The sequence below is a fragment of the Juglans microcarpa x Juglans regia genome, chromosome 1D, assembly GCF_004785595.1.
Source record: "Juglans microcarpa x Juglans regia isolate MS1-56 chromosome 1D, Jm3101_v1.0, whole genome shotgun sequence".
In the NCBI taxonomy this organism is placed as follows: Eukaryota; Viridiplantae; Streptophyta; class Magnoliopsida; order Fagales; family Juglandaceae; genus Juglans; species Juglans microcarpa x Juglans regia.
Genome location: NC_054594.1, coordinates 33770405 through 33840845, shown reverse-complemented (window position 1 = coordinate 33840845; position 70441 = coordinate 33770405). Strand labels below are relative to the sequence as shown.

The 70441-nt window shown below is 34.8% G+C and overlaps 6 protein-coding genes across 9 annotated transcripts; all 6 read left to right on the top strand.

The window, feature by feature from the left end:
• The first annotated feature begins 12675 nt into the window (after nt 1-12675).
• Nucleotides 12676-17110, top strand: LOC121242201 (endo-1,3;1,4-beta-D-glucanase-like). 2 transcript variants are annotated; one of them, XM_041140099.1, is made up of 7 exons: nt 12676-12905; nt 13308-13329; nt 15450-15501; nt 15719-15809; nt 15891-15980; nt 16064-16164; nt 16753-17110. In XM_041140099.1, the coding sequence occupies exons 1-7, from the start codon at nt 12758-12760 to the stop codon at nt 16891-16893; spliced, it is 645 nt and encodes a 214-aa protein (XP_040996033.1). In that variant the 5' UTR covers nt 12676-12757; the 3' UTR covers nt 16894-17110. The 2 variants fall into 2 exon arrangements, with proteins under 2 accessions (XP_040996033.1, XP_040996030.1); XM_041140096.1 differs by having other exon boundaries at nt 12681-12905; nt 15372-15501.
• Nucleotides 17111-17880: 770 nt separating this feature from the next.
• On the top strand, nt 17881-22360 carry LOC121242186 (endo-1,3;1,4-beta-D-glucanase-like). Its single transcript, XM_041140081.1, has 7 exons — nt 17881-18181; nt 19460-19481; nt 19901-20027; nt 20337-20427; nt 20550-20639; nt 20996-21096; nt 22066-22360. The coding sequence occupies exons 1-7, from the start codon at nt 17896-17898 to the stop codon at nt 22249-22251; spliced, it is 903 nt and encodes a 300-aa protein (XP_040996015.1). The 5' UTR covers nt 17881-17895; the 3' UTR covers nt 22252-22360.
• Nucleotides 22361-30140: 7780 nt separating this feature from the next.
• Nucleotides 30141-36760, top strand: LOC121242285 (endo-1,3;1,4-beta-D-glucanase-like). Its single transcript, XM_041140174.1, has 7 exons — nt 30141-30409; nt 32280-32301; nt 32690-32816; nt 33260-33350; nt 33577-33666; nt 34092-34192; nt 36444-36760. Exons 1-7 carry the CDS (start codon nt 30262-30264, stop codon nt 36582-36584), a joined length of 720 nt encoding a protein of 239 aa, XP_040996108.1. The 5' UTR covers nt 30141-30261; the 3' UTR covers nt 36585-36760.
• Nucleotides 36761-39198: 2438 nt separating this feature from the next.
• On the top strand, nt 39199-42854 carry LOC121242278 (endo-1,3;1,4-beta-D-glucanase-like). Its single transcript, XM_041140167.1, has 7 exons — nt 39199-39410; nt 40263-40284; nt 40618-40744; nt 41101-41191; nt 41453-41542; nt 41935-42035; nt 42550-42854. Exons 1-7 carry the CDS (start codon nt 39263-39265, stop codon nt 42688-42690), a joined length of 720 nt encoding a protein of 239 aa, XP_040996101.1. The 5' UTR covers nt 39199-39262; the 3' UTR covers nt 42691-42854.
• Nucleotides 42855-47377: 4523 nt separating this feature from the next.
• On the top strand, nt 47378-70158 carry LOC121242240 (endo-1,3;1,4-beta-D-glucanase-like). Of its 3 annotated transcripts, XM_041140136.1 has the most exons (9): nt 47378-47393; nt 47599-47818; nt 48736-48757; nt 49714-49840; nt 50119-50209; nt 50983-51084; nt 51539-51708; nt 57445-57588; nt 70017-70158. In XM_041140136.1, the coding sequence occupies exons 2-8, from the start codon at nt 47671-47673 to the stop codon at nt 57583-57585; spliced, it is 801 nt and encodes a 266-aa protein (XP_040996070.1). In that variant the 5' UTR covers nt 47378-47393; nt 47599-47670; the 3' UTR covers nt 57586-57588; nt 70017-70158. The 3 variants fall into 3 exon arrangements, with proteins under 3 accessions (XP_040996070.1, XP_040996073.1, XP_040996066.1); XM_041140139.1 differs by lacking the exons at nt 47378-47393; nt 70017-70158 and having other exon boundaries at nt 50983-51072; nt 51608-51708; nt 57445-57652; XM_041140132.1 differs by lacking the exons at nt 47378-47393; nt 70017-70158 and having other exon boundaries at nt 57445-57652.
• Nucleotides 66083-70158, top strand: LOC121242236 (endo-1,3;1,4-beta-D-glucanase-like). The gene is made up of 7 exons (XM_041140128.1): nt 66083-66322; nt 67234-67255; nt 67975-68101; nt 68481-68571; nt 68789-68878; nt 69417-69517; nt 69872-70158. The coding sequence occupies exons 1-7, from the start codon at nt 66175-66177 to the stop codon at nt 70010-70012; spliced, it is 720 nt and encodes a 239-aa protein (XP_040996062.1). The 5' UTR covers nt 66083-66174; the 3' UTR covers nt 70013-70158.
• Nucleotides 70159-70441: the final 283 nt, after the last annotated feature.

Here is a 70441-nt window from a genome sequence, read left to right as displayed (position 1 = left end):
GAAGAGATGAGTTCTTTGCAAAAAAATCAAACCTATGAGTTGGTGAAACTTCCTAAAGGAAAGAAAGCCCTATAGAACAAATGGGTGTTCAAGCTGAAAAAAGATGGCCAAGGAAAGCTGATAAAACACAAGGCCAGATTGATTGTCAAAAGATTCTAGCAGAAGAAGGGAATCGACTTTGACGAGATATTTTCTCCAGTGGTGAAGATGATGTCAATCCGAGTCATACTCAGATTGGTAGCCAACTTGAATTTGGAACTCAAATTGATGGATGTAAAGATAGCCTTTCTCCAGGGAGATTTGGAGGAGGAAATCTATATAGAGCTATCAGAAGGGTTTGAAATTCCAGGGAAAGATAACGTAGTCTACAAGCTAAAGAAGAGTCTCTATGGCCTTAAGCAAGTGCTGAGGCAATGGTACAAGAAGGTCGACTCATTCATGATGAGTCATGGTTACAAGAGACTTGTTGCAAATCAGTATGTTTATGTTCGAAGATTCTAGAATGACAAGTTTGTCATACTCCTTCTTTACGTTGATGAAATGTTAATCATTGGTGATGATAGGTTCATGATTAACAAACTAAAAAAGGAACTATCCAAGTCCTTTAACATGAAGGACTTAGGCCCAGCACAACAAATCTTGGGCATGAAGATTGTTTGTGATAGGAAAGCTAAAAGGGTGTGGCTATCACAACAAAAATATGTTGAATGGGTTATTAGACGTTTCAATATGGAAGATGCTAAGTCAGTCAATACTCCACTTGCTAACCATTTCAAGTTGAGCAAGAGCTCGTGTTCTTCTTCAAAGAACGAGATTGAAGAGATGGAAGCAGTCCCCTACTCTTCAGTAGTAGGAAGCCTGATGTATGTAATGGTTTGTACCAGACCAGATATTGCTCATGATGTAGGCATGGTGAGCAGATTCCTTTCAAATCCAGAAAAGGATCATTGGGAAGCAGTCAAGTGGATTCTCATATACCTAAAAGGTACATCGAAGATGTGTTTGTGTTTTGGGGGAGTTAAACCAATTTTGGAATGCTATATTGATTCAGATATGACAGGAGATCTGAATAACAGGAAATCTACTTTGGGACTTCTCTTCAACTTTGCAGGAGGAGCTGTCTCTTGGCAGTCCAAATTGCAGAAGTGTGTTACTTTATCTACAACAGAGGTAGAGTACATTAACACAAGGTACATTGTGATAGTCAAAGTGCTCTAGACTTAAGCAAGAATTCAATGTATCATTCTCGCACCAAGCGTATTGATATCCGCTATCATTGGATACGCAAAGCGATGGAACAACATCTGTTAAAGCTTGTGAAGATCCATGCGAAAGAGAATCCAGCGGACATGCTGACGAAAGTGGTTACAAGTGAGAAGCTTGAGCTATGCAGAGACATAGCTGGAATGGATAGCATCCAGGTAAATGGGCATGGTGGGGGAGAATTGTTAAAATCCATGCCCATGCAAGCAGTCAACAACGACTGCTCAGCGCTCAGTAAGTAACTGCATTTGCAGTTACAAATTGAATGCAAATTAAATGCATTCATACAGGTGAGGTGATATATGTTCGCCTATAAATTGAGGCTCCCAGCGAGAGCCTCAGATACACCCAAGAAAGAAAAGAAAAGAGAGAGAGTCAGGAGAGCTCTGAGAGAAAAATGAGAGTTGAGTTGAGTGGAGTGTGATCCCCCTCCTCTGTAATATTTTCTTGCATTCCACTATTTATTAGTGAAGCTCTTTTCTGTCAATGTAGGCAGTTGCCGAGCCATGTTAAATTCTTGGTGTCACTGAGTGCGTGGGTGTGCTCTTTTATTTCCGCTTTTATTCATTCCGCTGTGTTGATTTTCCTAACACGTCCAAGAGCTTGGAGGCCTTCAAACCTATCTCACTGGCCCTCTCCACTCTAAGCTTGCCATTCTTCTCATTTCCGATGCTTTTGGTACCAATTTCTCCTCTTTTTCTTCATCTTTATACTCATAAAAGTCGTAATACCTTATTTACTGGGTATGTCAACGTTTGATGAGCTATGTCACCTCATCATAGTTGAATAAAAATACGATCAGGGCGTAGTAGTTTGTAGAATTAAAAAAAAAAGAAAAAGAAAAAAGGAAAACAATTTGATTATATGTAGGATGTCATTTTTGCAGGGTATGAAGCACCAAATTTAAGGTACGGTGATTTCTTCGTCTTCCCTGATGAAATATTGTCAATTTAGCTTATAAACTGTTTAAAATGAATACTTAAATGCGAACTCGATCGTCTCCATTTAGAAAATTAGCCATTATAGCGTAATAGATAGAGATAGCTACTTTTTTCTGGGAAAATGAAGATTACAAATGGTTGGATCAAGGTGGACCGATCACACCTACTATCATTCCGAGAGACTGATTCTGTGAGGCAGGAAGTGGGAATACTTGTGGAGACAAAGATATATATATCTACATCTAAAAATATGGACATGCATACAAGTATCTGCTACAAGATGGATTGCAGTTTTAATATATATGACTGAAACTTCCCACACTCAGTAGTACCTGTAGACATACGCCATTCATATACCAATCATATATTCTCAGGATGGATTGCAGGATGTAATTTTCTGCTATATATATCTATGCGCGTATTGGGGTTCAGTGCTCAATAGTGCTTCTTATTTTTAATAGATATAAATTGACAATTCTCATACTCATATTAGGAATATGGAATTTGAACTACATTCCTTAGTGGAGGGAGTATGGAATTCTAATTTATGAAGAGGTCTGTATGGCATATATAGCCTACCATTTGAAAAGTCCTGTGTAACTTCCATCTCAAGAAGCTAATAAATTAAATGGCATGGGCTAAAAGAATCCTCTCTCTAAAAGCAAACTGCAAGTGATGTTGGTTAATTTGGAGCTATGTTTTATTAATTCTTTATATCTTGTGTTCAAATTTCTACATTAAACTCCAATGTTCTTCGATGGGAATTGTCATGCGAAATATAGAGAGCATTGTTTTGTGACAACCTTCAATACAAACATGATTAGCATATTAGGACACAAATGAAGTGAAAAAGAAGAAGATTTGGCCACGTTTGTTTTCACAGATGAGATGAGATGAGTTTTTTTTTTAAAGTAAATCATTCCTCATTCATTCATATAAACTGTTTGATCATTACAATGATTATCAATTTGTAAACTATTTATAACAAACATTGGAGCTTTTTCTATCCACACTTTTTCCTCTTTAGAATGTAATGCAGCTTTTGCTAGCTTGTGAGCTACTGCATTCGTATCTCTATGTGAGTATTGGACTTTCCATCATTGCCAACCTTTGAGCACCATCTTCATCTCTTCAATAATACTGCCATTGAAAGACAAGTCTTCATCTGGATCATTCACAGCGTTTATTACTACCTGTGCATCACCTTCAAAGGTTACTTTGTCAAAATTAAGATCCCTACAAAATTCCATTGCTTTTCTCAAAGCATAACACTCTGCTAAAGCTGGTTCTACCACATTTTGTTTCTAAGCATGAAAAGTCGCCATGACCTCTCCCTTCTCATTTCTTATTATAACACCACCTCCCATCTTTCTTGCTTTAGCATCCAAAGCTGCATCCCAATTTGCCTTTACCAAATTCTGTTCTGGTGGAAGCCATTTTTTCTCTCCTCCCACTGCACTTATATTCCCCCCTTGTCCCTCTGACAGAACCTGAACTTGTTTAAACTCATTCAAAGCATCCTTTGCTGATCTGATTACACATCTTGGACTAGTGAACTTCTTTTCGAAAATGAAAGCATTTCTTCTGATCCAAAGACTCCTCATTATGGCAGCTATCACTTCCATATCAGTTTTATTGAGCTTTTAAGACAACCTCTCACATAAACTCAGTAAATCTACTTCTTCTTGTATCTTCTATTTCTGCATTGTCTTTAAGAACCCAACCCATACATCATTAGCAGTAGGGCAATGCCAGAGAATATGCATTACATATTCATCCTCTTGGAGGCATATTGGGCACTTTGAATCTTCATTAATTTTCCTAGCAAATAAACTGTTTTTTGTAGCCAACAAGTCATTACTTGCCCTCCACATGAACATTTTTATCTTCCTAGGTGTATTCAGCATCCAAATGTGTTTCCATCGACCATCTGATTCAGCCCCTCTAGAGTACTCCCCTTGTGCCCTTTTTTATCTTTCTTGTTCCAAGTAATATGCACTTTTTACACTGAACAAGTCTTTAATAGCAGGCCCCCAAAACAGTTTGTCTTCCACCTCATTTCTGCTCAAGGGTATGTAACAGATCTGATCAGCTTCTTCTTTCATGAAAATAGATCTGACTAAGGTCTCATCCCATTCCTTCTTTCCCTCAACCATAAGTTCACAAACTTTTGCATCTCCATTCAAAATTGTAATTGGAGACTGCACACAAAAGGAAGATGGAGTTGACAACCATCTATTGCCCCAAATATGAATCCTCTTGCCATTACCCACCCTCCATCGTAAACCCTCTTTTAATAAACCCAAAGAACTCCAAACACTCCTCCATATCAGTGAAGGTGAGAAACCCAGTTTTGCCTCCAACAGATTGGAATGTCTAAAATACTTTTCCTTATAAATCATGGCAGTTAGAGAAAGAGGGTTGTGCAATAACCTCTAACCTTGTTTTGCCAACAAAGCTGTATTAAAATTTTCTAAATCTCTGAAGCCCAGCCCTCCCTTACCTTTTGATTGCCCCATTTTCTTCCAACTTCTCCAATGTATGCAACTCTCTCTTTGTTGGTTGCCCCACCAAAACTTAGCTAACAATCCATTTAGTTCTATGCAGAGCTTCTTTGGCAACCTAAAAACACTCATGGTATAGGAAGGGAAAGCTTGCAACACAGCATTTATCAAGATCTCTTTTCCTGCACTCGAGAGGAAGGAGTTTTTCCAACTGTTACTTTTTTGCCAAATTCTTTCTTTTAAGCACTTGAAGGTGTTATACTTTGAATTTTCCACCAAAGTAGGAAGTCCCAAGTATTTTTCATAACTCCCTTTCACCATATCCCCACCTTCCCTCGTAATCTTACTTTTAGCCTCTGAGTCAATGTTTGAACTGAAGAATATGGCTGTCTTGTCCTTATTAAGAAACTAACCAGAGGCTCTCTCGGATGCTCTGAGATGAGATGAGTTGAGATAAAAGTTGAAAGTTGAATAAAAATATTGTTAGAATATATTTTTTTTAATATTATTTTTGTTTTGGGATCTGAAAAAGTCAAATTGTTTATTTTATTTTATGTGAAAATTTGAAAAAGTTGTAATAATTAGATGAAATTAGAATGGTTGTGAAAATAAACGAGGCTTAAAGGACCAGCTAGCTTAGCTTTTTTTTTTTTTTTTTTTTTTGTTATAATGATCAACCTTGCCTTCTGTAGGATTTGGGATTTTAGGGAAATCACCTTTCTGCATACTGCTTTATCTCATGAGGAAGAAAAAATAGAGAAGTGGGAGCCCTACCAAGTATGTTAAGTGAAAATTGTTTACATAAAGAGGACCGTTCGGCTCGTTTGTTTTCGCAGATGAGATGAGATGAGTTGAGATTAAAGTTAAAAAATTGAATAAAGTATTTTTATAATATATTTTTTAATATTATTTTTATTTTGCGATTTAAAAAAGTTGAATTGTTTATTTTATTTTGTATTAGAAATTGAGAAAGTTGTAATGATTAGATGAGATGAGATAATATGTTTTCTTACAACAAACGAGGCCTTAGATTAGAAGCACGTTTGTAAGGCAATGTGGTTTGAAGACTGCATGAAAAGTAGTGTGTTGCAGACTTGAGCCACCCTTACGAGATGGAGAACCACCACATAATCCGCTTGAGGGATTGGTCTAGCCATTCGACAAGCTAGCTAGCCGATGAACCAACCATCTTTGCATGGTGCCCTGAAGTACTACTGATTGATATACAAAATTATCCCCCCAATACTAATTGCCTATATTTTTGCCTCTGTTTTTCCGTTCGGAAGATGTTAGAATTGGTGCTTGATAAAAATGGCTTGGCTTACACAAAAATCTTGTATAAAAAAATTTATAAATTTATGTAGTTTAAACTACGTCAGCAGGTAAACTTTATTAAGTTTTATGTACAAATGTAACCCTCCCAAAAAAAAAAAAAAAAAAAAGAGAAAAGAAATATCTTAATCACAAAATGATTATATAAAAGCAAATTGATAAAGTGATATGACTTGATATGGTACGTTAGATTGTAAAATCACTTTTATCGTAAAGTAAAGCTAACAAATCACATGAAACCACATCACTTTATAGATTTATTTTTATCTAATTTATTTTTAGAGATTTACTCTACATCAACTATTAATCACTCTCACACTCTATATCTATAGTTTTTTTCATAGGATGTGCAAGTGTTTTTTTTAGGGTATAAAGATATTTTTTATAAAATGTGAGATGTGAAGTAGTAAATAATGACTGATGAGAAGATTTTTCTTCCTCTTTACAAGTAACCTCTTGTTAAAATAAAAAAACTAAAAAACAAATTTCGAACAAAAGAAGATAAAATTTAGCAATTTTTTCTAACAGAATTGCTACATACAGGCATAAGTTTTGCCTGTATGTGCACACTGCTGACGTGGCCGTCAGCGTTTATATTAAAAAAAAACCCAGAAAGCCAAAAAATGAAATTCACTTCCGTCTGTTTGCACTTTTTCATTTCCAAACAAAAATCTCTCCCGCCCTTTCTTCTACCCACTCCTCGACATCGAACTAGGTAAGATCCTTTGACAAAGCTTTTTTTTTTTTTTTCATCTGTGCTAGTGTTTAACAATGTTTGACTTGGGAAATTTGTCAAACGAAGGGTTGGGACTGCAGAAATCTGTGATGAGAAGAAGGTGAGGAAATCTATATGAGTTGTGAAATCTGAGACTATGTGAGTTGTGGGATCTGTGAAAGAAATGATTGTTTTCTTTTTCTTTTTTTCTATTTTTCTGGTTCAGTAAACCAGCAACCATATACTAAGTTTAGAGCCATAAAGATAGAACAATGTTTGTGTGTTTCATTGTCCCTTCAATAGGAGGGATGTTCTAGGAAATTGATTTTTTCACTTCAAGAAATTGATACGAGAGAAGGGAATATATACACACAATTTTGAAATTGGAGAAGAAGAGTCTCAAATGAAAACACATCATTTTGTGTTTTCAGAGGGAGGTTCTTTAGAGCATCCCCATCCGGTTCTGCATCTCTTCTACATCCCCATAATTTAGGGATTATTTTAGGGTTTTGGAGAAAAACTATCTCCATCCCAATCCCCATTTTGCGGTTTGTTTATACGGTATCTACAGTCGTTCCTCATATATGGAGAACTACTGTACATCCGCATCGCCATTCGGCGTCTTCTTCATCCTGAGAAAACCCTCTCCATCGGTTGGCTCCTCCCTCGCAACACTAATGAACGCAGCCCCTTTCCATCGGTAATTTTTGTAAGTTTTACTTCGATTTCTTCAAAATCAAAATTGTTTCTCTCTTCCCTCATTTTCTCTCATTTTCTTAGAATATCTCTCTCCTTCTATGTTTCTCTCTTCCCATTTTTCTTCCTCCCGATGCCATGATCAAGGTAAGCATACAAGATCTTCAACTCTGTCTCTGGCTCGGCGATGTCTTCGCTGTTTGGCTACCGAGAAAGTTATGGCTCACTTTCACTGATTTGCATTTTGTTTTGATTTTTTATCTGAGGGATTCAATTTATGATTTTGGGCTTTGTTAGAGAAAACCGCTTCTCATTTTTATTCTTGCGTTGCCATTGATTTCTTTATATTATTTTGGTTCTCTTCATTGTTTGGTTGCCGTGAAACACCATGGAAGCGTCTACTGTTTGATTTGTAATTTTTTTTCCACTCTCGGTTTGTTTGTGATTTTGGGCTTTGTTGAGAAAACTGCTTCTCATTTTTATGACATGTGTTGCCATTGATTTCTCTGTATTATTTTGGCTCTCTCGAGTTGTTTGGTTGCCAAGAAAGTTATGGGAAATTATTTGGAATTTTTTTTTAATTACTTTGTTTCTATCATTGCTGTGTTGACTGTTGGCTGTGTTAACTGTTGAAATATCGAGAATTTGATGAAAAAAATCACACAGATTTATGGGGTTTTTGGTTTTGATCAAAATTTGGTGGAGTTTGTGGCTATGGAATGTGTGGGGTTTTTGGTTTTGACGATAGTTTTGAAGAGAATTTGGTGGAGTTTGTAGTTGTAAAATTTGTGGAGTTATTGGTTTTGAGGAGAATTTGGTGAACGAAGTGGTTATGGAATTTGTGGGATTATTGGTTTTGAAACCATTTTGGTGGAGTTTGTGATTATGAAATTTGTGGAGTTATTGGTTTTGAGGCCAATTTGGTGAAGTTTGTGGTTATGGAATGTGATTTATCATTGTTTGTGGTTATCAATTCATTAATTTGTTGTTTTGTTCGGTCCTTTGCAGTGTTTTGTATCTCTCACGGGAGGGGGCTGTGATGATGGTGTTATAGTGCGGGTTAATTCACAAGTGTTAATAGGGTCCCATCGATATGGCAGGGTAATCCTCAACCGGATTGTCATATTGCAGTTTCTAGTACTTCCCAGAAAAGGCAATGGACGTTCGGGTGGGGTTTTGCAGCCATTCGATATAAATGACTCCTTGCTTACGCATGCTGTCAATATTTCCACCATTCTGAGCCTCATTTATTTATAAATTCAATATGAAGAAACTGGATGTGAATGCTCTTATTTAGCATTATTGTGATTTGCATTGTTGTTTGGTTGTTATTTTGTGTGAATATTTGAATTAGTCAGTTTTGTTAAATTGCTTTTTTGCTGTGTCATTGTTTGAGAAAGTTATGTTGTGATAAAAAAAATTATGTGTAAATTAAACCCTCTCAGCTGTGATGATAACAAAGCCTAGTGGAGATACAAGAAATTTATGGTCATTTCCTCAATAGCTAGGTAATCCGGACGGCCAACAAGTAGTAGCAACCGGTTGTCCATGCCATGAGATAAATACCAAATTTCGTAGATATCACCATTTGGTTCTTGAGCTGGCGATTGGAAAAATCCCAAACTTCATACTTAAGTGTCTAACATTTCAATGCATTTTTTAGAAATGGATTCACAAAACCTTGGACATATGTACTTCACCAACCTCTTGAGTGAAGATCTTCAAGTAGACCCCACTTACGGTGGGCAAAGTGGAAACTCTCCTATGACTGTTGATGACTCTCCGTATGGCTCAATTGTAGCCTTGATGCCGTCCAGAAAATAGATAAAAAACACTCCCAGCTTTGGAAAAAAATTGTTGAATACTTCCAGCAGTTTAAAGAAACCGCAAATGATCGGACCATCAAGTCTTTAATACATCGCTGGTCGGTTATTCAAAAGGCCACAAACAAATTTTGTGCCAAACTAGCGTAGGTTGAAGGGTTGAATCAAAGTAGCATGACCGAGCAAGACAAAGTAGAATACTTACTTATTTTATGAATAATTAATTTTTTTATACATTAGTTTAACATAAATTTTTTTTCCCTGCATGCAAGTTTGACAAGGCGAAGGTTATGTACACATCGCTAGAGAAATGTTCCTTCCAGTTCGAGCATTGTTGACAACTGTTAAAGGACCAACCTAAATGAGTTTGGCGTTCGACAAAGGAGGATCCAAAGCGGAGGAAGACGATGTCCCCGTCCCCGACCCCGACTCGATGTTCTGGGGTGACATTGGATTCAGTTTTTTATCTCGCGACGGATAATGTGATGGATAATGACGTGATCGAATTGGACCGACCAATGGGAAGGAAAGCTGAGAAAAGAAAATAAAAGGCCCAGGTCACGTCAGCACAAGAGATTGTTGGGCTCAGCAAGCTGAAGTATACGCTTTTGGATAAGTCACGTGCTCAAGAGAAAGAGTATTTTTGTCTCAAGGCCAAAAAGATGGAGTATACAAGGAAAAATAGCTAAATTTCATCCGTTTCGAGGATGAAAGACTGAGGTTGGACGCTGAGAAGATAGAAAAAGAGAAGTAAAAAAAGTTAAATAAAATCCGTCAAGAAGACGAAAGACTGAGCTTAGAGGCGGAGAAACTAGAGCTCGCTACGAAGGAAGCAAATCAGTGCATTATGATGATGGACATGAGTGCCATGCCAGGACTGCAAAGGTTATATTTCGAGCAACTGCAGAGGGACATCATGCTGAGACGCAATGATGCAGGACATTTGGATTGATTTTTTTTTTTTTATGTAAAAAGTTTATTTCTTTATTTTTTGTTTGTTTCAGACAATGATGGATGACAAGTTCCGTGATACTAAGACAGTTTAATTTTTAATTTGGATTGTGTAAATTCATATTTTGAAACAAGGAAATTGCCTAATACAATTTCAGAAACTACTACTGATTACCTCAAATATAATCACTACAAACATGAACGAAATACGAATCAAAATTTAATTTAAAAAAATATCAAATACTAACATAAAGGAAATACGAATTGAAATTTGATTAACTCAAATATAGTCACTATAACATGAAGGAAATACCAATCAATTATGCGACATGTTTATTGTTGGGAATATAATAGCCATTGATGTTCAATTAGATCTGCTTGGAGTTGATGATGTGCCGAGGTGTCTCTAATATTATGATGATGTTAGATGAAGTCTGTAAGCTCATTAGTATGATTGCGTGACAGTTCGGGGACTTCATAATCAAGTTAATCATACTCAATGTTCGATTCCTCACTATCATCACGCTCGTCTTCAATTATCATATTATGTAGAATAACACATGCCTTCATTATATATGTTAGTTCCTTGACTTTGAACATTTGGGAAGGTCCACGAATGATTGCAAATTGTTGTTGAAGTACCCCAAATGCATGTTCGACATCTTTTTTTGCAGATTCTTGTGCTTTCACAAAATTTTTTTTCTTATTCCCTTATGGTGATGGAATCGTCTTCACAAAAGTTCTCCACTTGAGATAAATACCATCCGCAAGGTAATACCCCATCTCATAGTGGTTGCCATTGATTGTGTAATTGACTGGAGGAGCATACCCTTGTGCAAGTTTCGTGAAAATAGAAGATCTTTCTAATACATTAATGTCGTTATGTGAACCGAGCATACCAAAAAATGCATGCCATATCCAGAGATCATATGAAGTAATTGCTTCTAAAATAATAGTTGGTTCACAAATATGGCCGGAGTACATACATTTCCAAGTTGCGAGACAATTTTTCCACTTCCAATGCATGCAGTCAATGCTTCCCAACATTCCTGGGAATCCTCGTTGTTCACCAACCACAAGTAATCGAGCAATATCATTGGTATTTGGAGACCACAAATATTCATCTGAAAAAACACTTACTATTGTCTCAGAGAATTTTTTTAGGCTCACCATTGCGGTGCTTTCACCAATACGTATGTATTCATCCATAAAATCTCTAGTAACCCTATACGCCAACATTCTAAGTGTTGCGGTTATCTTTTGCATAGAAGATAAACCGAGTCTTCCGGCATTATCTCTTCTCTGGACGAAGTACGGCTCGTAAGACTCTACCTCATTTACAATACGGAGAAATAGGGGACGGCTCATCCGAAATCTCATTCGAAATAGATTTGAGGGATATACTAGATTTTCTGCGAAATAATTGCGAAATAGGCACTTGTGCCATTGAATATGATCACGCCGAATAAACTTACAACGTTGACGATTGGCACAATGCCTCGATGACTGTCTATTGGCCTCGTCATTAAGAACAACATCTAACTCATCTTCAAATGATAAGTATGTGAGCAATTTGCGAAAGAATATACGAGTCATTTGATGAAGGGAGTGAGATATCATGGGAGATTGTTAAATTTCAGATCTTTAGATCAACTGAGACTTGAGTTTGTGAGAATGTGAATGCAAGCAGAATGCGTATTTATAGAGAAAAAAGTTACCGTTACATATAGGACAAAAAATGTTACCGTTTTAAGAGAAGACAAAAAAAGTTACCGTTGGAGAAAAAATAAAAAATATTACTGTGGAAGCAGGAGTTCAAGATGTTACTGTTGGAGGTAGGAGTTCAAAATGTTACCGTTAGAAAATGCATATATTAAAAAAAATTACTATTTTTATAATACGGATTTCGGTTTGAAAAATAATACTATATTCGGTAGTCAAAATCGTATAAGTTTTTAGTAGAATGTGATATTTGAAAAGAAGATAATAAAACAAAATAGTTAGTAATTAAGATTGTAAATGAAAGTGAGAGAAAAAAATAATAAAGAAATAATAGAAAAATATCATTTAATAGGATAGAGATGGGGATGAGGAATGAGATGTAGAAAGTTTTTGAAAAATGAGTAAAATTTAAAAAAAAAATTTAGAGAATGTACTTTTTATTTAAATTATAAGAAATTTTATGAGGAACTAAGTGTGAATACTCTTAAGTTGAACAAAGTCATGTCCGCACCGTTTTCATTACTTAATTCAAACGGGGCGTTTTAGTCCACGTAGGAGACCGTCCGCGGGAGGCCACCCCCACGCCCGCATGGCTTTTTCTTTTTCTAATGAGGTTCAAATTTGGCACCGTAGGATCCTTCTTAATAAATCGCATCCATTAAAATGGGACCTTTTTCCTTTTCATGTGACGTAAGCACTTACGTCCCCAATGGTCTATTTCATCTTTCGCTCCACTGCTTCAGTTCTTCGTCTCTCTCTTGCTCGTCCGATGCACTCACAGTCTCTCCGATTCTAGTCGCATTTTGTAAGATGTCGAGCTCTCAGTGCTTTGAGAACCCACCGAGCCTTAGCCCAACCTCTGGAGCAGGGAACGTCCAAGACCTTGGAGGCCTTCAAACCTATCTCACTGGCCCTCCCCATTCTAAGCTCGCCATTCTTCTCATTTCCGATGTCTTTGGTACCGATTTCTCCTCTTTTGCTTCATTTCTAATTTCCCTTATTCTTCTTTATACTCATGGAAGTTTCACTACCTGATTGGAACTGTCAAATTTAGTTGAAGTTTGCATTTTTCATGATAACCATTTCACGACTTCGAGTATATATGCGTTCTTCGATATTCCAGTAGTTTAACACAGCAAGATGAGTATTCTTCCTTATCAGTAGGTCAAGCACAGCAAGACGAGTGTGTTAATAATATAATACAAATAATTAAACCTACTTATTAAATCTATCACATCTAGTCAGCTTAAGCTTTTTAAATATGTGGTAATTTCACAGCGTGGAATCCGATTTTTTTATTTTTTATTTTATTTTTTTATATAGAACATATTGATTATTTTTAGTATGTCATGTTTTGCAGGGTATGAAGCACCGAATCTAAGGTACGGCAATTTCTGTCTTCCTGGATTAAATTTTATATTTCAACTTGATAAGTTGTTCAAAATGAATACTTAAATGTGAAACACGTTCCCATCGGAAAATTAGCCATTATATAGTAATAGATAGCGATAGCTACTTTCTACTGGAAAAATGAAGATTACAAATGGTTGGATCAAGGTGGATCATACCTACGATCAATATGAGAGATTGATTCGGAGGGAGGAAGTTGGAATACTTCTGGAGACAAAGATAGATATTTAAAGGTAGATAATAGTTATATACATTCATGTTAGGATTTTAGTACTGGTTGTGGTAGCAGATTGAAACTACCTTAGTTGAAGGGATATGGAATTTGAACTTATAATTTATAAAGAGGTCCATAGCCTACTATTTGAAAATTTCTGTGTAACTCCCATCTCAAAATGCTAATCAAGTGGCATATGCTAAAAGAATCCTCTCTCTAAAGTGAATAGCAAGTGTATCAGTAGAGGTGCTACCCGCACCCTATGGGGCAGGGTTGCCCCCTTCCCGCTCCCGCATGGGCGGAGGGTGGGGTTTCTCCCCTCGGAACGCCCCCAGAACACCCCCCCCCCAACCCCACCCCCAGGCCACGGTTGCACAAATCCACAAAAATACACAATAAAAAATCCATGATAAATCTACAATCACTTGCAAAGAAATAATTGGAGAGAGAGAGAGAGAGGGACTGAGAGTGAGGGAGAGACCGAGAAAGAGACTGGGTTGCGGGCTACGGCGAGGCTAAGAGCAAAGACTGAGAGCACTAGAGAGAAATTTGAAGGGAGAGAAAGAGGGGGGGGGGGGGGGAGAATCACTCAGGGAGGAGGGGTGCTGAGGGGGGCGGCCCAGCAACCCCCCCCCCCCCCCCCCCCCCACCCAAAAAGATGCCGTTGTTTAAAAAAAAAAATCTTTTTGGTAATGAAATTATTATTTTATATATATGTATATATATATTTATATATAGGAGCGGGGTGCTGAGGGAGGTGGGCCAGCCTGCCCCCCATCCCCGCCCTTGTTTCCCTTGCAAGGTAGCCTCCGCATGAGTGGGTGGGGTTGCCTGCACTGCCCAGCAGGGGCGGGAGGCCCCTCTCCTCAGTGTATGCGCTTCTGTCGAAATTGTTCGAGTAATCTTGCTTGGACATGGAGCTATGTTTTATTACTTCTATATATATTGCATTCAAGTTTCTACATAAACTCCAATGGTCTTCAATGAGGATTTCCATTTAAAATAGAGAAGACATTTGTGACAATTTTCAATACTAAAATAAGCAAATTAGGACACAAATGAAGAGAAAAAGAAGATAGATTTATAAGGACCAGCTAGCTTGGTCGGAATTTTTCTTGGTTGTTATGGTGATTGACCTTGGCTCCTCCAGGATTTGGGATTTTAGGGAAATCGCCTTTAATATGTAGTGACATCAAACATTTTGACATCATTGTTAATGGATATTAGAAAATGAATTTTTTTTTATAGGTAAAAGTAAAATTTTATTGAAACATAATGAAAGGCGATTCCCGAGTACACAGGAAGTATACCCAAGAAGATTAGAAAATGAACTTATACAAGGCAATATCAAGTTCAAGAGTGTACGTTACCATTATGGGGTTCTCATGACTGTATTGGCTGAAGAAAGGGTTCTAGTTCACTCCAGTCATTCACGTCTTAATAATATCTTTATATATATATATATATATATATAAATACATCTTAATAATATCTTCACAATAATTTATCTACTCAAGCCAAATGATATCAAATCCTCATAGATTATTTTTTGCATGCTATAACTTATCAAAACTTTTTAGTTTTTTGCATGCTATGATTTATCATTATTATCTTTTACTAAGCAATTGAATTGAACTTAACCTCCATATACTGTGTCTTAGAGCAATTTGTGTTCTGCATCACTTTCTTATTCATCATTCAAAAATCCAAGTTGTAGAAAATAATCAACACTCATGCATTCAATTGAAAGTTACTCCTAATTATATGATATTAATATCATGTGTTGGTGTCACTGTGAAGGAAACTTGCGGACAAAGTCGCAGCAGCAGGATTTTTTGTGGCAGTTCCTGATTTTTTCTTCGGTGACCCCATTATTAGGTTTGATGACCCTCAGTTTGATCGAGAATCATGGAGAAAAGCTCACAACACAGTTAGTTTCTTGCTTCTCAGTACCAATCTTTGAGGTAGCATAGATTCGTGGAAGAATAAAATAAGACGACCAGGGCGCATTTCAGTTTGCCTTTGATGTCCAAATTGACAGACTATTACACATTTATACATGTTTTGTTTGGGACCTAAGTTAAGATAGAACGCTTCATTGTCTTCCTGATGACTTTGAGCTTAATTTCAAGACATTTATATTCTAGGATAAAGGATATGAAGATGCCAAAGCCATTATTGCAGCTCTGAAGAGTAAAGGTGCTTCTGCCATAGGGGCTGCGGGTTTTTGCTGGGGAGGTAAATGATTACTTCCAGTTTGACTTTGATGAAGAACTTATCGCTGGGATTCTTTGAAAAGTTTTCCTGCATATATTTCAGGGAAGGTAGCATTAAAATTAGCCAGTTCTACGGACATCAAGGCTGCAGTTCTGTTGCATCCCAGTCGGGTCACAGAAGATGACATCAATGGTAGGGCTCCCACTTTCCAATCTCATGCATAATTTCTATTTCCCATGGCATGTTGTCTCAGAGGCGAAGGTTCACTTGTTCAGATGTGAAGGTTCCTATTGCCATATTGGGAGCTGAAAAGGACCATGTTTCCCCACCGGAAAAAATGAAACAGTTTGGGGAGAAGTTGTCTGTAAAATCTGAGGTAAGCCCCAATAAAAATCCATTCTTTGATTCTCTCCTTGTGATTCTCACGTTCTGTAACTTCAAATATTCATTTTTAGTTCAAATGGATTGCATTTGCCAGTTACTCGTGTATGAATTCTAGCACTTTAACGAAGTCCGGTTATAATTTCTGCCTTCTGGCCACATTTGTAAAAGATGCTATTAATTTCTTCCCACGACAAAAAATTAAGTAATTTTTCAGTTTCTTTTCATGTCAAAACTAACAACAAATGAGTTGCATATTATTAACATCCTAATACTTGGGGAAGATACTGTTTCTTTCTTCTCACGACAAAAATAGAGTAATTTTCAGTTTCTGCTTCACATGTTATAACTAACAAATGACTTCCATTTTATTAACTTTTTATTAGTTTTAGAGGAGTGCTACAGCCACAAAGGGATTACACAAAAGTAATCCTGCAAACTGTATGGCTTCATGTGATCCATTAGATATGCTTTACAATAAAAGTAACTTTACAATCTGACAAATCACAACACATCAGTTTGTAGATTTACTTTTGTATAATCACTTTGTGACTAGAATATTTCTCTTATTTTTATCCTCCAGTTCGACAGCTTGGTAAAAATATTCCCTGGTGTGGCTCATGGATGGACAGTGAGGTACAAAGTTGAGGATGAGTTGGCTGTCAGGAGTGCTGAAGAGGCCCATTTGGACATGCTAAATTGGCTTACCAAGTATGTTAAGTGAAAATTATTTGCATACAGAAGACAAGTCTGAGATTAGGATCACTTTTGTTAGGCAATGTGATTGGGAAGACTGTATGCAAGAGTAGTGTTTATGCATGCAGAAATTAGCATCCTTGTTGAATAAATTTGGTGATTACTACATAATCACGGGCGAATACTTTGATTATTACTTAAACAAACCAATCCTGAAATTGAAATGCATAGAAAATACTACTACATACTACAATATAGCCTTAACACCGTCGATCAAACTCTTCCAGTTCCAGCTGCATTGCTTGATGACCACAAAGCCATGGTCGAGTGGATTAGTGCTGTACTTTCTACGTTACCAAAAAATTCCAAGCTCCATCTTTTCAAGAACTTTTTATAGCTCTCAATATAGAGCAAAAATTGACCGTTGGGAGTGTAGAGAAATTTTCTTTCTGTTTTGATATTATGTTAAATTATTAATTATTTCAAAAACTTAAATTTATGTTGCATGTTAACAGCGTCTACCATTGGGCGTGCTCCTGCAAATTGTATTTTTTTTTAAATTATCTTTTAAATATATTTATATATTTAAAAAATTTCAAATTTGTCTTAATTGTTAAATAAATAAATATAATAAAATACACGAGCGATGAGGGAGCAAAACTATAGACAAATTAGCATTTTTTCGGCCTTATTTGTTTCATCTAATATCATATAATAATTATAATGTTATCAAATTTTTACACAAAATAAAATAAATAATTTAATTTTTTAAAATTTTAAAATAAAAATTATATTAAAACATATATTCTAACAATATTTTATTTAACTTTTAATTTTAATTTTATTTCATTTCATCTGTAAAAATAATGGCTTATTCTATTCCTCTCCTCGTATCCTTCCTAAGTCGATAGTCATCATCTGGAGGCTGGAGCCTCTATTCTCTATTACTTAATTTATTTTTCTTCCTGAAATTAATTTAATAATAGATTAAAATACGTAGGAATGGAAAATCTGGTGACGTCAAAAGACTATGCAAACTTGTGTCCCAAATGAAACCATACGTTTTACCGGTCAAGTAGAAAAACGGAAACCCCACAGTCCAAACGTAAAGATAGAACACGGTCTGCGTTTACGTTTCGTTGTTCTGTGTTCCGTTGACTGGCAAAGAATGTCAGGCCCTCAGTGCTGCTCCAATCCACCAACCCTGAACCTAAGCGCCGGTGCTGGCTATGTTGAACCGCTCGGTGGCCTCAGCAGCTACGTCTCTGGCCACCCCGACTCCAAGCTTGCCATCATTCTCATCTCCGACGTCTTTGGTACCTATATATTTCTTATCAACACTTTCTTCTTTGATAACTTATGTTGCCTGTTTTCACATTAAACTGTGATCTGGTAATGGTTATTGCTGTTTTGGTTGTAAAGGTAATATATTTCGGGTTCTTTGAATTCATTCACGTGTGATTAATGGAGAAAATGATTTCCTTGTATATTTCAACGATCATTGGGATTCGTTTTCCTTGTATATTCGATGGTAAAGAATTTCTGCGAAGAAGTATTGGCTTGGATAATCAAAAAGTAAACAAAACTTAAGAACAATAGGATTCTTTCTCGAACACTCCCGTGACTTCAGTGGGTTCTAGTTTTCAAGGGAGGGGAAGAAGAGGATGGAGACAGTGCTGGCCATGAGGGTGGCGACCCTGTGTTTTGTAGTGTCTGATTTCCTGTTCTGATGACATGCAATATTTTCTTCTCTCTTTTTGAAAGAATACCATGTCTTGGCAATATTCCTGTTCTGGTAACACAGTTTTTCAACTCTCCGTTAACTATGTTAAACATTCCCCGGTCACCCGTAAGCACCCATGTTTATTACACACAAAAACAGAGCACCCGAGCTCTCTCTACATCCCCTTTCAATACGCTTTTAATCAATCTCCACGAGATCTCGGGAGGCCACCGTCACTCTTCAACCTTTCAACACTTGAGTTTTCCTCTCAAAGGCTCAATCCCTCTTCGAATTGTCACCCAAGCAAAATCTTCCCCATCATTCAATGCCCTTGGGACAGAAAAGACAGCCTCTGCCGTGGTTTAGATAACGCTCACAGTCAACCACGCTCTCGGTCCTGCCACCTCTCGTCATCTCTTACGTTATCTTTTGGCTTGTCAAATTTGTTTTGTTAAAAAAGTTGATGTCGATGACGCTGGGTAGTTGTCAGACATGGGGATTTGACTTGGCCGCTTTAACGTATAGGCTTTTGGCTAGGAGAGATTTTGATCGGTCAAAAGGGTATAATTCCATCTTCAGATATCTCAGATTTCGCTCCAAAAATTTGCTATTCTATTCCTGGTGATGATGTGTATTTTAGTAATTGATGTAAATATTGTTGTTGTTCTTACGCTGTTATTTATTTGTTCTTCTATGTTGGGGTTCGTTGGGATATTCAAATGAGTATTAAGGAAGTGATGGGATTCTTGTTGAACAAGTAAAATACACGCATCTCCATCTGCACCTTATACAAAATCATTGGAATTTAGCTATGTTAATTTATTACCAATATCATCTTCTAAGTACTTTACATGTTTGACTTGTCCTGCAGGTTATGGGGCTCCAAACTTGAGGTTATATAATTCTTTATCATCTCCCTTCATCTAGTTTATAGCTTTTGGATAGTCTAGTTGTTCTTAACAGTCTTTCTTCGAGATCTTTTTACATTATTATTCTTGGTCTAGGTGGCACATTTATTTCTATAAACTTCCGAGCCATATATACCCCAAATTTAGCTGATTTAATTCAGCACATAGCGGGCAAGTCTAAAATATTTCATTTTTCTTTCATTTTGGAAGCGGGGTACAATTGTCAAGTATGACTGCCTGTACGTCTATTTTCTGTTATTTTGAAGAAGTGAGATTATGAGGCTTTTCTGATTAGAAAAGGTGGAGTTATATCTACAGTGCCTGTTCACATGCACAATCAACATCGCAAATTCGTGCTTGCTTTCCACTTTGGAAAATAATTTCAGCTGCTTTCTTTATTACAGGAAGCTTGCAGACAAGGTTGCAGCTGCTGGATTTTATGCTGTGGTCCCTGACTTCTTTCATGGAGATCCATTTGTGTATGAAAATGCTGATAGGCCTCTACCAGTTTGGCTGAAGGATCATGGAACGGTTGGTTCTAGATTTTAATACTTGCCTAGATATTGTTCAAATTTTGTTTTTTGTTTCAGATCACCCTTGTGAATCTTGAAAGTACTGCTGCATTTTCATTTGGGATGAAATTCTAAGGGCCTTCTTAAGGAGTTAGGGATTTGGCATATTAGGCTGCCTGAAAATGTAGGTATTCAGCTGCCCCATTTCTTTATTGTTATTGCTGAAACAATAGATAGTTCATACTTGATCTACCTGGCTGCATCCACCTTGTATGGTATTTTAGGTTGTGGACTAATAGAGTATGATGCTCAAAAATTATTTCAATAGGATAAAGGATTTGAGGATGCAATGCCAGTAATTGAAGCTGTAAAAAATAAAGGTATTTCTGGAGTTGGGGCTGCAGGCTTTTGCTGGGGTGGTGAGTTTCTCTCTGTTAATTCTTCACCTGGAGACAAGTTCATTTAATAATTCTAATACTTCAAATCATATAGCCTTCTGCATGGAAAGGAAGCTAATATTTGAACTTCAAATTCTTCCCAGCCAAGGTTGTGATTGAACTGGCAAAGTCTGAGCTTATCCAAGCTGCAGTGCTTTTACATCCTTCATTTGTCACTGTGGACGATATCAAAGGTATTGATTCCAGTGCTTACATGTTCCAGAACTATATATTGCAATTTATAACTTAAATTGTCTTTCGAAACACCTTCAGAAATAAATTTCTCTCTCTTATTTCCTACCAGTATGTCAATATACAATCATATCATCTTACTGCCTTGGTGGTTTATGCTAAAGAATATGGCTTTTAGCTTTACAATATTAAAAAAAAAGAAAAAAAAACAATCATATCATTTTACTTGATGTACTTTTCGGCCCCTGTTATAATAATACATTTTTACCTGGTTGATCATTTCTTTTCTGGTGGTGTTATTGTAACGTAAAGTTGCCCGCAAACCAATCCTTGCAAATTTATTTGTTGTTAATTTCAGGGGTTAAGGTTCCTACTGCAGTTCTAGGAGCCGAGATTGACAAATATTCTCCAATAGAACTCTTGAAACAGTTTGAGGAGGTCTTAGCAGCTAAATCTGAGGTAGGAAGATCGAATCTTTTGGACTTTTGTTTTCTTTTTCTTTCCCTTTCCTTGCTTATTCATTTTTATATACTTGTTTACAGTTTTAGCTGTTACATCAATTTTTATGCCATTCATTTCTAATTATGACTTTTTTTTTTCCCTTTCAATAACATGTTTTAAGTGAACAAAAGAAAAGAAGGAAATATAATTCAGATGATTCATGGTTCTTTTAATGAGTTTTGACTGGGCTATATTTTCGTATTTTACATATCCGACCATAACAGCAAACCCTTTTGCCTCAATTTCATAGTTATAGCATTTGCTTCTTATTTAGAGTAAATTTTTGGTCTTTGTGTTCCATGTGCTGTTTTGTTTCACAAATGTGGAGGCAATGATGGGACCTAGACATGACATGCATGATGCAACCCTCTCCTTCTCTCTCTTTATTAGTTGCCTTATGAATGACTGCATTAATGTTAACACAACCTTTGCTCTCACTAGTCTCATGCTATATAATTTGGCACTTGCCACATCTCTAGATTCCTTCTGCAATGGGACAGAAATTTGAGCTAGTGAATAAGAATTTCGAACATGCTAAAGTTGCTCTGGGAAAGGCCTTTGAATTATGACTTTCTTCTACATATCAAATACTTCAGGTTGGGTTACTCATTGACAAAGCCTTATACCAAAAACTTGTAGTTGTTACATGAATCCTTTGTTTCAATTCTATACTGCCCCCATCCTCTGTTATATCATGATTCCTTTAGTGTCTATTCTTGCACCACTCTGGCTAATGATTCAGCATGGTGTCTTTGGCCTCGGCTCCAGTGGTAAAGAGATTAGTTGATAGTTTTTGTCTTCTCCTTGAAGGTCATTCTTCCTCGTACAGTTATGGTCTCTCTTCACTTCATGCAATCAACCATACTTACATCAACTTTTCCCAGTTTTTGCATATGATAGTAATCGAACAATCCTGATTCTTCTCAGGTGGATGGCTATGTCAAGATATTCCCAAAAGTTGCTCATGGTTGGACAGTTAGGTACGATGTTGAAGATGAGGCAGCTGTGAAGTCAGCTGAGGAGTCCCATCAGAATCTATTAGAATGGTTTGATAAGCATGTGAAGCGAGTAGGAAATGTCAAGTTAGAGAACCGTCTTTCGTCTGGCCTCTAGGTCTCTTATTATTTATTATATGGAGCGAGTTTTACAAGCTGTAGTACCCAAGAATTTGATCTGATTTGCTTATGAACAACTGTTACAAGTTGCATGCTTTTTAACACACCACATCCAATGCCTATGTTGTTTCTTATTCGCTGCCAGATACTTTATAGTCTTCCTCGAAGCCGTCATCGGTTTCTAGATCTTTCAGAAAATTGATGCTTAAAGGTTAAAATCCTGTTGTTGATGGGGTTGGAGCTATCTTTGGGTTTGGCTCTCACAAAGTAAAAGTAGGGAAAAACACTATAGACACAAAGGAATTTCACACACTGATGTGCGTCTCCCCCTTTTTTTTTTTTCTCTCTCTCTCCCCTCTCCTCGTGCCCGCCACCCCTGCCCTCTCTCCATGTCAACCATGGTGGTCGGGAACCATCTCAGAGTGAGCAGAAGACGCCAGGAGGTAACTTACAATATGCTAACCCAAAAGAAAACGACATCAGATTTACGGCCCAAAAGAAAATATATGTTTGGATACCAAAGTTTTCCAACACCACCTTTGACCAGCTTTACACTCTCAAATGATGCCTCTCTATTTTAAAATGATAAAGAGATAAAATGGAGTGATTTTCATGCTCTTAATTGTGCAAAATAAAATCAGTTTTTGTCCTTATTGACAACTAAAAGTTACAACACATGGTAGTGAAGAAGCACAAATTCAAGGGATATAATTCTTGATACATTTGTAACTAGCTTAAGCCAAGAGACAACTCTTGGTAATGGGTTGTGGTGTAATTAATAAATTCCAGTCGACTGTTTTTAGGATTATGTTGTTATCATTGACCGCAACATAAAGGTTCCAAAAACTATACCTATTTAAAATCGCACTGAGCGATGAATTTCCCACCGTCGGTCTGAACAAACTCTAAAAAGCTATACCTATTTTTTTGTTGAAAAAAGATGAACTTCATTAAACAACATCAAACGTCATAGAATGCAAAAATTCTGGACTAACAACCAAGGCAACTACATCCTCAGGTATTAATAGTGCAGCTTTTGCGAGTTGATGAGCATAAACATTAGCAGCTCTTTTAACAAATAAAACTTCCCAACTTGGTAAACCTGAAAGTTTAATCTTAGTGTCATCCAGAATCATCCCCACCCGATCCCATCTATACACTGGTTGCTCTAAACATTTGACAATTGAAAGAGAATCACCCTCCAAGATAATTGAGCTGCAACCCAATTCTATAGCTAGATCTACAGCATACAAGGCACCTTGAGCTTCTGCAAGTAATGGATCAAAAAAACTTGGTCTAGAAAATTTTTTGGAAGCCATCACTTTTCCTTGAGAATCATGGGCTACTATACCAAAACCAGCCCTACCTTGTCCTGCATTCAATCCTGCATCCCAATTGATCTTAGTAACACCTGGAGGAGGAGGAGGATTCCAGAGCCAATTCTCATCTATCATCCCTCGAGAAGATGTATTAAACTTGGGTTGAGCAGCTTTGAATTCTTTTAAAGACTTTTGGGCCGTCTGCATCAATTCAAAGGGATGAGTAAAAGCATTCTAAAAAATAAATAGATTCCTCCTATGCCAAATGTTCCTTGCTATTAAAGCAAATAATTCAATAGAATCTTGATCACAGGTTGAGATTAGTGCCTCAAGTAATTCACCAAATTTTTCAAGTCTGATAGAACTTTTCTGCAAACCAGATGGACCTAGACTCCACACGTTCATAGCAAATGGACAATTCCACAAAATATGGATCACAATTTCAATCTCACTCAAACAAATAGGATACTTAGGGGATTCACAGATTTGCTTCTTAGCCAGATTAAACATTGTAGGTAAAGACTTTAGACAAGCTCTCCATAAAAAAGTCTTCACAGCATTTGGAATTTGAAAATTCCAACAGTTAGTCCACTCAATTTTCTTTTTATCAGCAGAAGAGGACTGACCATACCGTAGTGCATTTAGCTCCTTTTGTAGATGGTATGCACTCTTCACTGTAAAAACTCCATCTTTGGTTCTTAAACATATTAATTTATCCTCTGCACTAGTGGAACTGATTGGGATCTTATTGATAGTATCAGCTTCAGCTTCTCCAAACATCTCCTTAACCAAATCCTTCTTCCATTCTTTCATTGTATGGTTGATAATAGAAGCAACCTTGGCGTCCCCAGACAGAATTTGTGGTACAGATTGGACTTATAACTAGAGGGAATAGGCAACCACTTGTCTTGCCAAATAAGAGTACTCTGACCATTACCAATTCTCCAAATGGAACCTTATTCATTCAAGTGTCTAGCTGAACAAATGCTTCTCCAGATGAATGAAGGAGTGCCACCTACCTTTGCCTTCAAGAAATCTATAGTAGGAAAGTATTTCACTTTAAGAACCTAAGATGCCAAGGAGAGTGGCTTTTATATAATTCTCCAAGCTTGTTTAGCTAATAAAGCATTGTTAAAACTTTCAAATTCTCTAAATCCCAACCCTCCTACTGATTTTGCCTTTCCCATTTGATGCCAAGAAACCCAATGTGTCTTCCTCTCCCTTTCTTGTTGTCCCCACTAGAAATTGTGCATGACTCTATTAAGCCTCTTTTCCAGCTTGAGATAGTAGCTTATTCTTCTAATTACTCACTCTAGCCTTGACTCTATCCAGGATCCCTTTAACAGCTTGTATTCTTGACCTGCCTATAAGAACAGGTAGTCCAAGATATTTCTCATAGCTTGAGATAGCTCTAATTCTAGCCATGGAAAGGATGTAATCTCTAGTTTACCTTCTAGTATTTGCACTAAAAAAGATTGAAGTTTTATCTTTGTTGAGTTTTTGTCCGGAGCCCCTTTCATACATATCAAGAAGATCAAATAGCTTAGCCCACTCTACACCATTTGCACGACAAAAGAGCAAACTATCATCTGCAGAAAAACAAATGGTTAATACTTAAATTGCTTCTACCAAAATGGAACCCATGAATTTGCTTAGCAACTTCAGCTTGGTATAAGAGTGAACTCAAGACTTCTGAAACAAGGATAAAAAGATAGGGAGACAAGGGGTCTCCCTACCTCAGTCCCCTTGCGGGTTGAAACCATGATTGAGGAACACCATTGATGAGTATAGAGTAAGATACAGTAGAAATACACCCCATCACTAAGTCAATCCACCTGGAGCTGAAACCCATCTTATCTAAGGGTGTAAATTCAAACGGGAAAACCGGTCCAGACAGGACCGAACCGGTTCTTAGAACGAGAAAACCGGCTGGTTCCGGTCCGATTCTGGTTTTAGGATTTTTCGGACCGGACCAGACCGGTTGATAAAAAATATATATATAAAATAATATTTGTATTATTGTATATATAAGTTTTATACAAAATATTATATATATTAATATATATAAGTTTTATATATTATGTATAATTATAAATTTTTATCTGAAATTTTTATATATAATATATATAATTATATATATTCATATATGAAATAATTTCTTATTATAATTTATAAATTATTACATAAAATGTTAATACTAAATCACTAAAAGTTTATAACTAATACTAATAGTCTAATATAGACTAATGACTATAATTATACTTATAATTAATACTACAAGTTTTTACTAAAATTTTATAACTAATTCTAATATTAAATATATAGTTTATAACTAATACTAATATATAACTTATAACTATAGTAATAGTCTAATATTAATACTATTATATAGTCTAATATATTAATAAAAGTATAAAACATATTTTTTTAAATCAGTTTTTTTTTTTAAACAAAACTTTAATGATAAATTGTGAAATTTACATTTTAAAAAAACTGAAAAATCAGACCGGACCGGACTGGTAAAACCGGAAGTACTGGTTTAGGAGGGTAATTGGTGCGTAATCAGTTTCAGAAAATACAAAACCGGTACATACCAGTTCGGTCCTAGATTTTATCCAAAATCGGACCGGACCGGACCGATTACACCCCTAATCTTATCCATAGCTGCTCTAAAAAAACTACATTCCACCCTATCGTATGTTTTACTCATGTCAAGTTTCAAAGATATATAGCCTTGTTGCCTCTTGACTTTACAACTCATAGAGTGCATAGCCTCAAAAGCCACAATCACATTATCAAGAATTAATCTATCTGGAACAAATGCACTTTGAGATGGAGATATGATCTGAGGCAATATGAGCTTAAGTTTGTTGGCTAATACTTTAGAAACAAGTTTGTAGATAACATTGCATAATGAAATAGGTCTGAAATCAGTCACTAATTGAGCTTTTTTCACCTTGGGTATTAGTACTATATAAATATGATTTATGCAAGACATGTCACCAAAAGAATTTAGGATCTCTAGAATAGCTCGAGTGACATCTACTCCCACTATAGATTTTGGTAAAAGACAACTGAAAATCCATCAGGACCAAGGGATCCTAATGGATTCATTTGAAATAAAGTTGTCCTTACCTCAGAAGCAGTGAATACCTTTGATAACAGATTGTTCATATGCTCATCCACCCTCTTCTCTACATACATCAAGCACTCAGGAATCTTATCTGGTTGAAAGGTAGAAAACAGATTATTATAATGAAATTTGAAGGAATATGAAATGTCATCCCTGCTACAAGCCACACTGCCATCTTCCTTCATAATATTATGGATTTCATTAGTTCTTCTTCTCTGATTAGTAGCTCTGTGGAAAAATTTAGTGTTTTTGTCTCCCTATCTGAGCCATGCCTGCTTTGCCCTTTGTCTCCACCTTACATTGTCTTCTTTTAATTGAATTTTCATCTCCTTTTGCACTTGTTTCACTTCCCTGATTAGGGCACCAGTATTAGCATTCTGGAGGTTAGAAAGCAATTTGATTTTGTCCTAGGCCTGTCTCCTATGTTTATCAAGAGAATTTTGTTTCCACTGAATTAAAGAGTCCCTACAGATTAGAAGTTTATTGTGTACACCCCTCAAATGAGATCCCTGCCATGAATCAATCTGGGCCCAACAGTTGTGAATGATTCCATTACACTCTTCCCTTAAATCCCAACTTGCCTCGTATCTAAAGATCTCAGTTCTGCCACCTCCTTCAGTTCTACTCGTTTCCCTTCCACCTCTCATAGAAAACAGTAAAGGACAATGGTCTAAAGAGTGAGCTGGAAGAGCAGTTACCCAAGTCTAAAAAAAATTAATTAATCTAGGTGACATTTCCAAGAACTCGATCTAATCTTTCCTTAGTGAAATAGGCTCCCTCCCTTGCCATTATTCCAGGTAAATTTAGTACCCTCATACCCTAAATCACTCAAGCCACTAGAGTCCACTGCCTCCCTGAATCTTTCCATTTGGTTGTAAGTCCTTAGAGTTGCCCCTTGCTTCTCATGTTGATGCATCACTTCATTAAAATCCCCAAAGTAGATCCAAGATCTATCTAAGTTAAGCTTAATCAATCTCAATAACTGCCAAATACTCTCCATTTGTGAGGTGAAAGGGTGTCCATAGAATTCAGTAACCAACATCTCTTCATTGGTCTCCTCTCTTTTAACAGACAACGATATATGATTTTGAGAGTAAGTATCTAAAGAAATATCATCAGTATTATTCCACAAAAAAGCTAACCCTCCAATAAGGCCTCTCCTTTCAACTACAAAACTTCTATCAAACCCCACTAAGTTTCTTACTTCTTCTACTTTCTTCCTTCCACACTTAGTTTCCATTAGAAAAACCACCTTGGGACACTTAGTCTTCACCCAAAGCTGAAGTTCTCAAACTGTACGAGGATTTTCATGCCCTCTACAGTTCCAACTCAGGCCCATCATTGTTGTTGGTGGAGCTGCACAGCAGCCTCCACAAACCCAGTTTCAAAACTGCAATTTTCCAACACTTCACCAATTTTCTGTTTTTTTTCTAGTTAGAACCAGATCACACAGCTGAGTATTCCCATCGATTTTATTATTACTTTGAGGCTCATTCTCAAACTCTATTGGATGGTTACCCTTTGATGCCCTAGCTCTTCTTTTCCATGTGGACCCTTTAGAAAAAGTCCCTTTTAAATTAGGATTTGTCTGGTCTGAATCCTCAGTGTCTCAAGATATGGTGAGAGTAGACAAAGCTGGATGAGAAACTTCCATTTCCATATTGCCCTCATGACTATCTTGTAGTAACTCATTTGTCTCCTTTAATAAAGAATAGCTTCCTTTTTTGTCCTCTGCTTGTTGCAAGTCAACTTTTTCCTCTCCCTTACTACCCTTATAGGTTCTAACAATAGGATTGGAATCTTGGATTCCTATGTTGTCCATATTCCCTCTCTCAGCAGTCAACTGTACCCCCTTCCTTACTGAATCCTCATATTTGATAGCCTGCTATTGTAAAGACTTCTATTTCCTCCTTAGAACACCCTATCACTTCAAACATGTCTGCCTTTACCTCATCCCCTTTACCAACACTAGTCTCTGCCTCATGCCTCCACTGAAACTGATTAGAATCTATTGCATCACCATACTTTCTTAGATAAAAAATATTTGTGTTCATTGGTTGTGCTCTAAGCTAAGGACCAAATTGTTGTTTGTTCACTCCATCTCTCATATATTCACTCATCGGCCTACTACAACCCTTCCCTTGATGAAATAATATACCACAGTTGAAACAAAAAGATTGTAATCTCTCATACTTGAAAGAGATCCAATAGTGATGCCCATTAAAACTCAACCAACGACCTTTCAGTAAGGGCTTATGGATATCAATAGCTACTCGCACTCTAAGACATCTTCTCCATTCTGAACCATCAAATTCAGCATCTACCTTGATAACATGTCCAAAAGTTGCACCAAATTGGCTCCCCAATTCCTCAGACATGGCTGCTAGAGGCAGGTTGTGTAATTGGACCCAAAAAGGTTCAAATTTGAACTGTATAGAGTTAAGAACATCAGAATCAATCACTTCTTGTATTGTTAGTAACTTCCTATCAAAGAACCAAGGCTTCCCACTTAGCACCTTATCTTTATCATATAAGAATTGAAATTCAATAAGGAATTGTTGATCTCCCAACTCCTTAAAACCTTACCCACCCCTCCAATCTCCAAACTTGGGCCATTGTTTTCCTAAAAGCTTCATTGTTCAATCCTTTTTCAGTCAGCACTTTGCCAATAATACGATATTTTCCATGAACTCCATACTCCTGTTCCTTAGAAGCCTGAAAAATTGAACTTTCTTCATTAGTCAAATTAAGTTTTTCCTATTGTTTTGACAGAATTATCTCTTCCACTGCCATAGTTTTCTAAAACTACACTCTTTGCAAGAAAAGATTAGATTAAACCCCTTGTCGAAGGAAGGGAACCGCCTTACTTTCTCGGAGAGAAAAGAATGCACTTGAGCTTTAAAAAGCTATACCTATTTAAAAGGAGTAATGTTATTATCATTCTCTAATTTATATCATTCACTTTATCAGTCACTTTATTTCTTTAGTATGGCATCATATTTGTGGTGCGGCTCGTGCCTGTGGATTATTAAACAAATTTAAAAAATATATATTTAAAATAAAATGACGTTCAAAAATACAAAGAAAAGTAAATGATATAAAATACTAGATTCTTTTTATCTTTTATATTTATGTTTTTAATTTTTTTTAAGATTGAGTGACAAAATAAATATAAAGAAAAATGATTTGTACAAGTTCTAAATAGATAAGACTCATACAAGTCCTTCTAAAAAAATTGACTCCACTTAAAAAATATATATATAAAAAACTATTTATTATTAGTAAAACTTACTTAAAAAAAAAATTATATGAGAGTTATCTATTTTACACCGGTAAATGACCTTATTCAAATATAAATTAGTGCGGTAGCATTTCTCATTTAAAAATCGCACCGTTGTTATCACTGGACCACGTATTTACCGAAGTTCTCAAAACCACTCCTATTTATCAACTAGAAAATTTCCCACCGTCGGTCCGAACAAACTCTAAAAGACAGTCCTGCTTTGACCGGTGCGTTTGAGTTTTCTGCGATCCTTTGGCTGAGCGACGAAAAGCAATGTCAGGCCCTCAGTGCTGCTCCAACCCACCAACCCTCAACCCAAACGCCGGTGCTGGCCATGTTGAGCAGCTCGGTGGCCTCAGCAGCTACGTCTCTGGCTTCCCCGACTCCAAGCGTGTCGTTCTCCTCATCTATGATGTCTTTGGTAACCTACACTTCTCTTCTTTGCTCACTTTTGTTTTCTATTTTACTTTAAGCTGTGATCAGGGTGCTGCTTTTTGGATTATGAAGTTTCGATTTTTTGATGTCGATGAGTCGATGACTAATCCCACCTCAAACCAAATGAGATGAGGTTTAAGTTTTTTTTCGATTACAGATGATATGAGAAATCTGTAATTAATAATGAGGTAATTTGTAAGCAGTAATAAAATGATTTGAATTAAGATTTTTATAAGATTTTGAAAAATAAAGGATAGTTAGAATATAATTTTTTAATGTTATTTTTATTTTAAAATTTAAAAAAGTAGAATTGTTTTTTATATTTTATGTAGAAATTTGGAAAAGATATAATGATTAGATAAAAAAGTTAAGAGCATTAATATTGGTCTATCCATATGTATATGTAAAGTTATATTTGCATAATATGGCTTTAAAATCCTCCACATTAGCTTATGCATATCCAAATATTTAGTTACCTATGAACAGTGCTTATCTAAATTTGGATAACTACTATTCACCCTACAAATCATATTTTAATCATTATTTCTCTCTCCTCCCACTCCCTCTCTCACAATCCTTTCATTTTTTCCCTCCTTCAACAACACAACAAACTTTTACTTGCACATTCATTTTATTATTATGATATATTATATATATTTTTTTCATTTTATTATATTTTTAATATAACATATAAATTTTATTATTACATTTGTATTATTAATGTCAAATGTATGTAGTGGATGCTAATTACAAAATATATATAAAAAAATTGATTTTAGCAAAAAATTAATAATAATAAAATACTTTTATTATTATTTTGTCTCACATATGCATAAGCCAATGTGGAAATTTTGCTTGAATGACAAAGTGGATATGCAAAAGAGGTGATTTTGCATATGCATATGCATAGACCAATGCTAATGCTCTAAAAAGTTAAAAAGTTAAAAAGTTAAAAATTAAAAATTAAAAAATATTTATTGTTGAATAGTGTTTAGACATTGAGATGAAATGGTTTAAAAGAAGAATAAATATAGATAGAAGTCACTATTTGGAGCATCCATTTTGCACACATGATGTGACATCATCTAGACCACACATCTCCTTAAGTGAGTGTTGAGAACAATCAACTAGAAGTAGCCATGCAGTGAGTGCAAAGTGTGTACTGCTACAATGACTTCTCTCTAGCATTACTCTTGAAAGAAACCAAACCAGACAAGTTTTTAAGCCAATGGTAGAAAAAAAAATGGATAAAGAACCTGTTTGTAGACGTTAGCCCCAACGCTCGTTCTGTCAAACCATTGGCTCTCTTACGGTTGTTGGGAGGCAATAGACGGGGAGTGCAAGACCATAATTTGACACTCACGCTTGCTCGTGACATCTATGTAACATGGGACTTGAAGTTTTTATGATTTATTCTTGTTAATAAATCTCAAGAAAACTTCATCAACAGCTTCAATTATCATCGAAAATTTGTTTTTCTTAGAATATGTATGTGATGAAGAGCCAAATCTGAAGAACATTAGAAAAATTCATTGGTACGAAAGGTTGAAATTCTAACTACAGTAATCCCTGATGTTGCTTCCAGAAATCTTTTCGTGATGATTTGGTGTGTCATTTGTGCTCTAGTCATTTATGTAAATTTTTTCGCCGTTCTTATATTTTTAATCAACTAATTGTTTAATTTTTCCCTATTGGGCTTGGTTGGATATCGAAACTGAGTATTAAGGAAGTGGTGGGATTCTTGTTGAACAAGCGATATGCATGCATGTCCTTGTGTACCTGCTACAAAATAATTGGCTAGGTTAATTAACTACCACTGCCATCTTCTAACTTTACATGTTTGATTTTTCCTGCAGGTTATGAAGCTCCAAACTTGAGGTATGGCTAATTCTCATATCTCTTTCTTCATCTAGTTTGGGGATTTTGCATATTAGATAAAGCCATCTTAACAATCTTTCTGCAAAGTTGAACTTCTTATCATTTTAGGTTTAAGTGAAAGATATTTTCTTTAAAATTCAAAGTCATTGACTAACTTGGCTAACATAATTTTGTCACATAGTGGGCACTTCTAATGCGTCATCTTTCTTTCATTTTGGAAGTGGGTACAATAGTTAAGTGTATTTATCTATTCCAAGATGTGTTATGTCATTTTGAACAAGTAGTCTACATGGTCTGGTTCACACACACACACATACACTCAACATTGTGAATTTGTGCTTACTCTTTGCTTCTGAAAGCTAATGTCTGCTGCTTTCCATGTTAAAAGGAAGCTTGCAGACAAGGTTGCAGCTGCTAGATTTTATGTCGTGGTTCCGGACTTCTTCCATGGAGATCCCTATGTGCCCGACAAATCTGATAGGCCTTTTCAAGTTTGGTTTAAGGATCATGGAACGGTTGGTTCTGGACTGTAATACTTGCCTGGAAATTGTTTCTATATAAATCCACATGTGTGTGTGTGTACATACTTGCCTGTATGTATTTACATTGGAACCTTCCCTGAAACTTGAATATACTGCTGCATTTCCATTTCAGATTAAGTTCAGAGGGCCTTAGGGGAAGGTTGGGAATCTCATGTGTTAGGCTGCCTGAATATGCATGGAGATTAAGCTGGCCAATTTCCCTATTTTTATTCTGAAAGCAACAGATGGTTGCATGCACTCAGCTGGCTAATCTCTTTCTTTATTGCTGAAAGTGACAGATTGTTCATACTTCATAAATTATTAAACAATCAAGCTTGCATCAACATTTTTCAACCATAAATTGTAGCTTTCTACTCATTACTACATAGTTCGGTTATGCACTAATAGCGTCTGAAGCTCTATAATTATTTCGATAGGATAAAGCATTTGAGGTGGCAAAGTCGGTAATTGAAGCTGTAAAGAGTAAAGGTGCTTCTGCAGTTGGGGCTGCAGGTTTTTGCTGGGGTGGTGAGTTTTCTCTATTAGTTCTTCTTTGTTTGACCTTCCTTTTATTTTTTGTTTTTTCATTTTTCTTTTTAGTCACCCTTGACACCCCCTTCCCCACAAAAGAATCTAGGCAACTTTTCAAGTGTTGCTTACATTGAAGTTTGATCAATATTTCTAATGTGTCGAATCACTTGCATTTTAATGCTTAAAAACGAGGCTGATGTTTGAACTTTTGTAATCTTCTCAGCCAAGGTTGTGGTTGAACTTACAAAGTCGGAGCTTATCCAATCTGCTGTGCTATTACATCCTTCATTTGTCACTGTGGAGGATATCAAGGGTATGGATTCCAGTGCTTAAATCTTCCAGAACTCTATATTTTAGTTTCACTTTATTATTAATCTACAATTTTGGAACCTTTTTCTACGTGGAACATCACCAAGTCGACTCATTCCTGGGGAGTAGACTCCCTAGATAGATGACCCCCACCCATCAGAAGGAAATGTCAGGTAATCTAGGGAAACTTTTAATCCAGAATTGAACCTAGGATCTCTCTGTCTACAACTCGTCCCAAGCCGGCCTTTTGACCTCTAGGCTGCACCTTGATGTTGTTGTAATTTCAGAACTTAAAAGTGTCTTTTGCAGTATCCTGGGGAAGTGACTGCTATTGAAGTCAGATGATATTTAAGTACAGGCTCAGTGTCACAGTGCGCACATTTCTCATGGTGTCACAGTATAATGGTCAATTTTTGGAATGAATCTCAGGGGTCAGGGCTCCTATTGCAGTACTTGGCGTTGAGATTGACAATCTGTCTCCACCTGAACTCTTGAAACAGTTTGAAGAAGTCTTAGCTGCTAAACCTGAGGTGGGAAGATCAAGTCTTTTTGTCTTTTTTTGTGTCTCTTTTCTTTTCTCTTGTTATTCATATTTATAAGCTGGTTTACACTTTAGTGTTCCGGATGTTACCTTATTTTATACGCTTTTGTTTTCTAATTGAGAAATTTTTCTCTCTTTAGATAATAACATTCTTAAGTAAACAAAAGGGGATGTTTGGGGAATGACCGAATGAGATGAGATGAGAACTCTGTGAATAGTAGTATAATGGTTTGTGAATAGTAGTGAAATGGTTTAAGTTATGATGTGTTTTATGGGTTTTGAGAAATGAAAGAAAAAGTTGAATAAAAATATTATAAATTTAAAATATTGTTAGAATATAATTTTTTGATATTATTTTTGTTTTGAGATTTTAAAAAAGTTGAATTGTTTTTTATGTTTTGTTTGGAAGTTTGGAAAAACTGTAATTATTAGATAATGATTATATAAAAAAGTTGAAAATTTGAAATTGAAAAATGTATGTTTGAGTGTTGTTTGGATGTTGAGATGTGATGAGATGAGATGAGGGCCGGCTCTTCCATTAGGCGACTAAGGTAATTAGTGGAAGAAGGCCCCAAAAAAAATCTAAGTAGAATCTTTTTTAAAAGAAATATTCAATTAAAAAAAATTAATCAATTCGGTAAAAGAATATAAAAAATATCAAGTAGATATTATGTCATTTTTAGTTTTAAAAGTATTCCACATAATAATTATTTCACGTACTCTCCTTCTGAGAATACACTTTTCTTTTGTCATTATTAGTTTAATATATAATGTGAAAATTATAAATAGTAAAATCTAATTTTTGAGTGTTCATAACAAAATTTTGTATAATCCTTTGAAGAGATAAGGGACCACTTTTTTCAAATGTGTAGGTTATTTATAGAATTTTATTGAAAATAATGATTATAATTGCTTCTAAGGCTCATTTGGATACTAGGAATATCTCAGAATGTCTGTGAATAGTAGTGAAATAATTTGAATTAAGATATTTTATTGGGTTTGAGAAAGAAGAGAGAAAATTTTGAATTTAAGAATATCTGAGAATACATGAGAACAATTGAGTTCCCAAACAAGCCCTTAGAATCTAAAGCATGTCCAGTAAAACGAGATTTGATAAAATCCTCTTTAAATCGAATATTTCTAATAAAGATTAAATCGGTTATTAGTTGAAAAGGCAATATAAAATCTTAATCTATAATTTTACTTTGCAAAAATGATAGGAATTCTTTTAAAATAAAATATAATGTAAAAATTAAAATTAAAATAAATTTATTTAATTTTACTTAAAAAAAAAATCTCAATCAAAATTTTAGCCTTAGGCCCCAAAACTTATTGAGCCGGCCCTGGATGAGATGGGATCAAATAAAACCATCTCCACATCCAAACAACCCTTAAATCTTATAGTTATGGATTATGATTCCTTAGTGAGGGGACTGGCTGTACTTAATATTTGCATGTTGGAATATATAGTCATTAGTCATTAGTCACAAGTCCTTCAACCTTAATTTCATGCATTTAGCATGTTCTGTATTCTGCTTTTTCTTCATTGGTGTGGTAGTGAAGCTCTATGAGAGAACAAATTCTTTGCTGCCTAGATGGACCACATAAATGGTAACAGAGCCTGCACTCTCACAAGTGTCGTAATAAGGCACTTGCTATAGCATGTTGATGCCATATCTCTGGACTCCTGTGCTGGGATAAGAATTTTATAGCCTGCAAAAAGTAGCTCCAAGAGGCTTTTGGATTACATCTCTAAATCTTTTCTTGACACTCTGGCTAGTGTTTGTCATGGTGTCTTTGCCACTCTTTGGTCTTGGCTCTAGTGGTAAGGAGAATGATCGGGGTTTGTGATGAGTGTTGTTAAGGGCTCATTTGGATAGTGAGATGAGATGATGTGAAATGATTTTAAATGAGTTGAATAAAATATTATTAGAATATTATTTTTTAATATTATTATTGTTTTGAGATTGGAAAAGGTTGAATTATTTATTATATTTTGTGTGAGAATTTGATAAAGTTGTAATGATCAAATCAGATGAGATGAGATCGTTTCTCTATCCAAACAAATAAATCAAATACTAATAGTAATGATCCATCATCTTCTGAAACGTGGATCAATCTTCCTTACTGTAGCTATGGCTTGTCTTCATTGCATGTAAACAACCCATGATGAGAAAAATTTACCCATCTTTTCCCAAGTTTTGTTTATGAAAGCAATTAATAATCCCGAGTCTTCTCAGGTGGATGGCTATGTTAAGATATTCCCCAAAATTTCACACGGTTGGACAGTTAGGTACAATGTTGAAGATGAGGCAGTGGTGAAGTCTGCTGAAGAGGCTCATCAGAACCTGTTGGAATGGTTTGACAAGTGTGTCAAGTGAGGATTGTCAAGTTGTGTTAGGTCTTTGTTTATAGTATTAAATAAGATGGGTAACGACGTTATTATTGTAATGTCGTGGCAATCGTAGTTTCTCCAAATTGTCGAGACTAACTATACCTGTAGTATGTATGAATTTGAATAATGTTGATGATGGGTAAAAGTTGCATGCTTTATGGATGTAGTAGTCATGACGATGCCATCAACTCTAGACTCTAGACTCTAGACTCTACAAAAGAAGAGTACAGACTACGGACTATCTAAACAAACAACACATGAAATAGATTACGTGCTAAAAAAGATAAAAGCCTGCAAAAGGCCAGAGGCCTGGATTTTCTTCCCTGACAAGACCAAAGAGAGAATCACCAAAGAAGGTGATTTGTCATGGTCCATATATTAGGTAGGTCGCAAAGGTGTGGGCCGTGGCTAGCTATCTTGGCACATGAAACTCGCGTGTTGGTGGGTCTGTTTGGATCTTGAAGATCAAAAGTCAAGGATTCCAGTAATGTCTTGCAAACAATAGTGACATGTGAGGCCAATTGCGTGGGCAATAGAGGCAAGTGAGCCTCATACTCTGATTTGATGGCCGTACTTGTAGTATGATTTTAACAAATTGCACCATGAGAATATTGTGGTGGGAGGGATTCATGTCGGCTGAATTTGGTCGGAGAGTCGTAGATTGGGACATATCCAACTTTGAGGGAAAAAAAATCTTAGAAAGACAAAACAAAAAGCCTACGTACAAAGGCAACAGAATGATACAGTAACAAAAGGAAAGGGTTGAGGGAGGTGGTTTTGTGGTCCAGATCGTAAGATGAAATAAAATGATTTTAGATAAAAGTTAAAAGTTAAATAAAATATTATTTTTTAATATTATTATTATTTTGAGATTTGAAAAAGTTGAATTGTTTATTATATTTTGTATAAAAATTTGAAAAAATTGTAAGAATAAGATAAAATAAAATATTTTCACTATCCAAATGGGGTGTCTTATTTGATGGAGTTGGAGATGATATAGAAATCCATTTTGAGCCAAAAATAAGCCACGTTTTGTATTTATAAATCATTAGCTATTTTAAAACCTCATACTTAGGGCCTGTTTGGGATTACGGTAGAAGTCTTAAAAAGTAATTAAATAGGTGTAAAAGCTCTTTAATTGAAAAATTAGATTTTTTGGGTGTTACATATCAAATAACTTAATCTCAAATAAGCTAAAAAATACGTTTGAGGAACAACATTATTTCCTCAAAAGTGTTTTTCTGAATAATGTAGAATGTAATTCAAATTTTAAAATGACTATCAATGGACGAAAATACCTATACAACTTTTAGATAATTACAACTTTCAAACCTTTAAAGATATGATCATAATCTTTAAAAATTCAAGTAATCGTCATTTCTATCTCATAAAACACTTTTTTAATTTGTTTCCAAACAAATATAATATGATTGAGGTGCTTTAAGCATATAGCTACCAAACAGTAAATAACTTTTTAATGGTATAACTTATTGCTTAAGTTATAAGCTATAACCTCTAAAGTTATAAATTATATTTTTCACCGCAATCACACTTAATGTATTGTTAAGAATTTATAAGCCACGACAGTGTGCCAATGCAAATGGCTTTTTTGCTTTCTTTTTTATCTTTTTCTTTCAAGTGCTTTTTAAACATGCTTAATCATTAAGAAAAAATAAAAAGAAATATAAATTTACTAATAGTTACTTTTTTAATCATTAAGAAAAAATAAAAATAATATAAAAATATGAGTTGACACATTTGGAAATCATACTATCAATTTCCTTATAAGCTAAAGTCTACATTAACATTAAATGATAGCAATATCGGCGATTCATTAGGCTTAGATGATAAAGTGTGTCATTATTGAATGATGCTATATACAGTCTTAGAATGTGTAAGTTTCACGTATTTATTTAAAAAAAAAATATGATCCACCATTAAAAAAATAATATTTTCATATGAGTTTCATATTTATCTATTCATTTTAAAATGAGTGCACGAGATTTTAACACTTAAGATTATAAATATTATTATTTTTTATTTATAATGCCAGAAAAAGAATATGCAAATATATAATATTTTACTTATGTGTAACTTTTTATATCATTATATTTTAAAATAAAAATATTTATATATTACGAGGTCATTTTTAAGTATTATTTTAAATCATCATTTAAAGTATAATTTTATAAAAAATTATAAAAGAATCTTGTCTCTATCAATATTTCAATATTCACGGTATAAAACATGTAATGACATGAGAGAGAGAGGTTAGCTTTTCATCTCATCTATGGTTATAATGTTTTAAAATTTTTAAATAAAATATAATAAAAATCTTAAAATTTAAAATTATCAAATAAAAGTTATATTAAAACAATATATTCTAATAATATTTTATTAAAATATAACTAACCTCTCCGTCCAAACATTCCCGAACATGTGGAAGCCGCAAACGAGGCGGATGACGCAAGTATGTGCATATACTTATCACTTATGGAGGGGCCAAACCACAACTTTTCTGCCGAGTAAAATAAAAATAAAAGGAAAAAAAAAAACGACTTTCTAAGTTCTATAAATTCCAAGTGTCTAATCAGAAATGGTGTAATACTCCAGAAGACTGAAGAGTGTTAAGTTTGTGTTCCATCGACTGGTCAAAGGAAGAGAATGTCCGGCCCTCAGTGCTGCTCCAACCCACCTACCCTAAATCCAAGCGCCGGAGCTGGCCATGTTGAACAGCTCGGTGGCCTTAGCAGCTACATCTCTGGCTCTCCAGACTCCAAGCTTGCCGTCCTTCTCGTCTCTGACGTCTTTGGTACCTACGCATCTCTTCAACAGTTTTTTTTCTCACTTTTGTTTGGTGCTCTATTCTCACTTTAAACCATGATCTGGGTAGTTGGTGTTGATTTTTGGATTGTGAAGTGCTTTCTTTCGGATTTTGGGATTTGAGTTGATTGGCGGATGAAATGGTTGTAGAATTTATTCATTGTTTTTTTCTATTTTGGGTTATATGTATGAATGTCTAGGAAATTTCGTTAGCACCTTCGATTATAATGGGAAATTCGTTGTCCTTGGAATTTTTCTGTTCTAGAGAACTAAATTTTATCCAAAAAAAAATCTGCGAAAAGATCAGATCTTGGAGAATCAAAAGCAAAGAAAAAAAGTTGGGATATTGAGCAGCACCAAAGGTTGAAAGTCTATCTTCAGTCATCTTTGGTTTTGCTCCGAAAAATTTCAAGATTTTGTAACAGAATAGAAATTTAGAACAGAAATGAGAAGATATAGAAGACAAAGTTACGTGGTTCGGCCGCAAGAATCTACATCTACTGATGTCTTGATAAGACTAGCAATCAAATTCAAGATTAATATGATTGATACCATAATTTGATACTTGCATACTCTTAACAAAAACTGGTATTAATGATTGGTGTTTTTTCTAGCCATTTTCACAAATGTTTGCGCCGTTCTTCTGCAGTTGTTTATTATTTATGTTTCTTTGCTAAACTTGACTGGGATATCGAAAAATAAATTTAAGGGAGCGGTTGAATCTTGTTGAACAGATTATTTATATATGAATGTCCATTGTTACCCGCTACAAAATTTTCGGCTATGTTAGTTTTTTACCCCCATCGTCTTTGACCTTTTAGATGTTTGATTTGTCCTGCAGGCTATGAAGCTCCAAACTTGAGGTATGGCTAATTCTCGCACCTCTTTGGTCTGTTTGGGTGTAGGCTTGTGTGGCTTAAAGTTATTTTTAGCTGTCTTTCTGCAAGACGAAATTCCTAGATGACATTCTTTTTCCTCAATCTGAGCTATCGATCCAAAATTCCCTGGCTTATTTTAGTCAGATAGTGGGCACTTCAATGTACTTCGCAGTTCTTTCATTTTTTAAGCGTGAAGATAAAGGTGTTCTCATTCAAAGCCATAGTGTTACCTACACGTTTGCAGCACTATCAACTTTGTAAATTTGTGTGTACTCTTTGCTTCTGAAAAATAATGTTCAGCTGCTTTCTCTATTAAAGGAAGCTTGCAGACAAGGTTGCAGCTACTGGATTTTTTGTGGTGGTTCCTGACTTTTTTCATGGAGATCCCTATGTGCCCGAAAATACGCATAGACCTATACCAGTTTGGATTAAGGATCATGGAACGGTAGGTTCTAGATTGTAATCCTTATCTGGCAATTGTTTATAACTTTTTGGTGTAGACTGTAGAGATTCCTTTTGTGAAAATTGAATGTACTGCTGCATTAACATTTTGGATTAAATTCTGAGGGCCTCAATCGGGAGTTTGGGAGTTTTACAGATTTGGCTGCCTGAAGAAATGTGTGGATTCCACTGCACAACTTCTTTATTGTTATTGCTGAAAGGAACAGATGGTTCATATTTCATAAATTCTTGAAATGCCTGGCTGCATCCACCTTTTATGATAATGGTTAATATTGGCGACCCTGATAAATTTTCCATCTTACACAATTAGTTTCTGAAGCTTTGTTATAATTTCAAAAGGATAAGGGATTTGAAGCGGCAAAGCCAGTACTTGAAGCTATAAAAAGTAAAGGTTTTTCTGCAGTTGGGGCTGCGGGCTTTTGCTGGGGAGGTGAGTTTTTTCTCCATTAGTTCTTGTTTGTTTGCTTTTACCGTTCTTTTTTGGGTAGTGTATAGTCATAGTTTTGTAGACTTTCCCCCACACTCACCACCCCCCCCCCCCCCCCACCCCCCCGTCAATTCATTCTAGAAAATTGAATTTTTTTTTCAACTGGAAACTAGTTTGATTTTAAGTTTTATATTTTAAATCGCTATCTTCTTACTGCTTTGAAAAGAGACTGATATTTGAATTTTGCATTTTGTATTTTGTCAGCTAAGGTTGTGGTTGAACTTGCAAAGGCTGAGCTTATCCAAGCTGCTGTGCTATTACATCCTTCTCTTGTCACTGTCGATGATATCAAGGGTATGAATTCCAGTGCTCAAATATTCAAGAAGTATGTGTTTGTTCACTAGATCATAAATCTGCAATTTCAGAACTTAACTGTCTTTTGATACACCCCTGGGAAATAAATTCTAGCACTTCTAATACTCTGAAAATGAGTTCAAGGGGCGTTTATTTGCTATTGTCATGCCAATATACAAGCTATTGACCTAGATTCTAGATAATCATTTCTTATACATTTGTGTTATTCCACTCTGAAATTGCTTGCAAACGAATCATCACTGACTTTATCTAATCACACATGAATCTGGATGGGCACTAGTGCAAGGAATAGCAAAAGAGTGATAGGGGGCATTATTTTGAAAAATAAAATTGCTTGTTGTTTGATGGTCAATGTTTGGAATTAATTGCAGGGGTTAAGGCTCCTATTGCAATACTAGGAGCAGAGATTGATCAAATTTCTCCACCTGAACTGCTGAAACAGTTTGAGGAGGTCTTAACTGCCAGATCGGAGGTAGGAAGATCACATCATTTGGTATTTTCTCTTTGTGGTTGTTCATTCTCTATACAGATTTACAGTGTTTACCTGTTACTATAATTTATGTGCTTTTTTCCGAAGTTCAAGGCTTTTTCTTTTCCTTGGACAACAACTTTCCTGAGTAAACAAAAGAAAAGGAGCAAGTTTTGTATCTAATTTTTTTTATCATTTTGGAATATAGTCACGGATGCTGTAGCCTCAATTTCATGTGTTTAGATTGTTCTGTGCCCTGCTTTCTTTTAGGCGCTTGCTATAGCATGTTCATGACATATCTGTTGATTTCTTCCGCGCTGGGATAATCTTTTTGAATTAATGAGTTAGAATTGTTTGCATTCTAAAATTGCTTTTAAGCTTTAGGGTTACAACTTTCTTCTACTTGTCAAATACTTTGATGTGTGAGACTTGTTGACAAAGCCTTACGCCAAAAACCTGTAGTTGCTTGCATGAATCCTTTCCCTCGCCTTAATCTAATCATTCTGATTATTATCAGGTGGATGGCTATGTTAAGATATTCCCAAAAGTTGCACATGGTTGGACAGTTAGATATGACGGAGAAGACGAGGCAGCTGTGAAGCCTGCTGAGGAGGCCCATCAGAACCTGTTGGAGTGGTTTGCTAAGTATGTTAAGTGAGAATTGTCGAGTTAGTTTCTCTTTTGTTCAGTCTTGGTTTCATATTATTATGAGACAAAAGTGTTGATCATGGTATTTCCAGATGGTTGAGACTACCTATTATATATTGAGTCTGTAGTAACGTCTGAATTCCAATAAAATGAATAATGGGTATTAGTTTATAATTCGTTATCTGAAAGCATGGCTGTTTGAAAGCAAAAGTCATTGGATCGATCTAGTTATTCTGTGTCCAAGACTTGCACCCTTTTAAACAAATCACAGGCTCGGTTCTATGCTTTCCTATCTATAGTTTTCTAAAACTAGAGAGATTTTTTCATCAATGTTCAACAATCATCATGTCATCTTTCTCCCATGCATGCAGAATACAGTACTTTTTCACGCATGAGCTGCTGCTGCTTCTCCTTAATGAACTTCTATTTTTTGAGTCCTAGATAAGATTTAATACTTCCCATTTCATTCATTTTTTTCTCGCTTTTCCTGAGTAATGCGAATCTTATGCCTCAATGATGTCTTTTTCCTTTCTTTCTAACCTCATCGAAATTCTATATAAGGTTGAACTTCCGTACTTCTATGTATGCTTTTAAAGCAAATGGTTCAAGTTGATCATTCCATGGATGAGAAATGATGAGTATAAATCTAATACACAAGTCTTGCAAGTTGATCATTCTAGATAAAAAAAAAAATAATAATAAGTAGATCCCAAAAAAATATGGATCCGTACAAAAATTTTCTATTTGAAAATTGTAAGCTGCATTAGAGTATTTCAATCTCATTCTCCATAAAAATTTCTATAATTTAACTAAAAACCACATTCTTACTCAACTTTAAAAAACCTCTTATATCTCATTCCCAGTCCTTTATCTATTCTATTAAAATAATATTTGTCTATTCTTTCTTTATTAATGTTTTCTCTCACTTCCATTCACAAACTTAACTACTCAATATTTTTTTTAATGTTTTGAATTATTATTCTAGTAAATATTTTAAACAAAAATTAAAATTATTTTTTTGCATGTATGATAATATTTTTAAAATTAATTTTTTTTATATTTTAGTTATTATTTAAATTATTTTTAAAATTATTATTTAAAACTATAATAAATATGAGTATAAGAGAAAATGTAGATGATTAGAAGAAGAATTTATTTTATTTATTAGAATAAAATATTGATAAAAAATTATTTAGAGGATAAATAGTGATTTCTTATATTTGAGCAACCACTGTTCATCTCCAAAACATTTTTCCTAAAATAGAGATTCAGATGTAGGGAAGATTTTAACCAAAACAGTAAAATGAGTCTCAAATTATAGGAAAAATAGTGTTATGAGGCATCGGCTGCGAATGCTCTTAGAGCAGCTCCATCTGCAACCCTAAAACTAATCCTTAGTCAAATTATAGGAAAAAAACATGAAAAGTGAAGAAAACTCATCTACATTCGGTTCCCTAAATTTTTTTTATTTTTTTATTCCAAATGTATATTTTAATAGAATATAAACAAAGAATATAAAGGGAAGTGACAGAAAAATAATAAAGAAAGAATAGAGAAAGATTATTTTAATAGAATAGAGAAAGAACAGGAAATGAAATATTGGAGGTTTTTGAAATATTAGTAAAATTTAGAAGAAAATTATAAGAAGTGTGATTTTAGCCAAATTTTAAGAAATATTATAGAAAAATTTCAACCATCTTATATAATCATTATAATTTTTTCAAACTCTCATATAAAATATAATAAACAATTTAACTTTTTTAACTCTCAAAATAAAAATAATATTATAATAATATTTTATTTAATTTTTAACAAAATATTTCATCCCATCTCTTCTGATCTGAATCAAACGAGACCATATTGACATGTAACAATTTTCAACAATCAATCGTAACCACAGTTCGAGTTCAATTATTTTCTCATAATTGATGTCTCTGACTCAGACCGAGACATTCCATCAAAAAAAAAAATTTGTAATAAAATAGTATTATTTATATGTTCATATCCCTCAAAATTAAACAAATTATATTCATAATTTCTTTTATTTAATAATTATATAAGAGTCGTGAAATAGTTGTTTATATTCCTTAGCGGGCCTAAAAGTAAAGGCAGGTGTTGATATCTCTTATTGAGATTTATTTTAAAAAAAATGTCGGAAATCTGATTATATGAGTTCAAAAATATTAAACAATTTAAAATTTCGTTCGAATCACTTTTAGAGTCTATTTTTATTTCTATTAAGTAAATAGTCGATTTCATAAACATGACAATCTTAATAAATTATACCCTTTGGGCCTTTATATGATTTATTCATTTTCTCAAGGTAAAATTAGGGGTCACCGATTAGATCATTAGTCCATGAAATATGTTAAAAAAAAAACCAAAAATACGTATAAAATGACTTTTGGTAAAAGAGAAATTATATATACAAACTTAAATGTATAGGTCTCATGCTTTTCCCATCCAGAGAAGCTAACGATTCTCTCTCTCTCTCTTTTCTTCTTTTAATGTAATGGTTAAGAAAGCTTTTTTGTAATGTATTTGTCATTTTTTTTTTCAAAATATTTAAAAGGATTTAAAAAACATTTGAAAAGAAAAATAAAAAAATAAAAGTGCAATTTGCAGGGGTCATCTTTCTCGATGACCCTAATAATTTTACATATAATCATAAAATGTGTAAATACCGCATAATCGTTTTGAAAAAAGTGAGATCTGTTATTAAAAAATTAATTTTTTTCATGTAAGTCTCATATTTTATTCATTTTTTTCAAATCGATTACACGGTAGTTACACAATTCACGATTGCAAATGTATTTTTTCTTATAAAAAATTAGACTCTACCAAAAAAAAAGTACACAAAACTCATTGTCTTGATGGATCCCATATTTTTACAAGAATTTATATATAATATTACTCTTCATAAAAATATACATAAAAGAAGTCTGATCTTAAACATGCATACACACACAATATATATTATTATTATTATTATTATTATTATTATTATTAAATATTTGAGGATAATATGAGATTGTCAAAACATCTTTATTATTGTGTCAGCTAAAAATAAGACTCACAAGTTCTTCTTAACCACATATTAGATAATGATATATCATAAGAAAGTCCATATTTGAGGCCCCAAGTAGGCTTGTCCGGCACCACTCGTGCGTATATTCTTTTGGATTTTATTAGGTGCGGTGTTGGCGACGAGCTGATGAATTAAGATAAATATTAAAAATTAAATAAATTATTATTAAAATATTATTTTTTAATATTATTATTATTTTAAGATTTAAAAAATTTTAATTATTTATTGTATATTATGTGAAAATTTTAAAAAATTATAATGATAAAATAAAATATAATAAGATGATTTGATATCACTCTTCAATTCAAACGACACCTAATCTTTTCGGATCCGACAAAAGTATCCCTCCTCTGATATAGCAACGATCGATGCCGCCCGGCCTATCTCCTCCTATATTATTCATTCGCTCATCTCTTTTGTTTTCGTTCTCTCTTTTTATTCTAATTCTATCTTTTTCATTTATTTTTTTTCTATTTTATGCTACATGGTTCCAATGACCTAGCCATGTTGTACATAATACATATATTGTTTATAGTAAAAGCTTATCCCACTGGATGAGGTGGTGTATATATCTCATCAACTTTTGAATTTTTTCCTTTAAAAACATAAATGATGATCCGACGGTGATAAAAAAAGATGTCACATCTTGTATAACTACTTCAATGCATGAATGTAACCACTTTAGTGGTCTCCACCCATGATACCCATTTTTTATCATCCAGGGGCGGATTTTGCGAGGAAATGAGAGTAGTGAGGTGGTTTTCATTATCGAACCTCCTCTTAGGTGCATGGAATCATCTTATTATATGGATGATGGTATATTTATCATTTTTTTTATAATTATTTTACAATTTATCTTAAAGTAATCATTGTAATTATGTCATTTCATTAAAAATTAATTTTAATTTTGTCATAACTACCATTAATTTTAAATAAAGTTATAAATTTTGTTTTTTTTCTTAGATAGTAGAAGCAATAATAATTTTACAAACTTTCAGAAAATTTACGGACAAATAGAATCATCATTTGTCAATTTGACAAAGCTTATCAATGTCGCTGATCTTTATTTTTTTTTAGAGAAACACTACTTTGTCCACCTATTGTAATCGCTTCATTTGATCACTTGGCAAAAATTTTATTTTATTTTTATTTTTACTTAGTAATTAAGAAAGTGATTTTAAGTGTATTGATATTTTTTTTATTTTTTAAAAATATTTAAATATATTAAAAAATGTATAAAGAAAAATAAAATAAAATAAAATTTTACACTGGGTGGTACGCCCAGCGGTCAACCTGGGGTGGCATAGTAGCTGCACCATTTTTTTTATTCTTTTATTTTTTAGAAATATGAGCAAACTCAAAGTCTAATTTAGAATCTAAGCGAGTAATATAACGTACAGTCATAGAATATATAAATATCGTATAATTATTTTAAAAAAAATATGGTTTATTATTAAAAAATTATTAATATTTCGAGTAAATTACATATTTACTCACTTGTTTTATAAAAATTATACAACACTTATATACTGGACGACTGTAAATATTATTTTTATTTTATTAATAAAACATTGAACAAAAGTCCAATCCACAGGACCACTACTTTTTCTCTCTGGGGAAACTCAAGTTGTGTTTGGATGTTGAAGTGAGTTGAGTTGAGTTGAGTTGAGTTGAGATGATAAAATATTATTAGAATATTATTTTTTAATATTATTATTATTTTAGGATTTAAAAAAATTGAATTGTTTATTATATTTTATATTGAGATTTAAAAAAATTGTAATGATGAATTGAGATGAATTGAGATGAATTTATGTTCCAAACTAAGCCGTCCACAATTGATTGCTCCAAAACAATACAAGACTTTTGCGTTCCTTGGACTGTTCAAACGAAATAGAAACAATGTCAGGTCCCCAGTGCTGCTCCAACCCGCCAACACTAGATCCTAGCGCCGGCTCTGGCCATGTTGAACAGCTCGGTGGCTTAACAACCTACGTTTCTAGTTCCTCCGATTCCAAGCTTGCCATTATTCTCCTCTCCGACATATTTGGTACCCACACATATTTCATCACATTTATCCTTTTCCCCCTGCACTTTTTCGTTATTTATTTGTTGTCATTTTCGAAAAACGTGGTGTTCCCAGTGGTAGGGAAAGAGGAAGAAGATTCATTAGAAATTCACTGGTACATGTCGAGATTAACATCCTCTGTCTGAAGTCGGATCCAGTACAGTTCATTTCTGATGTGATGAAATGTGCAACTGGCCGACAATCTCCTTCTTCCAGACATCTTACCTCCCGAAAGGAGGACTGAAAACCCATTGAACGATATATATAATAACAGCGACATAATTTGAAGAAAAGAGGTCAAAACAATTCGCGTATGATTATAAGGTTCCGTCCAAAAGATGTTGAAGTGTATTTTTTGCTCCAGTGAGGGTGTTCACCCCCCAGTAGAGTGGCGACTTTTACAGAGAAGATCAGTGTTCTCCCGAGCCTTCTCGATCTTCAACTCGGTACTCTTGACGAACACGATCGCTCAGCGACTCGGAGCACAGAGATCAGGAGACACAGTTGCGTCGAGCGTGTGCAGAACAAAATAAGTAAAAACTTTACGGTCTTAATTGGAATAGAGAGAGAGAGAGAGAGAGAGAGAGAGAGAGATTGATACTGATCAACGATTGCAATTCCATCTTCAGAAATCTCTGATTTTGCTACGAAAACCTGGAATACTTTCCTGATGATTGGTGTTTGTGTTAGACGTTGTTTATAATCTTTTCCGTTCTTATGCGGTTGTTTGTTTCTTCCTTTTTCTGTTCTGGACTCGGTAAGATATGAAAATGAGATTTTAGTGCTGGATTCTTGTTCAACAAGTAAGCTATGCTATTTGTACCTTCCACTAAATCATAAGCTATGCTATTTTATTGCCATTTCAACTTCTAACTTTACATGTTTGACTTGTCCTGCAGGCTATGAAGCTCCAAAATTGAGGTATATATGGCTAATTACCATCTATTTTCTAGTTTTATTCCTCATCATCTTTACACATTATACATTATATTTTTTTATTATTTTATTTTAAATTTATTAAATTCTTCTACTCATCATCCATATACCACACATTTGATAAGAGAAAAAAAATATGATGTGTGGTGCGAGAATAATGAATATAATTTTTCATATTTTCTTCTAACTAGCTTACTTAACAAGTTTTTGCACTATTAGCTATCGTTTGTTTTCACAACTCCTTTCAACTCAATTAATCATTAAAATTTTTTCAAATTCGTACATAAAATAAAATAATATTAAAAAATATATTCTAACAATATTTTATTTAACTTTTTACTTTGATCTTAACTCATCTGATCATCTCAAAAACAAACGAATCTTGTGAATAATATTAAACTAATTTGAATTAAGATATTTTATTGAGTTTTGAAAAGGAAATGAGAAAAAGTTAAATAAAAATATTATAAAGTTAGAAAATTGTTTGAATATAATTTTTTAATATTATTTTTGTTTTGAAATTTATAAAAATTACATTGATTTTTATATTTAAATAATGTTTAGAAATAAAATTATAAAATATTTAGATAATTTTGATAATTATTGTCTCATCTCTACGTTCAAACGAGAAGTTGTTTTTGAAAATTTTATGCATCGCTAAACTCTTTTTATGCTATAATTTTTGGCTAAGCTAGATATCTATTTCTTTGAAATTACAAACTGCATATTCCAAACTTGGCTGATCGTTTAGGTTGCGTTTAAATAATGAAATTGCTCAAATATTTTGTAAATAATAAAAAAATAATAATAATATAATATTAAGTAATAATAAATTAATATTAAATAATAATAAATAATAGCAAGGTGAGCGCTTATGCATAAGTCTAATTGCCTACTTTTGCCTTTGTGAAAACTAATGTCAGCTGCTTTATACATTAAAGGAGGCTCGCAGACAAGGTTGCAGCAGCTGGATTTTATGTGGTGGTCCCTGATTTTCTACATGGAAATCCCTTTTCGTTCGAAAATGCTGATCGGCCTCTACCAGTTTGGATTAAGGATCATGGAACGGTGGGTTTTAGACTGTAATCCTCGTGGAAATTGTTTATAATTAATCGTCTTTGTTGCAGAGGGCCCTTTTGTGAAACTTGAATCCACTACTGGATTTCCATATGCATGGGATAAATTAATTCCCAGGACTGTCTGAAATATTTCTGGATTCTGCTGCATAACTTCTTTATTGTCATCATTGCATAAAGCAAGAGATCATCATGGTTCATATATACTTGATGACGTAAATTTCATTATGCAGTTTCATGAGTGCGTGAAACTCTGTTTCATTTTAATAGGATAAGGGATTTGAGGAAGCAAAGCCAGTAATTGAGGCTGTAAAAAGTAAAGGTGTTTCTGCAGTTGGGGCTGCAGGTTTTTGCTGGGGTGGTAAGTTTTTTTTTCCCTAATTGATTCTTTCTTATGTTCCCTCTTTTAATTTCCCCTTTTTTTTTAATTGCATATAGTCATAGTTTCGTAGTCACTCCCCCGGCCGCTACCCTTCCACCATTATATATAAACAATGTAAGTAGGGGTGTCAAATCGTGTTAACGGGTCATGTTCGTGTCGTGTCAAAATATGTATATTATACTATATAGGTTAATCCTAACCTGACCCGTTAAGCTTATCGTGTCAAGATCTCAAACCCTAACACGACCCATTAACATAACGGGTCAGGTCGTGTCGTGTCGTGTTAACCCGTTTTGACCCGTTTATGTAAATGGATTAAACATACTCAAAATTAACCCCCTTGATCTTGTTAAGTTTAGCATAATTTTATATAAATTTTAAAATCACAATATCTATAAAAAAATATAAAACTAACTACAAGTCTAAAATTACAATTCAAACAATAAAAATATCGAAATTAAAATCTCAAAAATTTTATTTTTTAGGTATAAGGGTATAATTATAACTTTAACTTTCTTAACGGGTCATTACGGGTTGACCCGTTATCAACCCGTTAAGCTATCATGTCTAAACGGATTAACCCGTTTTGACCCGAATCCGTTAAGGCTAAATCTTAACCCTCTTTTATCGTATCGTGTTTGCGTTAATTAATGGGTCGTGTCACATATTGTCACTCCTAAATGTAAGTTCTTAAGTAGCTAGCTAGCTTGGAAGAGGCTGATTTATGGACTTTTGTACTTTTGTTTTCTCAGCTAAGGTCGTGGTTCAACTTGCCAAGTATGAACTTATTCAAGCTGCTGTGATATTACATCCTTATATTGTCACTCTGGATGATATCAAGGGTATGGATTCCAATGCTTAGATGTTCCAGAATTATATATTAGTTTTCAGTACTAGATCGATAGTTAATCTGCAATGCCAGAACTTAAAGTGCCTTTTGCCACGGAAAAAAAAACACTTAAAAAGTCATGCCTTTGAAACACTCGGAAAAGAACTTCTATCGACTATCGCTCATCGATCATACTAGTCTTCCAATTTGAATATTGCATTTTATTCAAAAGCACCTGGTTTTATAAGCTATAAGCTGCCTTTTTCCTTTCTGTGGTGGTCAAAGGATGTTAATTATTTTCTATTAGCATACCGATTGATTTACATGAATGGTTTAATCTTACTAATTAATGTCTTATCTTGGCCTATGTCACAATCATTTTCCCAGCAGCTTTTTGAAATCATTTATTTTCCAGTACTACTACTGGTGATATTTCTACCCTGAAATTGTTTGCAAATCCATCGACATTGCTAATTTTCATGTTAACCAAATTAGCAAATGTGTCATATATATTTTGATGGTCATTGTTTGGAATTCATTAATTTCAGCTGTAAAGGTTCCAATTGCGGTACTAGGAGCTGAGATTGACGAACTGGCTCCACCAGAACTCCTGAAACAGTTTGAACAGGTCTTAAGTACCAAACCTGAGGTAGGAAGATCATATCTTTAATTAGGTCCCTTTTATTCAGCGCATGCATGCATCTTGCGTAGCTTTTGCTCTCATCGATCGATCCTTTCCCAGTTTTTCAATTCAACATGAGTAATTGTTATGAGGTGGCTTGAATTCTGATTGAACAGTGCAAGTGTCGTACATTCGCTCGAGCGGAGGTTCACTCAGCTCGAGCGAAGTCAAACAGAGAGCTTCGCTCAACATTCGCTCGACACTCAGTTCGAGCGAATTCAGACAGAGAGCTTCGCTCGACATTCGCTCGACGTTCAGCTCGAGCGAATTCAGACAGAGAGCTTCGCTCAAGTATTGCTCGACATTCAGCTCGAGCAATATCCAAGTCAGAGAGCTTCACTCGACCCTCGCTCGACACACAGCTCGAGCGAATTCAGGCAGAGAGCTTCGCTCGACTCTCGCACAACTGTTTGCTTGAGCGAAGTACAGAATATCTACGTTCGCTCGACACTCGCTCGACGTTCGCTCGAGCCAATGTTCACAAAAGTGAATTCTCACTTTTTGCTATAAATATCAAACGGCGCCTCTCTCATTTGGGATTAAGAGACTTCAGAATTCATTTGTTTTTTGCTCTTGTTTAGTGTTTTCTTGAGAGAGAAGTCTAGAGAGAGTTTTGAGAGATAACTTCCTTGTGAAGTTTTGTTGTATTGATTTGTACTCCATCTCTGTTGATAGTGAAATCTTCGATACCGACCCCACCAGTGGACGTAGGCTCGTTTTGAGTCGAACCACGTAATTCTTGGTGTTCTTTCTGTGAGATTGTCATCTATTTCTTTCGTTTTAGTTCCGCTATTATACTTCGTGTTAGTCTTAGCTACACTTATTCCCAACAAACTGGTATCAGAGCTTTGCTCAGGATCTGGAGGGATGGCTATGGCTAAGTTCGAAGTGGAGAAATTTGACGGTCAGAACAGTTTCAGTCTATGGCGCATCAAGATGAAGGCTTTACTGCGACAACAGGGCTTGTCAAAAGTATTAGAAGCGTCAGTATCTGAAGATTCTCCGGCTCCTTCGAAAGAAGAAGAAGAAAAGGTACACAGTACTATTCTTTTGTCACTATCTGATGGAGTTTTAAGAGAGGTTGCTGATGAGGAAACAGCAATTGGTCTCTGGTCTGCACTTGAGAATCTGTACATGAAGAGATCTCTCACTAACCGGTTGTATTTGAAACAACGGTTATACACTCTCAAAATGAAGGAAGGTACTCTTATTTCTGAACACCTAGATGAGTTTAATAAACTCATTATGGATCTGAGGAACATAGATATTAAGCTTGAAGAAGAAGATCAAGCGTTAATTATTTTATGTTCATTACCCACATCTTTTGAGAACTTTGTGAATTCCATGTTGTATGGTAGAAATACAATTTCCTTAGTAGATGTAAAGTCTGCTTTGAATTCTAAGGAGTTCAGGAATAAATTGAGTGTGAAGAATACTAATGAACAAGCTAGTGGCTTGTTTGTTAAAGGGTCCTCAAGCAGGGGTAGATCGAATGACAAGGGTTCAGAGAAGAATAAGGGGAAATCCAGGGGCAGTTCACAAACAACGTTTAGTAAGAAAAACGTCAAATGTCATTACTGCCATAAGTTTGGTCACTACAAGAACGAGTGTCCAAAATTGAAAAACAGAGAGGACGGCACTAGTTCATCTAATGCCGTTAGTGTTGCTGATGATAGGTCTAACGACCTAGATCTTGTTCTAGCAATAAGCGACTCCAATAGTCGCTTTAGTGACAAGTGGATCTTGGACTCAGCTTGCACTTTCCATATGTGTCCCAAGAGGGACTGGTTCACTAACTATGAATCGGTCAACGGAGGTTCTGTTTTGTTAGGGAATGATATGGGTTGTAAAATTGCTGGAATTGGTTCAGTCAGAATCAAGATGTTTGATGGAATTGTCCGGACTTTGTCTAATGTTCGACATATTCCAGATTTGAAAAAGAATCTTATTTCTTTGGGTACTCTTGATTCTCTGGACTACAAGTACACTGGTGAAGGTGGAGCTATCAGAGTCAGTAAGAGCTCTATGGTTGTGATGAAAGGAGATAAGACAAATGGTCTTTATTTCCTTCAGGGCTCTACCGTGACAGGTGCAGCTGCAGTGTCAGTTTCAGATGATCCAGATTCAGATGTCACTCGTTTGTGGCATATGCGGTTGGGTCATATGAGTGAAAAGGGAATGTCAATTCTGAGTAAGCAGGGTTTGTTATGTGATCAGAAGATAGGGAAACTGGATTTCTGTGAGCACTGCGTGTTTGGCAAACAGTGCAAAGTTCAGTTCTCTACAGGGGTTCACAGAACCAAAAGTTCTGTGGACTACATTCATTCTGATCTTTGGGGCCCATCTTCCGTCCCGTCAAAAGGTGGAGCTCAATATTTGCTTACGTTCATTGATGATTTCTCTTGGAAAGTTTGGGTCTACTTTTTGAAGCAGAAAAGTGATGTGTTTGTCAACTTCAAACAGTGGAAAGCTTTGATTGAAAATCAGACGGGCAAGAAAATCAAGCGACTTCGCACTGACAACGGTATGGAGTTCTGCGGAGGTGAGTTTGATGAATTTTGCAGAAATGAGGGTATTGCCAGACATCGTACAGTTAGACATACTCCACAGCAAAATGGGGTAGCTGAACGGATGAACAGGACCCTCTTGGAGAGAGCTCGCAGTATGCTTTCTAATGCAGGCTTGGCTAAGGATTTCTGGGCTGAAGCAATCAACACGGCCTGTTACTTGGTCAATCGCTCTCCAGCCACAGCGATTGGTTTGAAGACTCCAAATGAGGTATGGTCTGATACTCCTGCTGATTATTCAAATTTGAAAATTTTTTGTTGTCCTGCATATTTTCATGTTAATGATGGAAAACTTGAGTCAAGGGCAAAGAAGGGCATATTCATTGGGTATGCCAGTGGGGTGAAGGGATTTAGGTTGTGGTGTACTGATCCTAAATCACCCAAGTTTGTAATCAGTAGGGATGTCACTTTTGATGAAAAATCCATGCTTAGACCGAGGAAGGAGAATTCTGAGTCTACAGGACAAGAACAAGATGTTAGAAAGCAGGTGGAGTTTCAGGTGGAAGCATCACAAGGGCTGCCCAACGGTGCCCAAGATCATGCGATTGAAGATGAGCATGATTCTGATTCAAGTAGCGGCGCACAAGGTGAGCAAGACTACAGTATAGCGACTGGTAGACAGAGGAGGCAGATTAGACCACCTAAGAGATATGCTCATGCAGATATGGTTATGTATGCTCTTACTACGGCAGAGAATTTTGTTGGTCAGGAACCTTCCAGTTATTCAGAAGCTGTCAAGAGCGTAGAATCTGCACAGTGGTGCGCAGCCATGACTGAAGAGATTGAGTCTCTTCACAAAAACCAAACATGGGATTTGGTTCTGTTGCCAAAGAAGGTAAAGACTGTTGGCTGCAAATGGATTTTCAAAAGAAAAGAGGGAATCCAGGGTGATACAGATGCAAGATACAAGGCACGCTTAGTTGCTAAGGGCTTCAGTCAGAGAGAAGGCATCGACTTCACTGAAGTCTTCTCTCCAGTGGTGAAACACAGTTCGATCAGATTGCTACTAGCTTTAGTAGCATTGTATGACTTAGAGCTACAGCAACTTGATGTTAAAACAGCGTTCCTACATGGTGAACTTGAAGAAACCATTTACATGCATCAGCCAGAGGGATTCATTGTTGAAAACAAGGAAGATCATGTGTGCAGATTGAAGAAGTCTTTATATGGTTTGAAGCAGTCGCCAAGGCAATGGTATAAGCGGTTTGATTCCTTTATGATTGATCATGGTTATTTGAGAAGTAACTATGATAGTTGTGTTTATCATAAGGAATTATCTGATAAGTCTTTCATTATTTGCTATTATATGTTGATGATATGCTTATTGCTGCTAGAAGCATATTTGACATAGGTTTGTTAAAGACCCAACTCAGAAATGAGTTTGAAATGAAAGACTTAGGTGCTGCAAAGAAGATTTTGGGAATGGAAATCTTCAGAGATAGGAAAGCTGGAAAGTTGTACTTGTCCCAGGGAAAGTATATTGAGAAAGTGCTTCAAAGATTTGGGATGTTTGATTCCAAACCAGTAAGTACACCGCTTGCTACGCACTTTAAGCTTTCAGCTTCCCTATCTCCTCAGACAGATGAAGAGGAACAGTTCATGGCTAGTGTTCCTTATTCAAATGCAGTTGGCAGCATCATGTATGCAATGGTTTGCACCCGCCCAGACATTTCACAGGCAGTGAGCGTAGTTAGCAGGTATATGGCTAACCCAGGTAAGACTCATTGGCAGGCTGTGAAATGGATACTCAGGTATTTGAGGGGAACCCTGAACTTTGGGTTAATATTTGATAGAGATGTCGATCTCAGTCCCAAAGTTACTGGTTTTGTTGATTCAGATTATGCTGGAGACTTAGATAAAAGAAGATCATTGACAGGTTATGTTTTCACTCTGTGTGGGTCAGCTATTAGTTGGAAAGCAACACTGCAATCCACTGTTGCTTTATCAACTACCGAGGCAGAGTACATGGCAGCAGCAGAGGCTGTTAAGGAGGCCATTTGGTTGAAAGGCTTGGTCAATGACTTGGGTTTACAACAAGATGGGATCTCAGTATTCTGTGACAGTCAGAGTGCAATACATTTGACCAAAAATCAAATGTATCATGAAAGAACGAAGCACATTGATGTCAGGTACCATTTTCTCAGAAAGATTGTTATAGAGGGTGCTATACAGATTCTGAAGATTGCTACTACAGAGAATCCAGCAGATATGATGACTAAGCCAGTTGCAGTATACAAGTTCAAACTTTGTTTGGACTTGATTGGTGTTCGCATTTTGTTATTCCCGTAAGGGATTTGGTGGTGGTGGGATTGGTTTTGTGGTCGGAGGTTTTTTGGTGTTTTGGCAGAGTTCAAGCCAAGGTGGCTTGAATTCTGATTGAACAGTGCAAGTGTCGTACGTTCGCTCGAGCGGAGGTTCACTCAGCTCGAGCGAAGTCAAACAGAGAGCTTCGCTCAACATTCGCTCGACACTCAGTTCGAGCGAATTCAGACAGAGAGTTTCGCTCGACATTCGCTCGACGTTCAGCTCGAGCGAATTCAGACAGAGAGCTTCGCTCAAGTATTGCTCGACATTCAGCTCGAGCAATATCCAAGTCAGAGAGCTTCGCTCGACCCTCGCTCGACACACAGCTCGAGCGAATTCAGGCAGAGAGCTTCGCTCGACTCTCGCACAACTGTTTGCTTGAGCGAAGTACAGAATATCTACGTTCGCTCGACACTCGCTCGACGTTCGCTCGAGCCAATGTTCACAAAAGTGAATTCTCACTTTTTGCTATAAATATCAAACGGCGCCTCTCTCATTTGGGATTAAGAGACTTCAGAATTCATTTGTTTTTTGCTCTTGTTTAGTGTTTTCTTGAGAGAGAAGTCTAGAGAGAGTTTTGAGAGATAACTTCCTTGTGAAGTTTTGTTGTATTGATTTGTACTCCATCTCTGTTGAGTGAAATCTTCGATACCGACCCCACCAGTGGACGTAGGCTCGTTTTGAGTCGAACCACTTAATTCTTGGTGTTCTTTCTGTGAGATTGTCATCTATTTCTTTCGTTTTAGTTCCGCTATTATACTTCGTGTTAGTCTTAGCTACACTTATTCCCAACAGTAATCATGAAATGATGATAATCTTGGATTTTTCTCAGGTGGATAGCTATGTTAAGATATTTCCGAAAGTCATACATGGTTGGACAACCAGGTACGATGATGAAGATGACGGCGCCGTGAAGTCTGCTGAGGAGGCCCATCAGGACCTGTTACAATGGTTTGTTAAGTATGTCAAGTGATCATATTTCCAGGTCAGGTGATCAGATATATATTCGCTTGTTTGTTACGTACGTATTCTTGGTTTGATATCTCACTATATATACAATTTGCTTGAGATGAATAAGTACAGCATGCATGCATGCATGCCATAATATTATGGGAGCCAATCAAATGCTTAATTGCTTTTCCAGACTATTGTCTCTCGTTTGGTTATACATTCGAGATGAAATGATATATGAATAAAATATTATTGAAAAATTTTGAATTGTTTATTATATTTTATGTAGAAGTATGAAAAAATTATGATGATTATATAAAATAAGATCAAATGAAATAATGTCATGTGTAACCAAATCAGATCTTTAAGTGATTCATCTTAACCAGGTGGATAGCTCTGTTAAGATATAATACTTCAATGTGTGGTTTTTTCATTAATGTGTAATCGCTGGTGATTTGAGTGGCAACTACTACGAGTCTACGAGAGTGGAATTGATTGAGTACTCTAACTAATCTGCATGCAGCATGCCTAGCTAGTATACTACGTGTCTTTATTTATTTGAATTGAATTAATACTACTCAGGATGTGGACAATTAAGACTATTATATACATCAACATGATTCATTACACAAGGCCAAAATCAAGTTATAGATGTGGGCGGGCAAGAACATGTGCGTACGTACAAAGCCATAATATTCAATTAATAAATTTATAATACTCCTTGAATTAGTAATTAATTAAATAAGAGTACTATGTACAAATGGCAGGCATGAGGCATTCCACATACATTTATTTAACCTACCTAGCTTAGAAATTAACAAAAGCTTCATTACGTAGTGGGGAATGTTAATTAATTGAATGGCATGCAACACTTTATTTCGTGACATGAACTCGTACATACGGAAACTAACTTGAAATTTCTAAATCTTTTCCAAAGTCAAAAACCACCTTATCTCATTAAGTCTAAATAATATTCATATCACCTTTTCATGTGGGACATATTTTAACATTCTCTCACTTGGCCCATATGAATGACACTTATTTGAATTGACAAGGTAGACATAATATGCGCATAACATTAACTTATTTACATTTTAGTGAGATTTCAATAATATCATATTAAATAACTTACCAACGTGAGTTATGACAGTAAATATCAATAAAGTGACATATTCCCTTCCATGCACTACAATGCTAGCAAATCACTTAATTATAATCTATAATAGGAAGTAACTGTAATGTCCCGGCCATAATGTCTTTGTCAAAGACGATTCCTATCATCAATAATCCATCTTCATAATTACGTAATTGATGGTAAGCAGAAAAAAATGTCAAAAATACAATTAGTGATATCTCTATAGATGTTATAGAACAAAAAACATAAAGATCCACAAACATACCTCAGGGATTGCAATAAAGATCCATGCGATCAACATGTTCCTTAAATGTCTTTGGTGCTAACCCTTTAGTCAAATGATCTGCAATCAAGTGCTCAGTCTTAATATGTTCTATAAACACTGTTTGTTTCTAAACTTCATCCTTAACAGCTAAATATTTGAGCTCCATGTGCTTAGCGCCATTAGAATATTTGTCGTTTTTGGAGAAAAATATTGTTGCGAAATTATCACAATACATTCTTAGTGGCTTGGTAACGCTGTCAGCAATTCCAAATCTCAAGATAAAATTATGTAACCATAAAGCATGAATTGTGGCCTCAAAGCATGCCACAAATTCAGCTTCCATAGTAGATGCTGCTATGATAGTCTATTTGGCGCTTTTTCATGATATTGCTCCTCCAGCTAATAAAAACAAGTCATCAAAAGCTGACTTCCGACTATCAACACAACCAGCAAAATCTGAGTTGGAGTAGCCAACCACCTCCAACTAATCAGACCTTCAATACGTGAGCATATAGTGTCTTGTTCCCTTCAGGTATCTTAAAACCTTCTTTGCAACCTTCCAATTCTCCATTCCGGGATTACTTTGGTATCTCCCGAGCATTTCAACTACAAAACTAATGTCTGATCTTGTACAAGTTTGAGCATACATCAAGCTTCCAACAACAGATGCATAAGGAATATTTTCCATTCTTTTCTTTTCTAATGCATTCTGTGGACAATCCTTTTCACTGAACTTGTCTCCTTTACAAATAGGAGTAGGAGTGGCCGCACATTCAGCCATATGAAATCTTTCAATAACTTTATCGACATATCCCTTCTGAGGCAACCCTAACAATCCACGTGATCTATCACGAAATATTTCAATTCCTATCACGTAAGTTGCCTCACCCATATCTTTCATTTCAAAGTTCATAGAAAGAAATCTCTTAGTTTCATTCAGTCAACCAAGATCATTACTGGCAAGCAATATATCGTCAACATACAAAATCAAAAAAATAAACTTGCTCCCACTGACCTTTAGATATATACACCGATCAACAGTATTTTCCTTAAATCCAAAGGACGTGATGGTATTATTAAACTTAAGATACCATTGTCTAGAAGCTTGTTTAAGTCCATAATTGATTTCTTTAATTTGCATACCATATGCTCCTTTCCTTTAATCAAGAAACCTTCAGGTTGATCAATATAAACCTCTTCATCTAAATTCTCAATCAGAAAATCAGTTTTCACATCCATTTGGTGTAACTCCAAATCGAAATAAGTCAACAGAGCCATTATGATCCTAAGAGAGTCATTCTTTGATACAGGAGAGAACGTCTCTTTGTAATCAACACCTCCCTTTTGAGTGAAACCTTTTGCAACAAGTCTAGCTTTATGTCTCTCAATATTGCCATTACAGTCGTGTTTGGTCTTAAAGACCCACTTACACCTGACTATCTTAAAACCTTCAGGCAAATCAACGACATCCCAAACTTTAGTTTGTTCCATTGATTTCAACTTATCATTTATAGCATTGATCCACTTTTCAGAATCACTACTTTCAATAGCTTGTTAAAATGAAACCGGATCTTTATTTGTCCCTAAATCATAATCAAATTCTTGTAGATATACCAAAAAATCATCTGAAATAGCTAATCTCATTTCTCTTTGAGATCTCCTTAATGCTATTCCTTGTGATTGTTTGCAACTAGTTCATTGGTGACATTCTCATTATGGAGTGAATTATCATTTAGTTTGTTGTTCAATGTTATCATTATGTTCGACAACTGGAGAAACAAAAATTTCCGTTGAAGTTATAGGTATCGAGATAGGCACTCGAACTTCTTCGATGAGCACATTATGTGATACATCACTCCAATTAATTTCACTATTTTCAAGGAATTTGGCATTTCCGGTTTCAACAATTCTCGTACTATGGTTAAGGCAGTAAAACCTATACCTTTTGGACTTCTTTGGGTAACCAATAAAGTAATCGCCTACAGTTCTAGAATCCAGCTTTTTTTTCATGTGAATTATAGATCCTAACCTCTGCTGGACAATCCCAAATATGAAAATATCTCAAACTCGGTTTCCTTCCCATCCACAATTCAAAATGAGTCTTTTGAAATTTCTAAATCTCTCAATTCTTTCTTTAAATATATGACCCAGTCTTTTATGGCACAAGAAAGAAGAATTCTCATTAACTCTGTTACGTTTTGTTTCAACGTCATGACGTAGGGTGAGGAGTGTTTTAGCAAAATTTTTGTTAAGATTAAATCTATATAACCCCTCAGATAAAACACCAGAACCAACAAATGAGTCATTTCTCTACAAACGGAAACTTTTATGTTCAAAATACAAAATATGACCATCATAATCAAGTCTTGACATGGAAATTAAATTTCTAAAAATAGTAGGAACATAAAGAGTATCAAATAGGTCCAAACAGTAGTCTAACTCTAAAAACAAACATAAAGTTCCAACACCAACAACTGGTACTTGAGTTCCATTTTATAAGACTATAAAATGCTCATTTTCCTTTATGTTCTGGATCGAATTTGAAACATGAATAGTAGAACTAGAGTCAATCCACCATGTATTAGAAGGAACTTGTGTCATTTTTTATTTGAAACATACATAAGCCCATAGCTTACCCTTCTTCTCAAACTAACATCTACGTTTCGGGCAATTTTTTTGTAAATGCCCATAGCCATGACAGAAATAGCATTTTGGTCTATTATGTTCCCTCTTGCGAGCCTCATTGACATGAGAAGGTCCCACAACCTTCAATGGATCTTTCTTGAAACTCTTCTTCGGTTTCTTTCACCAACTTCCAACTCCATGACTCTTAACATTAACTGAATGTTGTCCTTGTTGCCTAAGCCTTGCCTCTTCTTAAATTAACACATACTAACAATTCATTCACATTCCACTTTTCCTTAATTGTGTTATAGTGAATCTGAAATGGCCCATATTGAGTAGGCAAAGAATTCAAAATGAACTGAACAAGGAAACTTTCATCAACATTCATAGTAAGAGATTTGAGTCTGGCAGCTAGATTGGTCATTTCAAGGACATGATCATTCATTCCACGACTACCATCAAATTTCATGGTGATAAGTTCAGCCATTAATCTCCCTCCAAGGGACTTATCCGCTGAACAAAATCGATCTTCCACAGCCTTGAAATATTTCTTTGCATTTTCAATTTGAGGAAGCGTAGACTTAATATTGTTCGCAATACACATTCGCATAACACATAATGCTTAATCTGTTCGATCTTTCCCATGACTTAGACAAAGCTTGCTGCTCCGAACTGCTTGTTTCAGTAATAGTAGTCAGTTTATCAATTTGCAGTGCTAAGTCAATATCCAGAACACCAAGGTGACGCTGGATCTGTTCCTTCCAATCAAAGAAATTAGTTCTATTAAATATCATAATAGAATAAACTAGCGAATGAAGCGGAACAGGAACTGAAACGGCAATAAAATCATCACAACATTAATGCTTTGAGAAAATCACTTCCATTAGTAATATTGCGTTCAATCTTTGGATTAACTAATGCAATATACTAATATTCAAATTTAATGGTGATTTTCATTGACCTAGGTATAATTGATAATCTTTCAAAGTTTGATTGGTTTGGTCACATTTGGGCATCCATTCCAATCTCACTATCATTCTATCAGTTATCCTAATTAATTTAATGACTACTTGAAAGTTGGTGCACCTTTGGGTCAAACCATAATAATCAAATAATCATTCCATAATGATTTTGCAAGTCATAATTCAATTCAATATTTATAAATTTTTCCAGCAAGATCACTTTGGTGACAACATGATAACCATAATATAAATATTGATTGATAAATAACCAAGCAAAAATCTGTACACGTTCAAAACAAATAAATAATACCCCATAATAAAAATTTTATCATGAAAGAGAGTAGCCCATAACGTAGCCACCAATATTACTAATTTACTATCATAAAACATGTAAGCGGCCCATACGAAATCAAACAATAAAAAAATGGTCTGCATGCATTAAACCGTACGGCCCAACAAATGCTTAAAAAAAAATGCAACCATTTAAAGAAAATAGTGAGCCCAATAAAACAAATGAAACCATTATGCAGCTAACAAATTCGGAATCAACTCATATGAAAACAAACCGATTCAATCCATTTTCGAGGGGGCAAAAAGACAAAGGAAATGTTAGTGACATGGCACAATTTTCAAGAATCAATTGTAACCACAGTTCTAAATTCAATTATTTTCTCGTAATTGATTGATGTTTCTGACTCAGACCGAGACATTCCATTAAAATCATTTTTAATAATGATATCAAAAAAATTTTTAATAAAATATTATTATTTTTTATATTTTATATCCCTCAAAATTAAACAAATTAATTTCTTTTATTTAATAATTATATAAGAGTCGTGAAATAGTTGTTTATACTTTATATTCCAGTAAGCCTAAAAGTAAAGGCACGTGTTGATCTCTCTGATTGAGATTTATTTTAAAAAAATGTCGAAAATCTGATTACATGAGTTCAAAAATATTAAACAATTTAAAATTTCATTCGAATCACTTTTAGAGTCTATTTTCATTTCTATTAAGTAAATAGTCGATTTCATAAACATAATAATCTTAATAAATTATACCCTTTATATGATTTATTCATTTTCACAAGATAAAATTAGGGCGATTAGTCCATCAAATATGTTATAAAAAAAACCAAAAATACGTATAAATGACTTTAGGTAAAAGAGGAAAATGCTTCTCCTGAAGCTGCCGTTTCTATTTTTTAATAGTTAAGGAAGTGTTTTTTAATATTTAAAGGGATTTAAAAAATAAAAAATAAAAATATAATTTATGCTTTCGGTATAATGTAAGGGTCATCTTTCTCGGTCACCCTAACATTACCTTTATAAAAAAGTGGATTAAAAAAAAATGTGAAAAACTCCACTTTATCTTTATGCCATATTTTTACAAAAAAACTGTATAAAATTTATATATTTAAAATTTATACCTAATATTTATTGCTCATGTTAAAAATATACACAAAGAAGTGTCTTAAACATGCATACACACAATATATTATTATTATTATTATTAAATGTTTGCGGATAATATCAAGAGATTGTCAAAACATCTTTATTATCGTGTCAGCTAAAAATAAGACTCACAAGTTCCTCTTTAACCACATACATATAATAGATTTAGATAATGATATCATAAGAAGAAAGTCCATATTAGCACTACTCGTGCGTATACTTTGTTGGATTTTGTTAATCTTTTCGGACCCGACCAAACTATCCCTTTCTCTGATATATCGACGGTCGATGCCATTGCCTATCTCCTATATTATTCATTCGCTTCTCTCTTTTCTTTTTGTTCTCTCTCTTTATTCTAATTCATCTATTTCATTTTTTTCCTATTTTTTGCTACATGGTTTTAATGATCTAGCCATGTTGTACCTATATTGTTTATAGTAAAAACTTATCCCACTTGATGAGGTGGCTGATGAGTGGTGCTACACCCATAGAGGGTATAGTCCGAGGAATTTAAGAGTGCAAATGGTCCAGTTCGGTCTGACGATGGATCCATCATTTTTTTGGATCGGACTGGACCGATAGCTGTCAGTCCGGTCCGGCCTAATTTTTTATTTTTTAAATAATTAATAAAAAGAATTTATTTAAAATATTATATTAAATTAAGTGATTTATTAATGTGAATTATATAATAAACTCAATAAAAAAATATTTTATATGGTCAATGATAATAAATTAAATGAAAATTATATTATTAATTTATATAATTAACTAATTGATATTATATATTAGTTAATTCATAGAATATTAACAAGTGTTAATAACATATTTAAAATTTTATATTGTTAATAGTGATAGGTTAGATGAAGATATATATAAAATATTGTAAATTTATAAAATATTAACAAGTATTAATAACATATTTAAAATTTTATATTGTTAATAGTGATAGGTTAGATAAAGATATATATAAAATATTGTATATTTATAAAATATTAACAAGTATTAATAACATATTTAAAATTTTATATTGTTAATTATATAATTATTATATAAATAATATATATAATTTTTTTTTTCATTCGGTCCGGTTCAATCTGATCCGGTTCAAAAAAATCTTGGATTCTGGACCGGATCGAAACTTTTCAGTCCTTTAAAACGTGGACCGAGACCGACTGGTCTTAGTCTCGGTCCGGTCCGGTTCGGACCGAAACGGTCGGTCCATTCGGTCCGACCGGACCGTTTATCAGCCCTACCGAGGATGGTTCCGATAAGGCTATTTGACCCATTTTTTTCATTCATTTTTTATGCTATTAAACATTTAAAAAAAATCACAACATTATTAAAAAATATTTTATTAATCTCTAAGTCAAAAAAAAAAATTACATCAGGACTCATTCTCAAGACAAGCAGCATTTCTCGGTAGTGTATGTATCTCATCAACTTTTGAATTTTTCCTTCAAAAACATAAATGATGATTCGATTATGATAAAAAAAAAATATCACATCTTGTATAACTACTTCAATGTATGAATGTAACCACTAATTTGGGTGCAAGGAATGGATTGCATGGAATCATCTTACAATGCTTATTATTTTACAACTTATCTTAAAGCAATCATGGTAATTATGTCATTTCATTAAAAAACAATTTTAATTTTGCATAACTACCAATAATTTCAAATAGAGTTATAATTATTATTTTTTCTTAGACAGTAGAAGCAATGAGAATTTTACAAACTTTCAGAAAATTTACGGACAAATAGAATCAATATCAATTGTCAATTTGACAAAGCTTATCAATGCCGCTGATAATTTTTAAAACAATTTTTTTTTTTTTTAGAAATATGAACAAACTCAAAGTCCAATTTAAAATTTAAGTTCTAGAGTTTGTAACTGTCGTGTAATTATTTTAAAAAATAATGTAATCTATTATTAAAATATTATTAACTTTTTAAATAAATTTTATATTTATTCACTTTTTTTTTTAAATTTATACAATACTTCCGCACTTTCGAACTAATATCATTTCTAATTTATTAATAAAGCAATGAACAAATGTCCAATCCACAACTTTTTCTCTCTGTTTTGGGGAAACTCAGTCCACAATTGATTGCTCCAAAACAATATAAGACTTTTGCGTTCGTTGGACTGATCAAAGGAAATAGAAACAATGTCAGGTCCCCAGTGCTGCTCCAACCCGCCAATACTCGATCCTAGCGCCGGCTCTGGCCATGTTGAACAGCTCGGTGGCTTAACAACCTACGTTTCTGGTTCCTCCGATTCCAAGCTTGCCATTATTCTCCTCTCCGACGTATTTGGTACCTACACATATTTCATCACATTTATCCTTTTCCCTCTGCACTTTTTCGTTATTTATTTGTTGTCATTTTCGGAAAACGTGGTATTCCCAGTGGTAGGGAAAGAGGAAGAAGATTCATTAGAAATTCACTGGTACATATCGAGATTCACATCCTCTGTCTGAAGTCGGATCCAGTACAGTTCATTTCTGATGTGATGAAATGTGCAACTGGCCGACAATCTCCTTCTTCCAGACATCTTACCTCCCGAAAGGAGGACTGAAAACCCATTGAACGATATATATAATAACAGCGACATAATTTGAAGAAAAGAGGTCAAAACAATTCGCGTATGATTATAAGGTTCCGTCCAAAAGATGTTGAAGTGTATTTTTTGCTCCAGTGAGGGTGTTCACCCCCCAGTAGAGTGGCGACTTTTACAGAGAAGATCAGTATTCTCCCGAGCCTTCTCGATCTTCAACTCGGTACTCTTGACGAACACGATCGCTCAGCGACTCGGAGCACAGAGATCAGGAGACAGAGTTGCGTCGAGCGTGTAGAAAACAAAATAAGTAAAAACTTTACGGTCTTCATTGGAATAGAGAGAGAGAGAGAGAGAGAGAGAGATTGATACTGATCAACGATTGCAATTCCATCTTCAGAAATCTCTGATTTTGCTGCGAAAACCTGGAATACTTTCCTGATGATTGGTGTTTGTGTTAGACGTTGTTTATAATCTTTTCCGTTCTTATGCGGTTGTTTGTTTCTTCCTTTTTCTGTTCTGGACTCCGTAAGATATGAAAATGAGATTTTAGTGCTTGATTCCTGTTGAGCAAGTAAGCTATGTTATTTGTACCTTCCACAAAATCATAAGCTATGCTATTTTAATGCCCTTTCAACTTCTAACTTTACATGTTTGACTTGTCCTGCAGGCTATGAAGCTCCAAAATTGAGGTATATATGCCTAATTACCATCTATTTTCTTCTAACCTTAGTTTACAGGTTTTTGCACTATCAGTTGGGTATCTTAGAATCTTATGAACAATATTGAAAAGATTTGAATTAAGATATTTTATTGAATTTTGAAAAATTAGAAAAATTTGAATAAAAATATTATAAAGTGAATATAATTTTTTAATATAATTTTTATTTTAAAATTTATAAAAATTATATTATTTTTGTGTTTGAATAATATTTGAGAATGAAAATTTTTATAATTTCGATAATTATTGTCTCATCTCTACGTTCAAACGAGCCCTAAGTTGTTTTTGAAAAGTTTATGCATCGCTAAACTCTTTTTATGCTATAAGTTTTGGCTAAGCTAGATTTCTATTTCTTTGAAATTACAAACTCCATATTCCAAACTTGGCTGACTTAGGTTGTGTTTAGGTAGTGAGGTATTTTTAAGTATTCTATAAATAATAGTAAAAAAATAATAAAAGAGTAATGATAAAATATTAAATAATAATGAATGATAATAAAATGTAAATAATAAATAATAATAAAATAATAAATCATAGTGACAATCTCAGTATCCACTTTAATTTGGTCACACAGTGCATGGGCACTTTTGCAATTTATTTTCTGTTATTTTGGAACCCGAGTGCAATAGATAAGTCATTGCCTACTTTTGCCTTTGTGAAAACTAACGTCAGCTGCTTTATACATTAAAGGAAGCTCGCAGACAAGGTTGCAGCAGCTGGATTTTATGTGTTGGTCCCTGATTTCCTACATGGAGATCCCTTTTCGTTCGAAAATGCTGATCGGCCTCTACCAGTTTGGATTAAGGATCATGGAACGGTGGGTTTTAGACTGCATGTAATCCTTGTGGAAATTGTTTACAATTGTCTTTGTTGCAGAGGGCCCTTTTGTGAAACTTGAATCCACTACTGGATTTTCATATGCATGGGATAAGTTAATTCCCAGGGCTGTCTGAAATATTTCTGGATTCTGCTGCATAACTTCTTTATTGTCATCATTGCATAAAGCAACAGATCATCATGGTTCATATATACTTGATGAATTTTGAACTAGCTGGCTACATCCACCTTTTGCGACCATGGTAGTATTGGTAACCCCAATATTATTGCAGGCTGCAGCCATCTACTAATTAATAATTGCTACGTAAATTTCATTATGCAGTTTCATGAGTGCGTGAAACTCTGTTTCATTTTAATAGGATAAGGGATTTGAGGAGGCAAAGCCAGTAATTGAAGCTGTGAAAAGTAAAGGTGTTTCTGCAGTTGGGGCTGCAGGTTTTTGCTGGGGTGGTGAGTTTTTTTTCCCCTATTGATTCTTTCTTATGTTCCCTCTTTTAATTTCCCTTTTTTTTTTTTTAATTGCATAGAGTCATAGTTTCGTAGTCACTCCCCTGGCCGCCTACCCTTCCACCATTATATATAGACAATGTAAGTTCTTCAAGTAGCTAGCTTCTTACTGGTTCGGGAAGAGGCTGATTTATGGACTTTTGTACGTTTGTTTTTTCAGCTAAGGTCGTGGTTCAACTTGCCAAGTCCGAACTTATTCAAGCTGCTGTGATATTACATCCGTATATTGTCACTGTGGATGATATCAAGGGTATGGATTCCAATGCTTAGATGTTCCAGAATTATATATTAGTTTTCAGTACTACATCGATAGTTAATCTGCAACGCCAGAACTTAAAGTGCCTTTTGCCACGGAAAAAAAAAAACACTTAAAAAGTCATGCCTTTGAAACACTCGGAAAAGAACTTCTATCGACTATCGCTCATCGATCATACTAGTCTTCCAATTTGAATATTGCATTTTATTCAAAAGCACCTGGTTTTATAAGCTATAAGCTGCCTTTTTCCTTTCTGTGGTGGTCAAAGGATGTTAATTATTTTCTATTAGCATACCGATTGATTTACATGAATGGTTTAATCTTACTAATTAATGTCTTATCTTGGCCTATGTCACAATCATTTTCCCAGCAGCTTTTTGAAATGATTTATTTTCCAGTACTACTACTGGTGATATTTCTACCCTGAAATTGTTTGCAAATCCATCGATATTTGCTAATTTTCATGTTAACCAAATTAGCAAAAGTGTCATATATAGTTTGATGGTCATTGTTTGGAATTCATTAATTTCAGCTGTAAAGGTTCCAATTGCGGTACTAGGAGCTGAGATTGACGAACTGGCTCCACCCGAACTCTTGAAACAGTTTGAACAGGTCTTAAGTACCAAAACTGAGGTAGGAAGATCGTATCTTTAATTAGGTCCCTTTTCTTTTGCAGTGCTCCTAATTACGGATTGCCAAGCAGAGTATATAATAGCAGCTAGCTAGCTAGATGATCTCTTCGATCAGCTTCAAGTTTCATTCGTATGGCATGTTATAATGTTCTGCTAATTTGTCTTTCATGACAACCCTAGCCTCTTGAAACAAATAGTAGCACATGAGCCTGCATTCTTACAATAACCGCGCGCGTACCTCATGCTATGCATGCAGCATCTTGCGTTGCTTTTGCTCTCATCGATCGATCATTTCCCAGTTTTTGAATTCAACATGAGTAATCATGAAATGATGATAATATTGGATTTTTCTCAGGTGGATAGCTATGTTAAGATATTTCCGAAAGTCATACATGGTTGGACAACCAGGTACGATGATGAAGATGACGGCGCCGTGAAGTCTGCTGAGGAGGCCCATCAGGACCTGTTACAATGGTTTGTTAAGTACGTCAAGTGATCATATTTCCAGGTCAGGTGATCAGATATATATTCGCTTGTTTGTTACGTACGTAGTCTTGGTTTGATATGAATAAGTACGGCATGCATGCATGCCATATTAATATTATTGGAGCCAATCAAATGCTTAATTGCTTTTTCAGACTATTGGCCTCGTTTGGTTATACGATAAAATGAGATATGAATAAAATATTATTAAAATATTTTTTTAATATTATTTTTATTTTGAGATTTAAAAAAATTTAATTATTTATTATATTTTATGTGAAAGTATAAAAAAATTGTAATGATTATATAAAATGAAATAATTTCATCTGTATAACCAAATCAGATCTTAAATATCATAGAGATATATCTGGAGTACTAACTACTTCAATGTGTGGTTTTTTCATTAATTGTTTAAAAAACTTAATTGTGAAAAAGAAAAAAC

What these genes read in the sequence shown, in the direction of transcription:
- LOC121242201 (XM_041140096.1), top strand. Translation starts at nt 12,758, where the DNA reads ATGTCGAGCTCTCAGTGCTTTGAGAACCCACCGAGCCTTAGCCCAACC. An exon ending in GGAGAAAAGCTCACAACACA is followed by an intron (nt 15,502 to 15,718) that starts GTTAGTTTCTTG and finishes TTTATATTCTAG; the next exon opens with GATAAAGGATATGAAGATGC. An exon ending in CACAGAAGATGACATCAATG is followed by an intron (nt 15,981 to 16,063) that starts GTAGGGCTCCCA and finishes TCACTTGTTCAG; the next exon opens with ATGTGAAGGTTCCTATTGCC.
- LOC121242186 (XM_041140081.1), top strand. Translation starts at nt 17,896, where the DNA reads ATGCAAACTTGTGTCCCAAATGAAACCATACGTTTTACCGGTCAAGTA. An exon ending in TCTCATCTCCGACGTCTTTG is followed by an intron (nt 18,182 to 19,459) that starts GTACCTATATAT and finishes CTTGTCCTGCAG; the next exon opens with GTTATGGGGCTCCAAACTTG. An exon ending in TCTTAGCAGCTAAATCTGAG is followed by an intron (nt 21,097 to 22,065) that starts GTAGGAAGATCG and finishes GATTCTTCTCAG; the next exon opens with GTGGATGGCTATGTCAAGAT.
- LOC121242285 (XM_041140174.1), top strand. Translation starts at nt 30,262, where the DNA reads ATGTCAGGCCCTCAGTGCTGCTCCAACCCACCAACCCTCAACCCAAAC. An exon ending in TGCAGGTTTTTGCTGGGGTG is followed by an intron (nt 33,351 to 33,576) that starts GTGAGTTTTCTC and finishes TAATCTTCTCAG; the next exon opens with CCAAGGTTGTGGTTGAACTT. An exon ending in TCTTAGCTGCTAAACCTGAG is followed by an intron (nt 34,193 to 36,443) that starts GTGGGAAGATCA and finishes GAGTCTTCTCAG; the next exon opens with GTGGATGGCTATGTTAAGAT.
- LOC121242278 (XM_041140167.1), top strand. Translation starts at nt 39,263, where the DNA reads ATGTCCGGCCCTCAGTGCTGCTCCAACCCACCTACCCTAAATCCAAGC. An exon ending in CACTGTCGATGATATCAAGG is followed by an intron (nt 41,543 to 41,934) that starts GTATGAATTCCA and finishes AATTAATTGCAG; the next exon opens with GGGTTAAGGCTCCTATTGCA. An exon ending in TCTTAACTGCCAGATCGGAG is followed by an intron (nt 42,036 to 42,549) that starts GTAGGAAGATCA and finishes GATTATTATCAG; the next exon opens with GTGGATGGCTATGTTAAGAT.
- LOC121242240 (XM_041140136.1), top strand. Translation starts at nt 47,671, where the DNA reads ATGTCAGGTCCCCAGTGCTGCTCCAACCCGCCAACACTAGATCCTAGC. An exon ending in TGCAGGTTTTTGCTGGGGTG is followed by an intron (nt 50,210 to 50,982) that starts GTAAGTTTTTTT and finishes TTGTTTTCTCAG; the next exon opens with CTAAGGTCGTGGTTCAACTT. An exon ending in TATCAAGGGTATGGATTCCA is followed by an intron (nt 51,085 to 51,538) that starts ATGCTTAGATGT and finishes TTGCTAATTTTC; the next exon opens with ATGTTAACCAAATTAGCAAA.
- LOC121242236 (XM_041140128.1), top strand. Translation starts at nt 66,175, where the DNA reads ATGTCAGGTCCCCAGTGCTGCTCCAACCCGCCAATACTCGATCCTAGC. An exon ending in GGATTAAGGATCATGGAACG is followed by an intron (nt 68,102 to 68,480) that starts GTGGGTTTTAGA and finishes TCATTTTAATAG; the next exon opens with GATAAGGGATTTGAGGAGGC. An exon ending in TCTTAAGTACCAAAACTGAG is followed by an intron (nt 69,518 to 69,871) that starts GTAGGAAGATCG and finishes GATTTTTCTCAG; the next exon opens with GTGGATAGCTATGTTAAGAT.